Source organism: Arachis stenosperma, chromosome 1 (assembly GCF_014773155.1).
Source record: "Arachis stenosperma cultivar V10309 chromosome 1, arast.V10309.gnm1.PFL2, whole genome shotgun sequence".
NCBI lineage: Eukaryota > Viridiplantae > Streptophyta > Magnoliopsida > Fabales > Fabaceae > Arachis > Arachis stenosperma.
The window spans coordinates 12,614,305-12,670,787 of record NC_080377.1 but is presented as its reverse complement, the minus strand read 5'-3'; the positions used below and the strand labels follow the sequence as shown (position 1 = coordinate 12,670,787).

At 34.8% G+C, this 56,483-nt stretch overlaps 8 protein-coding genes and 1 non-coding gene across 10 annotated transcripts; 8 read left to right on the top strand and 1 right to left on the bottom strand.

The window, feature by feature from the left end:
* Window positions 1–11,555: 11,555 nt before the first annotated feature.
* LOC130970792 (RINT1-like protein MAG2) lies at window positions 11,556–15,486 on the top strand. 2 transcript variants are annotated; one of them, XM_057896993.1, is made up of 5 exons: window positions 11,556–11,679; window positions 12,475–12,808; window positions 12,909–13,010; window positions 13,262–13,362; window positions 13,448–15,486. In XM_057896993.1, the coding sequence occupies exons 2-5, from the start codon at window positions 12,547–12,549 to the stop codon at window positions 15,326–15,328; spliced, it is 2,346 nt and encodes a 781-aa protein (XP_057752976.1). In that variant the 5' UTR covers window positions 11,556–11,679; window positions 12,475–12,546; the 3' UTR covers window positions 15,329–15,486. The 2 variants fall into 2 exon arrangements, with proteins under 2 accessions (XP_057752976.1, XP_057752968.1); XM_057896985.1 differs by having other exon boundaries at window positions 11,563–11,835.
* A 7,819-nt stretch (window positions 15,487–23,305) lies between these two features.
* On the top strand, window positions 23,306–23,456 carry LOC130956409 (U4 spliceosomal RNA). Its single transcript, XR_009077095.1, has one exon. It is a non-coding gene; the product is annotated as a U4 spliceosomal RNA (small nuclear RNA).
* Window positions 23,457–24,214: 758 nt separating this feature from the next.
* On the top strand, window positions 24,215–30,162 carry LOC130969873 (thiosulfate sulfurtransferase 16, chloroplastic-like). Its single transcript, XM_057895811.1, has 7 exons — window positions 24,215–24,286; window positions 24,576–24,641; window positions 25,036–25,146; window positions 25,234–25,307; window positions 27,067–27,137; window positions 27,814–27,867; window positions 30,076–30,162. The coding sequence occupies exons 2-7, from the start codon at window positions 24,613–24,615 to the stop codon at window positions 30,148–30,150; spliced, it is 414 nt and encodes a 137-aa protein (XP_057751794.1). The 5' UTR covers window positions 24,215–24,286; window positions 24,576–24,612; the 3' UTR covers window positions 30,151–30,162.
* A 1,823-nt stretch (window positions 30,163–31,985) lies between these two features.
* Window positions 31,986–32,650, top strand: LOC130975409 (protein IQ-DOMAIN 20). The gene is made up of 2 exons (XM_057900212.1): window positions 31,986–32,210; window positions 32,474–32,650. Exons 1-2 carry the CDS (start codon window positions 31,986–31,988, stop codon window positions 32,648–32,650), a joined length of 402 nt encoding a protein of 133 aa, XP_057756195.1.
* A 721-nt stretch (window positions 32,651–33,371) lies between these two features.
* On the top strand, window positions 33,372–35,082 carry LOC130944207 (CST complex subunit TEN1). Its single transcript, XM_057872421.1, has 4 exons — window positions 33,372–33,673; window positions 34,068–34,210; window positions 34,529–34,685; window positions 34,776–35,082. Exons 2-4 carry the CDS (start codon window positions 34,107–34,109, stop codon window positions 34,893–34,895), a joined length of 381 nt encoding a protein of 126 aa, XP_057728404.1. The 5' UTR covers window positions 33,372–33,673; window positions 34,068–34,106; the 3' UTR covers window positions 34,896–35,082.
* Window positions 35,083–35,390: 308 nt separating this feature from the next.
* On the top strand, window positions 35,391–37,215 carry LOC130939295 (pentatricopeptide repeat-containing protein CRR2, chloroplastic-like). The gene has a single exon (XM_057867410.1). The coding sequence runs from the start codon at window positions 35,479–35,481 to the stop codon at window positions 37,027–37,029; it is 1,551 nt and encodes a 516-aa protein (XP_057723393.1). The 5' UTR covers window positions 35,391–35,478; the 3' UTR covers window positions 37,030–37,215.
* Window positions 37,132–38,088, bottom strand: LOC130939305 (uncharacterized protein At1g76070-like). The gene has a single exon (XM_057867421.1). It carries the CDS (start codon window positions 38,025–38,027, stop codon window positions 37,488–37,490), a length of 540 nt encoding a protein of 179 aa, XP_057723404.1. The 5' UTR covers window positions 38,028–38,088; the 3' UTR covers window positions 37,132–37,487.
* Window positions 38,089–40,360: 2,272 nt separating this feature from the next.
* On the top strand, window positions 40,361–43,939 carry LOC130939404 (probable prolyl 4-hydroxylase 10). The gene is made up of 8 exons (XM_057867514.1): window positions 40,361–40,673; window positions 40,778–40,862; window positions 41,800–41,897; window positions 41,995–42,092; window positions 42,325–42,454; window positions 42,546–42,733; window positions 43,158–43,246; window positions 43,587–43,939. Exons 1-7 carry the CDS (start codon window positions 40,471–40,473, stop codon window positions 43,232–43,234), a joined length of 879 nt encoding a protein of 292 aa, XP_057723497.1. The 5' UTR covers window positions 40,361–40,470; the 3' UTR covers window positions 43,235–43,246; window positions 43,587–43,939.
* A 364-nt stretch (window positions 43,940–44,303) lies between these two features.
* Window positions 44,304–45,743, top strand: LOC130939631 (uncharacterized). Its single transcript, XM_057867743.1, has 2 exons — window positions 44,304–44,366; window positions 44,937–45,743. The coding sequence occupies exon 2, from the start codon at window positions 44,981–44,983 to the stop codon at window positions 45,566–45,568; it is 588 nt and encodes a 195-aa protein (XP_057723726.1). The 5' UTR covers window positions 44,304–44,366; window positions 44,937–44,980; the 3' UTR covers window positions 45,569–45,743.
* The last annotated feature ends 10,740 nt before the right edge of the window (window positions 45,744–56,483 follow it).

The window sequence follows — 56,483 nt, the reverse complement described above, 5'->3', positions numbered from 1 at the left end:
CTTTAAGTTACTGAAATGACTCCTTTAAAACAAACTTTCAATTCTGATTCTGTTTGAATTCAGCAGCAGAAATTTATGAGACAATTTATTTTTGTCTCATGAATATCAAAAAACAGAACACAGCAGAAAAGAGAGAAGCTAACACCAGCATGTATCCTGGTTCGGTTGCCTTGTGCAATGCAACCTACGTCCAGTCTCCTCTACAACAATGGAGAAATTTTCACTATAGTTAAAAGTATTACATACACCAATTCCATAGAATTGACACAATCCTTTCACACTCAAGTTCTAACCTAACTTGACATTGGCTATGCTAATACCTAACTCTTCACTCTTAGTGCTAACCCAACTAAGAAAGGGATACCTCACAGGTACAAGATACAAGACATAGACATACCTAAAGAAATTTGAAATTAACTCTAGACTTTTTTCTCAAGTGTATCACTCAACCTTTTTTCACTCATAACTTTTACTTGAGCTCTCTCAATATGCATTTTCACACAAGAAATTACAGAAAGATAAATATAGAAAAGTACATTACAATATATAAAATATGAAGGAGATTGACTTCATCAACAGCCTCTTTGCTATGTGATAAACCAGATTTGCAAACCTCAAATTCAGTTCTTCAGTATTGGCCGAATGCTTCTTTGAAAGAAAGCATTATCCAATTAGAAGAACTTCTTTACAGAACACAACTCACCAAACTCTGATTTTCTCTCCTTGGTTCTGAATGAAGAAAAATCTTCTTTTATCTCCTTGCATGTTACTTGGTTGCTCTTCCTAGGTCAACTTCTTGAGCCTTGAGCTTCACCAACCCACTGTCTCACTTTTTCCCATTAATCCTCACAATGGAAACTTTGCTTCTGACTTCTCTATCTTGACCGAAAGCCATAAAATAGCAACCACAAGAGTTTTCCAATGGTAAACCAAATCTGAGCCATTGAGAAACTACTTGGTCCCCAAGAATCACTTGTGACCGCAGATACACAGCAGTGAGGAACAGAAATCCTCTTTTCCATATAGCTCAAAATGGAGTGGTAGAGAGTTGAAGATGAAGAGAAAAAAGTGTGTTGCATGTAATAGAAAATGGGTTACCTTTAACCTTCTGATCTTTTTCTTGATATGATTTGAAATAGTTGATTAGACCTTAACCTTCTTTACTTAATCTTTTCTTTCCTTCTTCTTTTATGACTAGCTTAGGAATTAAGCTCTCTTTCTTACTTTTTTTGAGTTCTGTGATTTGACTGAGATAGAGAAGAAAGGAACGTTGCTTTGGAAGCAAGATGGAGGGATTTCAAATCAACTCGGGCTTAGATCCGTTTTTTTTTAAGTTCAGCTCGTTGATTTCTTTGGCTTTGTTTTTTTGGGCTCCACTTGATTAACCAGCCCATTAGCCTTGATGTTTTATTTTTATTTCACTTTGGGCTACTAGACAAAGTTTTGGCCTGCAATGTTTAATAAATAATTAGCAATATATAATTATTATCACTCAACACTAATTATTTATTTTACCCAAAAATAATATTTGTCATCACTAATTAATTTAGTTAATTTCTTAACTCAATAATACCTCCTTAATGACAAACATATTTAAACAATAACCAAAAGGAATTGAATTTTAGTAAAGTTAGAAAACTTCCCTTTGAATGATGTTACTTGCTTTTGTGTTGCTCCCCCTTTTCTTTTCTAGAGTAGCTCCCCCTGAATTTATGCTCTTTCCTTTTTGTTCATGTTTACGTTAAACTTACAAAAAGAGCTGTGCATAATGTAACTTGACTAAGGGATACTACATAACCAGCAACACATATTTAGCCTTGTATTTTTCATATCATGTCAGCAGTAGAAACAAAGTATCAAGAATAATCAAGGGCTAACTGATAACATATGAAAGCAAGTTCTAATTGTTATGACAATATATTCCACTCAGCAGCAGTAAAAGTCAATCAATTTAAAGTCAATTCGGACATTCGGTCAATTTCAATTCGGACAATTCCAGCTATTACTCCCCCTTTTGTCATCAAGGGCGAATAACAAGCAAGATTAACAAAAACATCACCTTAAATCATGCAAGAAAATGTTAGAGCATAGTTCAAAGTTCATACTAAATTAACCAAAAGTACAACATAAATCAGAGTTATTACAGTCATCCAAGAGAACAAAACAGTTCAATAGTAGCAAAAGGAACAAAATTAATGAGACAAAAAGAGAGCAGCAGTAGTAGTTTCATAAGAAAATTTTAGGCATCAGAACCATTCCCCTCCGAATCAGCTTCCTCTTCAGCATCAATGGCAAGGTCTTCATCCTGTTGAAGGTTATCAATGAAAGTCATGAACACAGCCACTCTATCTCTTGACTTCCAGAGGAAATTCTCATGCTTGTTTGCTAGCTTCCTTTGTTCCTTACTCATGGCAATCATATGATTGGATTGGGAGACAAACTCTTGAACCACATCCTTGACTACATTCAACAAAGCGGATTTCTTTGCCAGTAGAGATGGAAGTACCCTCGGTGAAAGGAGGAGGAGATTCCTCAGGGGCAAAGTCATCATCTTCATCATCTAAGACCACCCTCTTAGATCGAGTAGGTCTTTTGGGCTGTTTCACTGCACCACCTCCCTTTAGATATGAATGTCTATTTTGATAATCCTCATTGGTCAAGTCAACACCAAAATGCTCAAATATGCAAATTAGAAATATGTCATATGATAGTACTTTGTCTTTTTCACTTCTAATAGAGTCAAACATGTATCTACCCATTAAATATGCAAATAAAATTTCTGTTTTGGTAAGCAAGACATACAAAACAAGTGTGTGTAAGAAACCCTTTGATATGAACCGCTTTGAGGGAGAATAATGTGGTTGACAATGCGGTGCAACTGAGCATGTTCATATCCTAGGGCTCTGTGAGTGGGTGTGATGCCATCAATCAAGGAAACATGTTCACAGATATGAGCCAAAGCATCATTGTAAGAAATACCAACTCCTTCATCCCACTTAACAAAAGTGTAAGTACAAGGCCCAACATCAATGTACTTCAAAGAATCACTAACTGTTTCATCATTTAAAGTAATGTCTCTGCCCTTAACATAAGAGTGAATACTGCCTTCATGATAAGTCATGTTAGCATAAAACTCTTTGACCAAAAGAGGGTAAACAAGCTTTTTGATGGAAAAGAGATGATGCCAGTCCAGAAATTCTAAATTTTCAACAAAAGAAAAATCTTTTCTTTTCAAAGTTGGCAAATCAGTAAGAAAAGAGGGACATAGGGTACGATACTTAATAACTCCATCATAAAAGTCATTATTCATGACAGATTTGAATCTAAAAGGATTATAGTTTGAATGAGAGGTCAGGAAGTGAGATTTGTGATCAAAAGGGCCAACGTCTGGTTCTTTAACAGTTTTAAGAGGAACTCAAGTTTTACCTCACTGAGAACGCAATGGAACAGACCTCGACTTAGGTTGAGGAGGCTCAGAGACAAGTTCAAGCGTTGCAGGTCTTTTCCCTCTTGAGGAACTCGGCTTCGATGAACCAGGCTTGGATGGAGGCTCTTTCAGCTGTGGTGTCTGCTTGGCTGAAGGTGTAACCCTAGAAGGATTTTTGGCTCGAGCCATGGGATCGCACCGAGGAGGAGAGGTAGGAGGAGAAGGAGATAGAGTGAAGGTTCGGTCTTGGAAACGGGTTGAAGGTTTCGTGGGAAGCTTGTAAACCTTTTCTCGTGGAGGTCTTTTAGCAAGAACTTTCTTCCTCATTTGGTTAGTTTTAGGATTTTGAGGGAAGAGAAGCAGTAAAGATAGTGGAGGAAACTGAGGAGTTGAGGAGAAGTTAATGGAGGAAAGAGAGGGAGTGTTGGTAACCGTACCCAAAGGAAGTTTTTCACAAACCATGCAACTGCATCACCTTTTGAAATGACTTGAAAAAACATGACCTCATAAAAGAAAGATTTTATTTGATTTTAAAATAAAACAGGAAATTAATTTTAAATTTTGAACAAAAATTATATCAGACTGAAAATCCTTTTGGACCAGAAAACATTAGATGAAACCCTTTCAAAAAATTTAAACACTCAAGCCAACAAAAAATATCAACCAAACAAAAAATTGTATCATTCATATTTGGGCCCAGAGGTGGTTTGAATTAAGGAAACACATAGGACCACCCATGATCTGAATTTTTGAGGTTGGCCCAGATCAACCTTCACTTGCAACAAGCCCAGAACACGCTGATTGAAGGGAACGTTCTTCACTTGCCCCGAATTGTCTCATACCTGTTTATGAGACAAAAACTCCAACAAACACATCAGCAACTTTTAAACAAAGAATCATAACTTAAAATACCTAGACTAGTCTTAAGCAAGCAGAATCTGTCCTCAGGCAGTGGTTTAGTGAAAATATCTGCCAATTGCTCTTCTGATTTAACAAATTGAATGCTAATATCCCCTTTTTGAACATGTTCTCTTATTGAATGAAATTTTATCTCAATATTTTTAGTTCTAGAGTGCAAAATTGGATTTTTAAAAATATTAATGGCACTCATATTATCACACAATAAGGGAATATTTTCAGCATTTAACTTGTAATCAGCAAGCTGTGTTTTTAACCACATAAGATGAGAACAACATGAAGAAGAAGCTATATACTCAGCCTCAGCAGTGGATAAAGCTACTGTTGGCTGCTTCTTACTTGACCAAACATTTAAGGACTTTCCAAGGAAGCAACATAAGCCTAAAGTGCTCATTCTATCAACTCTATCACTAGCAAAATCTACATCACAATAACCCACTGCAGAAAAATCATCAATCTTAGGATACCAAAGACTAAAATTGAATGTGCCATGAACATATCTAATGATCCTCTTAAATGCAGAAAGATGTGACTCTTTAGATTTGATTAGAACCTTGAACATAATCCAACACTTTGCACAATATCGGCTCTAGAGGAAGTTAAGTACATAAGAGAACCAATCATTCCTCTATACCTAGTCTCATCTACATCTTTCTCAGTTTCTCCCTTATCTAATTTTGAATTAGGGTGCATGGGAGTTCCCATGGGTTTGGCATTTTCTATACCAAATTTCTTAACTAATTCCTTGGCATACTTCTCTTGATGAATGAAAATACCATTTTCAGTTTGTTTAATTTGCAGCCCAAGGAAAAAATTAAGTTCACCCATCATACTCATGTCAAATTCACTTGTCATGAGTTTTCTAAATTCAGAACAAAGGGATTCATTGGCTGATCCAAAAATAATGTCATCAACATATATTTGGACTAGAATAAAAGAATCATTAGAATTCTTGATAAATAGAGTTGTGTCTGTGGTGCCTCTTTGAAAACCATTTTTCAACAGAAAAGAGCTAAGTCTCTCATACCAAGCTCTAGGAGCTTGTCATAAACCATAGAGAGCTTTTGATAATTTGAAAACATGGTTAAAATGTTCTTTATTTTCAAAACCAGGTGGCTGCTCCACATACACTTCTCTATCTATCACACCATTCAAAACTACACATTTCACATCCATTTGATATAATTTAAAACCACAAAATACCACATAAGCTAAGAGAAGTCTTATGGTCTCCATTCGGGCAACAGGGGCAAAGGATTCATCAAAGTCTATTCCTTCTTCTTGATCATATCCTTGTGCCACTAGCCTTGCTTTGTTTCTTGCAATGCTGCCATCTTCTCCTAAATTGTTCCTAAATATCCATTTGGTGCCGGTCACTTTCTTTCCACTTGGCCTTGGAACCAAAGTCCACACTTAGTTCTTCTCAAACTCAAGAAGCTCATCCTCCATTGCTTTTACCCAAGAAGGGTCACTAAGGGCTTCCTTAACATTTTGAGGTTCCATTTGTGAGAGAAGGGCAATGTTTGTTCCTTCATTTGCCTTTCTAGTTGAAGATAAGGTTTTCACCCCTTAAGAGACATCTCCAATAACAAATTGCTCAGGATAATTCTTCAAGAATCTCCATTCACGAGGTCTGGTGGTCTTGGAGGCAGATTTAGATACCAAGGGATTTTGGGTGCTGCTGGCTTCAGGATTTTCTTCAGATTCATGAGACAAAATGGAATTGTCTCTTGAATTTTCAGCAACTGCAGTTTCTGGTTCAGCTTGTCCAGAATTTTCATTTTCATGTTTTTGATCAGTTTCATTTTCATTTTGAGCTTGATTCCCTGCATCACAATCTTCCAAAATACTTTGCACCAAGTTAGTATCACAAAATGTAACATGTATGGACTCTTCAATAATCCTAGCATCTTGATGATAAACTCTATATGCTTTACTAGTTGTGGAATATCCTACAAACAAACACTCATACGCCTTTGGATCAAATTTACCCAAATTATCCTTGTTATTTAAAATAAAACATTTGCATCCAAAGATGTGCAAGTAGTCTAAGTTTGGTGGGTAACCTTTCCAAAGTTCATAAGGAGTTTTCTTCTAAAATTTTCTTATGATTGTTCTATTCAAAATGTGGCAAGCTGTGTTAACCGCTTCAACCCAAAGGAATTTTGGAACATTACTCTCACAAAGCATAGCTCTTGTCATTTCTTGTATACTTCTATTTCTTCTTTCCATAACACCATTTTGTTGTGGTGTCCTTGGATAAGAGAAGTTGTGAGATATTCCAAATTCCTCACAAAAGGATTCAAAAAGATTGTTTTCAAATTCAGTTCCATGATTACTTCTTATAGAAGAGATTTTTAAATCCTTTTCATTTTTATTTTTCTTGCAAAAAGGTTCAAAGGCCGAAAAGGCTTCATTTTTGTGTGCAAGAAATAAAATCCAACCAAACTTAGTATAGTAATCCACAATCACTAAACCATAATGTTTACCACCTAGGCTTCGAGTTCTTGTTAGACCAAATAAATCAATGTGTAGCAACTCAAGTGGTCTTTTAGTAGAGATGTCTTCTTTTGGTTTAAAAGAACTTTTTGTTTGTTTTTCCATTTGGCAAGCATCACAAGTGATGTCTTTGTCAAACTTTATCAAAGGAAGACCTCTTACTAAGTCTTTCTTTACAAGTTTGTTTATTTGAAACATACTTGTATGACCCAATCTCTTGTGCCATAACCACTTTTCAGATTCTTTAGAATGAAAACATGCTACATTTTGATCCTTTAGTTTATCAAGAGTAAGTCCATACACATTATTAAAATGCTTGGTAACAAAAAGCACTTCATTTGTTTTCTCATTAACAACACAGTATTCAAGTCTTTTGAAAGTCACTAAATATCCTAAATCACACAGCTGACTTATACTCAAAAGATTGTGCTTCAAACCACATACCAAAAATACATCATCAATGAAAATAGATTGTTCATTACCTACTTTTTCAACAGCAATAATTTAACCTTTACCATCATCTCCAAAGGTCACAAAACCTCCATCATACTTGTTTAGTTTGATGAAATAAGTTGACCTTCCAGTCATGTACCTTGAGCATCTACTATCCATGTAGCACATGTCCTTTTTGTTCTTGGATGCTAGGCAAATCTGCATGAAGAGTTTCAAGTAGCCTTAGGTATCTAAATTAATTTGGATCATTTGAAGTTAATCCATCTTGGTTGTCCAAGTGCATTGAAATCACAAACAACATTATAAATTTGGTTTCCCATAACTCTCTTTTCAATAAAACATTGTGCATATAAGTGACCAAATTTTTTGCAATTAAAACAGTGATTTTCTGATGCATGTTGCTGAAATTTAGATGAGCTACCATGCTGGAAATGATTAAATGATTGAAATTTTATGGTTTTTGGAAGAGGTGCATTTTTTTTGACAAACTGATTTTTGTTATAATTATTCATCTTTGCAAAAGCATTTTCACCAGAATTTTTGAAAACCTTTGGGTTTTTCAAAAATGAGGTTTTGTTGTAAAAAGGTGGTTTCTTGAAAGCTACCTCATTTTTCGAGTTGAATCCCAAACTTAGCCTGTTTGAAGTAGGTTCGGTTCTTGGTGAAGGTTCAGTTTCACTTGTGTGAACTTCATCAAATTTCTCCTCAAGTGTGGGAATATACCCAATACCAGATTTGTCAGATGTGGTTTTTGTATTTGATGAAGAAGCCACAAATTTTATAGAGGAATCATTAAAAACTGCACTTTCCTTGGTTATGTAACCTAGCCCAGATTTTTCAAACAATGGTCTTTGGCTTGCAAGTAATTTGTCCAAGTTACTAGAACTTTGAGCAAATTTTGCTAAGTCACCATTCAACCTTTTAATCATATCATTTAATCTTTCATTTTCAGCAATTAGCTCTTGGGAAGGATCCATAATGTGCTTTCCTTTTAATTTTTCAAGTTCAGATTTTAGAAATCTATTTTCTTCAATAATGTCCAAAGCACTTTCTGTTTCCTTCACTTTTTCTTTTAAAAATTTATTTTCAGCTTTCAACACATCTTTTTCAGATATGCAGTTATTGTATTTATCTAGCAACTTTGATGTATTTAAAGTGAGATCATCAATAATAGCATGTAAATCATCTATGGTCAAATTATAGTAATTTACCTCATCAAGATTGTTGTTTCCAGCCATGAAACAGTCTTTGTCTTCACATTCAGATTCTTCTTCTTCATTTGAGTCGTTCTCAAGATCCTCCCAAGCTGTCATGAGCACTCTTTTCCTTTCTTTCTTGCCTTTGTCCTCCTTTTTGAGCTTGGGACAGTTTAGCTTGAAGTGTCCAGCCTCCTTGTAATGATGACACGTCACTTTGCTCAAGTCCATCTTGTGTTCCTTTGAGTTTGAACCCTTGTACTTGCCCTTGTTCTTCATCATTCTTCTAAATCTCTTAACAAAAAATATGAGTTTGTCATCTGAAATACCATCACTAGACTCACTCTCTTTGGTTTCTACTTTTGACTTGAGGGCTATTCCCTTTTTCTTTGAGTTCGAGTTTCTGTGTGTGGTTTCATAGGCAAGGAGTTTTTCTCCCAGCTCATCATAGGTTATGGGGCTTAGGTTGTTGCTCTCGGTTAGGATAATGGCAGTAATTTTCCATTCTTTTGTGAGGCTTCTAAGGAGTTTTCTCACCAAGATTTGTTTTGCGTAGTTTGTACCTATAGCATCAAGGTTATTGATTATGATTGAGAATCTCTTAAACACTTCATCAATGCTTTCTCCATCCTTCATGTTAAACATCTCGTACTCTTTTCGCAGCATATCAATCCTCGTTTCTTTGACTTGTTTAGTGCCTTCGTGTGTAACCTGGAGTTTTTCCCAGATTTCTTTGGCTGTCTTGCATCTAGACACCTTTCGGTACTCTTCAAAGCTGATAGCACAGTGAAGAAGGTTGATGTCTTTAGCATTAAGCTCCATCTTCTTATCGTCTTCATTCCATTCAGCTTCTTCTTTTGGAGTCACCACTCCATCAGCACTTGTTTTTGTTGGGATCTTGGGACCGCTCACAATAATCTTCCATATGTTGTACTCAATGGATTGGATGAAGATCCTTATCCTTTCTTTCCAGTAGGCATAGTTTTTCCCGTTGAAGAAAGGTGGCCGGTTGTTTGACTGGCCTTCAGTAAGGGTGTAAGCAACTGTGGTTTTGCCCAAGTTGTTCGCCATTAGATCTTTGCTCCAAGCGGTTAAGCTCTTCTTGAGACCTTAGCTCCTGATACCAATTGAAGGTTGTGGTAGGCTTAGAGAAGGGGGGTTGAATCTATGCATTTCTTTAAGTTACTAAAATGACCCCTTTAAAACAAACTTTCAATTCTGATTCTGTTTGAACTCAGCAGCGAAAATTTATGAGACAATTTATTTTTGTCTCATGAATATCAGAAAATAAAACACAGCAGAGAAGAGAGAAGCTAACGCCAGCATGTATCCTGGTTCGGTTGCCTTGTGCAATGCAACCTACGTCCAGTCTCCTCCACAACAATGGAGGAATTTCCACTGTAGTTAAAAGTATTACATACACCAATTCCACAGGATTGACATAATCCTTTCACACTCAAGTTCTAACCTAACTTGACATTGGCTATGCTAATACCTAACTCTTCACTCTTAGTGCTAACCCAACTAAGAAAGGGATACCTCACAGGTACAAGATACAAGACATAGACAAACCTAAAGAAATATGAAATTAACTTTAGGCTTTTCTCTCAAGTGTATCATTCAGCCTTTTTTCACTCATGGCTTTTACTTGAGCTCTCTCAATATGTCTTTTTACACAAGAAATTACAGAAAGATAAACATAGAAAAATACATTACAATCTGTAAAACATGAAGGAGATTAACTTCATCAACAGCTTCTTTGCTATGTGATAAACCAGATTTGCAAACCTCAGATTCAGTTCTTCAGTATTGGCTGAATGCTTCTTTGAAAGAAAGCATTATCCAAGTAGAGAAACTTTACAGAACACAACTCACCAAACTCTAGTTTTCTCTCCTTAGTTCTGAATGAAGAAAAATCTTCTTTTATCTCCTTGCATGTTGCTTGGTTGCTCTTCCTAGGTCAATTTCTTGAGCCTTGAGCTTCACCAACCCACTGTCTCACTTTTTTCCATTAATCCTCACAATGGAAACTTTGCTTCTGACTTCTCTATCTTAACCGAAAGCCATAAAACAGCAACCACAAGAGTTTTTCAATGGTAAACCAAATATGAGCCATTGAAAAACTACTTGGTCCCCAAAAATCACTTGTGACCGCAGATACATAGCAGTGAGGAACAGAAATCCTCTTTTTCATATAGCTCAAAACGGAGTGGCAGAGAGTTAAAGATGAAGAGAAAAAAGTGTGTTGCATGTATAAGGAAATGGGTTACCTTTAACCTTTTGATCTTTTTCTTGATATGATTTGAAATGGTTGATTAGACCTTACCCTTCTTTGCTTAACCTTCTCTCTTTCCTTCTTCTTTCATGACTAGCTTAGGAACTAAGCTCTCTTTTTTACTTTTTCTGAGTTCTGTGATTTGACTGAGACAGAGAATAGAGTAATGTTGCTTTGGAAGCAAGATGGAGGGATTTGAAATCAACTCGAGCTTGGATCAGTTTCTTCTTAAGTTATGGTTTCTTTGGCTTTGTTTCTTTTGGGCTTCACTTGATTAACCAACCCATTAGCCTTGATGTTTTATTTTTATTTTACTTTGGGCTGCTAGACAAAGTTTTGGCCTGCAATGTTTAAAAAATAATTAGCAATATATAATTATTATCACTCAATACTAATTATTTATTTTACCAAAAAATAATGTTTGTCATCATTAATTAATTTAGTTAATTTCTTAACTCAATACCAATTATAACAATTAAAAAAATTAGAAACTAAATTAGTGTAATTTGTCAGTGTTAAAAACTAAAATAAGGTTTAACTCTCATTTGTTTATATATATATATATATATATATTCAAATAACCATGGTTTTAAAATTCGGACTGGATTAATCGGTTAAATCGATCCAACTGCTAACCGGTATTTATAACGGTTTGGTTCATATGCAAAAACCGCTCAGATGTGAATCGGAAACAAACTGCCGATTTGGATGGGAACCGGATGGTCGAATCTGAACCGGGAGCGACCGGTTTAAACTAAACGAAGAGTTCAAAAAAAGTAAAAGAAAAAGAAAGAAAGCCCTCGCTCAGCTTCGTGTCGTGGTAGCCGTCGTCTTCGTCTGCTCTCTGCTCGCCGTCGTCCTCGTCTGCCCTTTGCTTGCCGTCTTTCTCGTTTTCCCTCTGCTCGCCGAAGGTCAGCTCAGTGACACTGATCTTCCTTTTTTTTTTAATTATGTTGATGCTTTGTTCGAAAAACAGTAGCCTCAATCCTCTGATTCCTCTCCTCAAAGTCTCAAATCTGAAATCTCAAAGTGTCTGATTCCTCTCTGCCGTGCGCAACAGATCCACAGTGAGCGAGTTCGCGTTTTGCTCAATTGAATTCCTTAGATCTAAACTCTCAACGTGCAGTTCTATTACTTCTCCAAATGCATCTCTGATTTTTTAATTTTGGCATGAAATTTTTTAGTTGTTGCAGTTGGTTCTGTTGTTGCCGAATTTGTGTTGCTGCTCCATTGTAATTACTAATTTGCAATCATATAATTTTTGTTGTTGCTGATTTTGGATCTGAAATTGTGGTTGATGATTGCTGAATTGTTGCTTGATTCTGGCAAGATTGAACGCATATCTGGTTGTTAGCGATGATTGAACCATCTTAGAGCTTTTCTTTCCTTTAACTTGAATCATTGAATGGTTAGCTATGCTCCTGTGCTGTTCTGAACTGTGTATTCTTGATGTTGATTGAATAATTGAATGATTAGTTCACTGCTGTGCTTTTTTTCTGGGTTAATTTTTGAAAAAAAAAATAATTTTTTATTAAAATTGTGCTGAAATCTTGCTAAAAAATTGTGATGAGCTGAAAACCTTGTTAATCTTTATTGAAATTATAATGAAAATTTTGTTAAAAGTTTGTCAGAAATTCTGTTTGTTCATTATAATCGGTCTATTGTTAGAGAAGAAATAAATTTTGTCATCTTTGTTTTTAATAAAGAAATAGATGAATTGAACGCGAAGAACAACTGCACGCGAAGAAACTTCCAGAACCTTCGAGATTTCATTGTTCATGGACTCGCTGCCTGCACCCTCTCACCTCTCTCCCTCCGCACTCTCCTTCCTCGATGGGAAGTTCCACACCAAAGATGCCCTCTCCGAAGCTTCGACTCTCGTTGCCGAGCTACAGACTCAGTGCTCCGAGTTGGATCGGTCTCTGAACGAGTCCACTCGCCGACTCGGAGCGGGTCTCTCAGCTTACACTTCGTTCTCGGGTGACGTCAACGACCGCCTCAGTGCCCTTGCCTCCACTTGCTCTTCCAACGCCGTGCCAGGTTCGTTCCATTGATCTTTCTCTTTTATTTGGGTTTAACTGTAGGGTTTTTGTGGTGTTTTGGATTTTGCGAAATTGAATTGGTTTGTTGTTGGGTGGAGATGGAGGAAGCGGTGAAGAGAGTGATGGCAAGGGTTTCAGAGAGGAACTCGCGGCTTTGGCGAAGGAAGTTGCCAGGTTGGAGAATGTTCGTGTTTATGCAGGTTGGTTATCATTATTATTTTTTGATTTTCAATTATCACTGTCAGAAGAGCATGAATTGGATGGAATACTTGTGTTGTGGTTACTTTTGTGAAATGGATTTGTGGTTCTCAAATATATGTATGTTGGTTTGCTTAGGCTGACTTCTTAGATATCATACTGGTCATACTTGTTGAATAATGCTGCTTATTTCAGTATACTGCTAGTGCAAATTTTCTTTGGTATATTAATACTCTGATACTGCTCCTTACAGAAACAGCGCTGAAACTTGATACTTTGATTGGTGATATTGAAGATGCTGTATCACATACCATGAACAAACACCTGAGGAAGACTTCTAGTCAGAATTCAGAAGTGAGAAATCTTTCTTATCATGGACTCCAATATCCATTAGGAACTATTGCATCATTACATCGTTGATGTCTGCTAAATCTTGCAGGGAATGCGTTTGGTTGCTATAAACACGCTAAAAACAACAGAAGGACTATTGACCTCAATTACAAAGACACAGCCTCAGTGGAAGCGTCTTCTATCAGCAGCTGATCATAGAGTAGATCGAGCTCTAGCTATCTTAAGACCCCAGGCAATTGCTGATCATCGAGCACTTCTTGCTTCCCTTGGATGGCCCCCACCTCTTTCTTCTTTGGCTTCTGCAAATCAAGGACTGAATCCTCTACTGCGTATGCAAGCAGATGTTAGACTCAAGTACTCTAGAAATTTTCTTGCTTTGTGCAACCTACAAGAGTTGCAAAGGCAAAGAAAATGTAGGCAGCTTGACGGCCATGATAGGGAGGTTGCTCTGCTACAACCACTTTGGGTAATTGAAGAGCTTGCGAATCCCTTGTCATTGGCTTCCCAGCGACATTTCTCAAAATGGATTGATAAACCAGAATTTATATTCACGCTTGTATATAAGATCACAAGCGATTATGTTGATTCAATGGATGAAATGTTGCAGCCTTTGATTGATGAAGCAAAAGTAGTTGGCTATAGTTGCAGAGAAGAATGGATTTCAGCAATGGTTACTTCCTTATCAACATACTTGGCAAAAGAAATTTTCCCTAGTTATATTAGTCAATTAGAAGAGGAGAGTGTTACAGGCATTCAATCATCTGCTAGAATATCATGGCTGCATCTGATTGACCTGATGATAGCTTTCGATAAAAAGATCAAGTCTTTGGTGGAGCGTTCTGGAATTTTGCTATATTTTGATGGCAATGGTATGTTGCAGAGGATTTCTTCACTGTCTGTATTTTGTGATAGACCAGACTGGCTTGACCTGTGGGCAGAAATAGAGCTAGGTGATGCCCTTGATAAGCTTAAACCTGAGATTGAAGATGAGAATAATTGGAGAAAGAAAGTTGAAGCTGCAGTTCTCTCATCATGTATTGATGATCTCAAGTCTCCCCTAATTTCCAGTGCATTTCTTCGCCATCTATCAGCTGTTATTGAACGATGTAGATCATTACCAAGTGTTACTCTGAGGTCCAAATTTCTCAGATTAGCAGGTGTACCTATTATAAGAAAATTTTTTGATTCCATACTTGTCCGTTGCCAAGAAGCTGAAGGACTAACTGCCTTAGCTGATGATGATGCTGTAATTAAAGTAGCAGTTTCCAACAATGCTGCCCATTACTTTGAATCTGCATTAAGGGAATGGTCTGAGGATGTCTTTTTCCTTGAGATGGATCTAGATCTGGATGATAAAGCAGAGTTGCCAAGTAATGCAGATAGAAATGGCGAAGTTTCTGGTAGGGTTATCTTGGATGACGAGATCAAGAAGTTGGAAGATTTTAGAACAGAATGGGTTGAAAGGATATCTCTAGTTATTTTGAGAGGCTTTGATGCTCGATCTCGAGATTACATTAAGAACAAGAGGCAATGGCAAAAGGTTGAAGAAGGGTGGACTGTGTCCAAGACACTGATCGATGCCCTAGATTATTTGCAAAGCAAAATGTCAGTTGTAGAAGAAGCTTTGAATAGTAGGGATTTTGTTGGGGTATGGAGAAGTTTGGCAGCTGGAATTGATCAATTGATTTTTAATGGTATTCTTATAAGTAGTGTAAAATTTCATAATGGTGGTGTTGAAAGATTCAGCAGCGATATGGATGTTTTATTTGGGGTATTTAGGACTTGGTGTTTGAGACCAGAAGGTTTTTTCCCAAAATCAAGTGAAGGTCTTAAGTTGTTGAAGTTAAATGAAAACCGAGTGCAAGAATGTCTTGCTGGGGGGAAGAGATGGTTGAAGGAAAATGGGATCAGGCATCTGACTGTAACCGAAGCAGAAAAGGTTGTGAAGAATAGGGTGTTCTCAAATTGAAGCTTTTTTGCTTTGCTTTATGATATTTTAAAACTTTTTGAAAAAAATTCTCATATTGTTAAAACTGACATTGAAAGAAAATTGATTCTGTAAACTAGGTCATATAACAACTAAAACAAAATAACTCATACGATGAACGAAGTATTATTTAAAAAATATCATGCAATCACTAAATTACTTGTCTAGTATAAAATTAATCAATTAGAAAAAATTTTCAATCAATTGGTTGTTGTTTGTATAAAAAGAATAGATTCTGAGGATACATAATTAATTGTTTTTTTCGGCCAATTAATTGGATAGGTAATAAAAGTGACCGACTTGTACAAAAACTAATTTTTGTTCATAAAACAATAAATTGTTGTTAAAAAAAAAAGATTTTTATTCACTTAATCAATCGATTACTTGAATAAAAAAATTGATTGTTTTTCTGCAACTTGCAAAAGAAAAAAGAATTTTCATTTTCTATCCAATTGATTAATTGAATGAAAAAATTGATTGCGTTTTTGCATGGTGTAAAAGGAAAAGGACTTCCATTCACTGAACAATCTATTACTCCAATGGAAAAATCAATTGTTTTGCTGCATATTGCGATTTTTACGACTGCGAAAAACACATACCTTATTATTGATAAACGATGGTCATTCGACAAATTGATAATCACAGTGAAAGAAAATTTATAAACGATTATAATTATAGAATTTAGCAATTGAGAAAGAGATTGATAATAAATTATAAAATTATTAATCTTAAGATTGAAAAATATAAAATTAAAATTTCAAGATCAAAATAAAATTGAAAAATAGATTATAGATAGAATTTTATAGAACATCAAATTGTTAACAATAGAATTGTGAAAATAAGATAGATGATGAATAATAAAATAATAATTTATAAAGTAGAGGATAGTGTATAAATAATCAATTAATAAATAAAATTAAAAAATTATTTAATAATTATTAAAAATATTTTAAAATATATTTGTTATTAAAACTATTTAATAGCCAAACATTTTAGCACGATGAAAATTGGATGTAGGTAACTAATTCTCATGTGTATGTATTGTCAAGAACTCAAGATACCAAGATTACTGCCTCTTGTGTCTTTCTTTTTTAATAAAATTAAAGTTTCTGTTACATACCATGAGGAGAATGCAGTGCAGGCAGCTAAAAAAAGAAAGATAATAATCCCTTTACCTTATCATTATTCTAGACGAAATAATAAAGGAAAGGGAGAAATAACTTATTTAAATAACTGATTTATTTTAGGAAGCAATAACTGATTGAATCAGTTATAGAAGAATCAGGGACTACATGGTTTTAGGAAGCAATAACTGATTGAATCAATCAGAGGAGAATCAGGGAACTGCATGATTGTAAAGATTTCGAGAGGGTAAGGCAATAAAAAAAGGAACCGAATAGGTATTGAGGCAGGAAAAGACTAGGAAAGGCCTAGGCTAGGAGAGAAGAGAACTCTCGAAATTCCTCTACTATCATTTCTCTATTCTATTGTAATTTCTACATTTTCATTTAATAAATTCTAGCTGAGAGTATTTTGCCTAAAGGGTAACCTGTTCAGTTTGTTTTTGTTTTACCGAGTGCTGTGGGAGCATTCTGTTGGTACCAGTTTTAACAACTGGTATCAGAGCACCGGTTCTGGGTGTTCTGTGCATGGTGTCCACGCGAGCTGCTATAGAGTCTAGGTTGGATGCGGTAGAGAAACGGATTGAGGAGTTACAGGAAGCTCAACAACGATCCTTGGAGGCATTCTCAGTAAATATGTTGAGACAAATGAGGGAGTGGCTACCTCAACAGCACCAAGGTGGAGGCGCTGGTGCAAACGACATCGGAGGAGAAAATGACGGTGGAAGGAACGAGCAAGAGGACGAGAGGGTAGAAGGGAATGGTGCAGGAGACGAAGGGCAGAGGAGATTCGAACCAATTCGAAAGCTTGACTTACCGGTATTCTCGGGAGAGGATCCGAATGGCTGGTTGGTGAGAATGGAACGCTACTTCAGCGTAATCGGAGTAGTTCCGGCGCAAAGGCTGGATTTTGCAACAATGGCTTTGGAAGGGGAGGCCCTCACCTGGTTCGAATGGTGGGAAGAACACACTCCTTTTCATACCTGGATGAGGTTCAAGCAAGACCTCCTAAAGAGGTTCCAACCTAAAGCAGCTCTTAACCCAATGGCTCCGCTGTTAGAGGTGCGCCAAGTCGGAGACGTCGCACAGTACCAAAGAGATTTTGAAGCAGCGGCCAGGACACAACGAAACCTTGGGACAAAGACCCTTATGTGTATTTTTGTGAACGGCCTTAGAAGGGAGATTCAGGTAGAACTGGACGTGGCAAGCTTTGATAATCTGCCGGCGTTGATGGATAGAGCCATGGCAATTGAGTGGAGAAACCGTGCCTGGCAGGATTCCGGAGTGAACCCGACAGGCAGAAAAGGAGAAGGAGGATCCAAAGGAGGCGGGTTGGGGGGACCCGGATCTATCAGGATGGGATTTCAAAAAAATCCTAACTGGACTCGACCCAACTTACATGAATCCAGAAGCGGAATGAGAGTGGAACCGGGACCCAACACCAACCAAGTCCCTTCGATCACACGAGCTAGCACTAACTCGAGCTCAGTTGGGGGAGGCGACGCGGCGTCATCCTTTGGGACCAGAGGCAGTGGAACGCGGCGACTCTCCAATGAGGAGTGGGTAGAGCGACAACGGAAAGGCTTATGTTTCTGCTGTGGAGAGAAGTGGGGACCGACCCATGTCTGTCCTATGAAACACTACAAGATTTTGTTGATTGAAGAAGAAGAAGAAGAAGACCACGAAGCCGAGTAGGAGGATGAGAGGTCAGAATTGCCAATGGAGAAACCCAAAGGAGTTGAACTACAGTTGTCTTCCTATACTTTTTGGGGATTGACAACACACAAAACTTTCAAGGTGAGAGGGGCGATTTTGGGCCAGGAAGTGATGGTGCTCATAGACCCTGGAGCGTCGGCAAACTTCATAGCCACCGAGGTGGTTAGGCGGCTGTCTCTGCCAGTGAAAAGAGTACGGGAATTTCGAGTAGAGGTAGGGAATGGTGCCATAGAAAGGGGACATTAGGGCTGTGAGGAACTGCAGGTGACTATTCAAGGAATTCTAATTATTCAGAGTTTTTTTGTTATGAAACTGGGCTGTTCAAAGGTCGTTCTGGGAGCAGGATGGCTGGCCAACTTAGGAAAATTTGTGGGAGATTATAGTGAATTAACGTTGAGCTGAAAGCAAGGAGATAAGGAATTCCATTTGCAGGGAGATCCTTCACTAAGAAGAAGTAAGGCCTCTTGAAGACTACCTTGCAAGCGTTAAAGAATCAAGAAGAAGGTTTTGTCATCACCCCTGTCCTGGCAGCCACTGAAACCCAACTGCGGAACCTTTTTCTGGAGATGTTGAGCAATTTCTGCAATCTTCTGGGGACTTATTTAACACACCGGAGGGACTACCTCCCAAGAGAGATCAAGATCATGCTATAATCTTGAAGGAGGGATCAACAATTCCTCACATTAGGCCATACCATTATCCCCATTACCAGAAGACCGAGATTGAGAAAATAGTAGAGAAGATATTGAGCTCGGGAATAATTAGGCCCAGCACTCGCCCGTTCTTGAGTCCAGTCATTTTAGTCAAGAAGAAGGATGGTGGGTGGCGATTTTGCGTAGACTACAGGGCCTTGAACCGGATCACGGTGGCGGACAAGTTTCCCATTCCGATCATAGAAGAGCTGTTGGATGAGGTGGGAGAAGCAAGGGTGTTTTCGAAGCTCGACCTTAAATCGGGATACCACCAGATTCGCATGCGGGAAGAGGACATTCCCAAGATAGCATTCCGAACTCATGAGAGCCATTATGAGTTCATGGTGATGCCCTTTGGGCTTACCAACGCCCCCTTCCACTTTTCAGGCACTCATGAACCAGGTATTGAGGCCTTTCCTGAGAAAATTTATTCTGGTATTTTTTGACAATATTCTTGTTTATAGTAGCAGTTTAGAAGATCATTGGGATCACTTGTGACAAATATTCACGGTCCTTCGGAGCCATAAACTCTTCCTCAACAAAAAGAAGTGCAAATTCGCCCAAGAGAAGATTGATTACTTGGGGCATGTGATTTCCAACGAAGGGGTGGCTGCAGACCCTCAGAAAATACAAGACATGGTAGATTGGCCCATTCCGAAGGATTTAAAAGGATTGCGGGATTTTTTGGAGCTGACCGGATAATACCGCCCGTTTGTGAAGAATTATGGGGCCATAGCCTGGCCTCTCACGTAGCTGTTGAAGAAAGACTATTTTCGATGGAGAAGTGACGCGCAAGCAACCTTCGAACAATTGAAGAAGGCCATGGTGACCGTGCCGGTATTAGCCATTCCATCTTTTTCCAAGCCATTTGCTTTAGAGACCGATGCTTCTGGAAAAGGAATGGGGGCGGTGCTGTTACAAGAGGGCAGACCCATAGCATTTATGAGCCAGAAACTCTCAGAGAGGGCCCAAGCCAAATCCGTTTATGAGAGGGAGCTGATGGCCATCGTGCTGGCCATCCAAAGGTGGAGACATTACCTCTTAGGACAGCGATTCACGGTTTACACGGATAAAAAAACCTCAAATTTTTGCTTGATCAGAGGATTGGTGGAGAAGAACAGAAAAAATGGATAACTAATCTGCTCGGGTACGACTTTGAGATCAAATACAAGGCGGGAAGTGATAACCGAGTGGCTGACGCACTCTCTAGGAAATTTCAGTTTCCAGCAGTTTCAGTAGTGTCCACGGCAGATTGGGAAGGCATAGAGGAAGAAATCCAGCAAGATCCCAAGCTACAAGGGATTATCCAAGACTTGATTCAGGGGAGAGAAACAGTAGCTGGGTATGAATGGCGCAATGGGAGGCTGCTGTACCATGGCCGGTTAGTCATTTCGAAGCATTCCAAGTGGATTCCTAAATTCCTCCAAGAATTCCATGATTCAAAGATAGGAAGGCATTTCGGGTTTTTTAGAACCTACAAGAGGATATCAGGAGTTTTGTTTTGGGAAGGAATGAAGGGGACTATCATGGAATATGTGAAGCAATGTGAGGTGTGCCAGAGGAACAAACACTCCACTTTATCACCGGCCGGCCTACTACAACCACTTCCAATTCCGACCAATGTCTGGTCGAATATTTCCATGGATTTCATTGGTGGCCTTCAGAAAGCTAATGGGAAAGACACTATCTTTATCGTGGTGGATAGATTAACCAAATATGCACATTTTTCCCCCTTTCTCACCCATACACAGCCAAAGAAGTGGCTGAGCTGTTCGTGAAGGAGGTTGTGAGGCTTCATGGTTTTTCAAGTTCCATTGTTTTCGACCGAGATAGACTCTTCATGAGTGCTTTCTGGTCTGAAATTTTCAAGGCAGCAGGCACAGCGCTAAAAATGAGTTTGGCCCATCACCCGCAAACTGATGGTCAAAGTGAAGCGGTGAATAAGTGCGTGGAGACCTATCTTCGATGCTTCACAGGTTCCAAACCAACGCAGTGGTCTCGCTGGTTGAGTTGGGCTGAATATTGGTATAATACCAATTATCATGGCTCCATCAAAATGACTCCATTTAAGGCACTCTACGGGAGAGAACCTCCCGTGTTGTTGAGAGGAGGGGGAGAGGCTGCGGTTGAGGAAGTTAGAGTTCTAATAGGGAAACGCAATCAGATGCTGGACGAGCTGCGATTCCAGTTAGAAAGGGCGCAGAACTGGATGAAAACATATGCAAATCGTAAAAGGCGAGAAGTGGTTTTTGAACCAGGGAAAGATATATATCTCAAGTTGCAACCCTACCGGATGAAGACACTGGCCCGGAGAGTAAACCAAAAGCTGAGTGCTAGATTCTATGGTCCCTATGAAATTCTAGAGAAAATTGGACAAGTTGCTTATAAGCTGAAGCTTCCCCCCCAATGCAAGAGTGCATCCAATTTTTCATGTCTCCTTGTTGAAGAAATGTGTAAACTCCAGCACTCAGGTTCAACCCCTACTAGCAGCCTTGACTGAGGAGTATGTATTGCAAGCAGAACCTGTTAGAAAGAAGGCTGATGGGAACCTGGAGGTTTTGATCGAGCACCCCATAATACCCAAGTCCCTAACAATACATCGGCCCTGGAGAGCCGACGTCCACGGTGGCTTCACTCTATCGACACTGACCCAACGGTAGCCACTTTGCTACGGTCTATCAGTATTCGGTATTCACCTTAATCCAGCCTCTAGATAGCCCTTTCTATGGCGCCGACAACCACGCTCTAATACCATTGTTAGGTATCTAAGGAAAGTGGGAAACCACACCTTAAAAGCTAGTTGTTAAGGGGGAAGAACCACTCTCCTTATATACAACATCAAGCATCCCATACAACTCGATGTGGGACTTTGAGCACCCCATAATACCCAAATCCCTAATAATTTCCTTCTAAAAAAAGTAATGCGAAAGAATTATACATGTATAAAATGTGCAAAATGATGTTCACAGCATAGTTACGCATAAGATACTATGTTCATACATACAGCCAAAAGAATAGTGCATACACACACTAATAAATAATTAAACAGTTTTGTTAGATATCCAACTCCTGACTACTTCATATGAGGCACAATATAACAGTCTAACAACACAGACACTATCACGCGCACACGCACATATGTAACAATACCTCTAATTCTAACGATTCTCAACTATCATCTTCACATAAAAACAACTTCATGTGAATAATCACCCAATTTAAAACCATGGCGCGCACACGGACATACACATGTAAAAATACCTCCAACTTTTGAGGGCAGCCTTGCTCTTCTCAAAAGTCTCAACACCAGAACCTAACAGAACTCGTTTGTTGTTAAGTAAAAACCCATCTTTGGACAACCCTTCATCTTGTTCAAGGGAAGACAATGATTTAGCAGTAGCCCCTTTAAATTTAATATCATAGTTGAAAGTACCTGACCTGTTAAGAATGTGGTACTTGTAAATATACACACACAACACATATATTAGATATAATCAAAACGAAAAAATGGACCTGAAAATGGGTTAAAAGTTAAACGTTCTCCTTTAAGAGATGTTGTTTACTTTTTTATGCAAGCCTTTTGGTCTTGTGGAGATGGCCGACCCCAGCTCCAGAACACCATTTTCTGTTAGGCAATTTAACAAACATGTCATTGGCGTGTAGAGCATGAAGCAAAGTAACACTAGAAAAAACAAAAAGAAAATTATAAAATTAAATATAATATAAAATGCATTTAATGGCAAAGGATGAATAATAACTTATGCTCACAATATATATAGTCACTGAGAGTCTGAGAGATTTGAGATATGTAAAGAATTTGATAAAGTGATAATGTTTTTTTTTTCAAATATTAGAATGAAAAATGTTATTCGTACATCAAAATCAGTTACTAAAATCAATCATCAATGTATTTGTATATACATACATATATGATTTAATTTATTTTTAATGTATATTTATATTCCAACATGTATTTTATATTGGTGATTGAATTTAGTGACTGATTTTAATGTACACGTAACATAGTCCTATTAAAATACTGTTTTTTGTCCACCACACAAAATTGTTTTTCTTTTTTTTTCACATCTCTCCTTGAAAACACAAATTAGGACAAGTAGCATTTTATGTTAACTCTTAAAAGTTAAAGGAAACAATCACATAAGTTTTACAGTGACATGTAAATTGAAATTTAGGAAATCCTTTATTCCATAATTTAAAAAAAATGAATTATATTTTATTTTAATGAATTAGTAAATTGAAATAGTTTGATTTGAATTTTGATCTCTTTCACAATTTTATAAAAATAATTCTAAAATAGTCTATTAAACTTACACTCCTTTTGCAAAGTGAGTGAGTCCCACATCGTGGAAATGTAATGGGAATTGGCTCAAGGGTTTCTATAAAAGGTTAGAAAAGAGACTGGAGAAAGTATCTTTGCGCTTGGGGCAATGACGCAGCTAGTGAGGTTCTAACCGAGGCGCGTCTATTGCTGGTTGAAAACTATTTCCAAACCCCCTCTTGGGCCTGGGTTTGGCCCAGGCCCTCGAGAATTTCTGGAAGGGCTCCCTTTTGGGTAAAGCCCTATAATTATAGTAAAAAATTTATACTATGGTTATGTTGCTTACAAGATGACCAAAACGAAAATTGATATAATGGGTTATAATTCAAAGAACCTAATATTAGATTAATCTTTTTTTGAGTTTTATTAACAATTGTTCTTAATTAAAGAAATCTAATATATTAAAAGTAATGTAAATCTAAATGTGAGATTACTAATTAAATGGTTTTGGATTTAGGCTTTGAAATAATTAATTAATTTATAGGAAGAGAATGATATTTATGGAATTCAATTTATTTATATTGTACGTCAAACATTTCAAATGGACCTTTAAAAGAATGGAAAAATTATTAAACCACTCTTTATTTAAAACTTTATAAACATAATTATCTAATTAATTACACTCTTATTAAATCATAAAACTCCTTTGAGTTATATTAGTGTCGAAATCAACTTTAGAATTTATGTGTAAGGATTATTCTCAATATATACGACGAATGCTAATATATTCTGAACAAATTAAATAATAAAATGCTTCTTAAAAATTAACTCGTTATAATTCGTTACACCTTTGATAAATGAAAAATTTTAAATTTTAAATCTAAACTATTAATATAAAATATAAAAAATAAAAAAATTATACACCAGTTGTGTATAAATGTTAAATAATAACTACATAATAATATTTAAGGCATGAAAGGTACCCATTTTGACAGCATCACATTGATTCATAATCTTGAAAGATGATGTCAAAGGTGAAAGCATTGAGAGGAGTGTTATTGTTTGGTGTGTCCACCGCTCGTTTTCATGGCTCTCCTTCACTCACTCCCTCCCTCTCTCAACCTACTTTCAAGTGCGTTTCTATCAATCGAACATTATATTCTTCTCTTTAATTTGTTTCCTAATTGTTTGATTTAGAACACAATAGCTTTTTTTGTTGCTATATTTTGATGTCTTTAATCTTTGAGCGAATCCATGATTTAACATCTCCGATGTTTGTCTCAATTTTATTGGCAACATACTACTACCTTAGCTTCTTAGTGGGTATGTAATGTAAATATTAATTAATCTGATTTAATTTATTTTCTTTTATTATTATTATTATTATTATTATTATTATAAGTTAAATTATTTATTATTAGATGCAGATGGTCGTTTAGGAAAACCGGGGGCTCCCCCATGGCAAATTACAACTTTTCAAACTTTTGGTAAGAACAATTTAATTAAGGAAGTTGAAACTATTATAATGCATTTTTTAGTTATTAAATATTTTTATTATTATAATGTATTTTTTATTAATAATTATATGTATATTAAAATTAATTATTAAAATTAATTATTAATATAAAAGAATATATATTAAAATATAAATATATATTAAAATAAATTAAATTATATACGTATATTTATACATAAATATATTGATAGTTGATTTTAGTATACTAATAATATTTTCATTTCACGAATGTTAACTAAGGTTGCAAATTCAATTTCTTTAGCCTATAATTAATTTCTTGAAGGAACAAATTGAATTAATGAAACATAATTAACACAATAAGTAATTGATTTAATGTGATAATTATGAGTTTTAATTATTTGAAGCACAAAAACTAGTCCAAATGAGAATTTGGAGAGTAGAAAAGTTCCAACTTCGGTGTCCGTTGGCGTCGCGCATGGCCTTCTTCAAGCCGGACATCGCTATTTGGATGTCAGGTATATTCAATTTATTAAATATATAATCATTCATATATTTTTATTATTTTATTTTTAAATTTTTGTAAAAATTTATTTTATTTGTAGGACCATTGAAGAGTTCAGTGCAGGTCACACTCCAGATGCCATTAACATCCCTTACCTTCACAAAATTGGAGAAGGTTAATTCTACTCCTTCTTATTAATTCGTAATGATATATATATCTACATTAAAAATTAGTTATTGATTAGTAACGATATATTTATATATAAATATATTTATATGCATATATTATGGTTGTTTTTTATTTAATAATTAATATATTTTTTGGTGACTTAATAATTAATATATTGAATAAGAGAAAGTTTGAACTTTGTAATTTGAGTAACTATAGCAAAACCCTAGTTATATATAGGAATAAGTATTTTTTTCGTTCCAAGAGTCGAAATCAAAATCGTCCTCAACTTTTTTTTCTTATTAAAATCATCCCTAACGTTTAAAAATGTTTTAAAATCATCATTTTTCAATTTTTTGGACCAAAATATCCTCATCATCATCATTTTCCTCTTCACCTTTCTCACCCCACTACTTCTATTGTCACCAACATTACCACCACCACCACCACCACCACCATAGACACAAACACAAACACCACTCCCTCACCCCACTCCGGTAAACCAACCACCCCCCCCCCCCCCCGGCGCCCACCCCCTCACCCCGCACCCCTCATCGCCTCCTCCTCACCCCACTCCCTCACCCCCTCACCGTAACCCCTTCACTCCCTTAACTCCTCACCTCACTCCTTCACCTCCTCACCCTCTCACCGTAAACCCCCCATCCCTCACCCCACTCCCTCACCCCCTCACCCCCTCACCGTAACTCCCATTCCCTTTCTTATGCTCATCTCTTCATGGTCATCATCATCATCATCATCATCAGAAAATTCAAACAACATGCACAACAAATTTTACAAAAAATTCAATTCACATATTTTACCAAAATTTCAGCAACAACAATATTCCACAACAAATTCAGTTCACAGAAGCGGTGGTGGGGTGGTGCGGTGCGGCAGGATGGCAGGGCGGTGGTTTGATGGTGCGATGCGACAGGACGGCAAAGCGACTGCGAAGCGGCGGCGACCGGCGCAGCTCGTGGCTCCATGGGTGACGGCGTGAGGCGCAGCTGGCGGCAAGGCGTGACGGGTTCGGTGGATCAGTGGGGGCGACAGTGACAGGAGGCGTGGCAAGATGTACGGCGGCGCCAAGCTTCTCTCCCTTTGTCCTTCGCGCGGATCTGGCGGCGAGGCGCGGCGGGGCACGCATCGGGCTGAGCACGGCGCGACGGCGGTGCGACCGGACGGCGTGGAGTGCGGCCCCTTCCCCTCCGATTTCCTTCTCTCCCCCCTCCTCTCCCCTCCCTTTTTCTCGCGGCCTCTCCCTCCCCTTTCTTTCTCTCCCAGTCCCCACCCCCTTTTCTTTTTTTTTTATTTTTTTATAATTATTTTATTTTATAATTTTTTTAATAATAAAAAGTAATTTGGTAAAAAAAGTAAAATTAAAGTAAAAAATAATAATTTTATAATGTTTTGTAACGTTGAGAATGATTTTAATAAAAAAAATTGTCAGGGACGATTTTGATTTTAACCCCAAACTTGGGGACGAAAAAAGTACTTATCCCTTATATATACTAAATTCTAATTAAAAAAAAAAAAGCAACTAATTTGAATTTGAATTGGTCAAATGATTAATTCACTCATTCATTTAAGTAAGTAGCGGACATTTGATTTAAATTTTACCTTGTGTATGTAACATATCACTGAACAACGAAAAGAAAACAAAAGCATTAAATTTGAGGAATTTAAAGTGAGGAATTCCCTCTGAAATTTAACTTGTAATTTAAGTCTCTCTGATTAATGAGTTTAATGATCAATTAATATGCAGATATGACAAAAAACGCTGATTTCATTGAACAAGTCTCATCCCAATTCAGCAAACATGACAAAATCGTTGTTGTGAGTGCATCATTAGCCTTAATTACCAATCTTATAAGAATTAACTTATTGCTTTATTATATCTCAAATTTTATTTTTTAATTTCTTAATTATGTATGATAAAAATGAGATTTTAATTTTTGCCTTTTTGGTCAGCATTGATGACACATGAATACAATTATAATTTCATTTTGAACAATTTGCTTTGGAGTACTATTTTTGTAGCATTAATTTTTTTACTTTATAACGTTTTTATTTTTATTTTTAAATTAAAAACAATACTTTAGAAAAATTCTAAATATGACATATTAGCATAATTACTTCTAAAATAGATAATAGCCCGCTACAACCTACAAAAAGCAAAAAACTTAATTTAAATCCCTAATTATATATCTCAATACTATACGATAGGAAAAGATTATTAGTGTTTACATTATATTGTATTTTATATATTAATTTAGAGTAATAATACTAGAAAGCTAATTTTTTTAACTAATACCAATTAATTTTTCAAAATTATTTTATTTATCTTAAATTCAAATCTTAGATAATAAATTTTTAATTTTAAATTCTAAATTATAAATCATAAATTTTAAATTTTTAAAAAATAAAAAAATTAATATTTTTTAAAAAATTAACTAATACTAATGAACTAAAATGTGATTCCTTATATTTGCTCGTTGATTTAATATGTCAGGGGTGCAAGAGCGGTAGGAGGTCTAAGATGGCTGCTACAGACTTATTAGATGCTGTAAGCTAATCATTCTTACTCAATTCCTATATATATATTTTAACACTTGTTTGATCATAGTGTATTTTTATTTTGTATCTAATTATACCTTAATAAAAAATAAAAAATTATTTTTTATATACTTAAATACATTTATATGTCGACACGTTTGACTTTATCAATATTATTAGAATATATACCCATTTTGATCTTCAAAGAATTTTAAACTGGACACTTTAGTCCCCAACTAAAATTAATTACTCGATTGGTCCCTAACAATTAACTCCGTTAGTCACTTAGATCCTTTACTCTGTTAATTCTAACGGAGGACAAAATAGTCCTTGACAACTCTAACAGGGATAAAATGGTCCCTGATTTCCTCTGTTTGGAAACGACATTGTTCTCTTCCAATTTCCATCATATCTCGCATAACACTAACAGTCTAACACGGTAATTTCAAACTACACAATGCACGCACACTCTATAAATTTAATGTTCACAAGAAAAAAAATCCTCAACTTGTTCTCAACCAATTTATAATCAGAAAACTAATGCCTATATCTCTCAACTAATTGTCGTCTTCGATGGATCCCATGAATCTAAACAGCAAGTATGATTTGTTAAGACTCATCGTTGTTGTTGCCATCTGCCTCCTCCTCTACCCTAACATCTCCATGACCACATTGTCCACTACTCCGATCGCTTCCTTCAGCTTCTTCTCTGAACTAATGTTCAGTAATCGTTTCAGTTTCCATATAAGCGGCAACGACGACATTGCTCGTTGTAATAGCTTGGATGCAAGGTCGAAGCTGTCTGCCAACTTGGACTCCGAAAAAGAAGGAATGAAGCACTTAGTGTCTATTTCAAATGAGAATTTACATATGATGTCGAAGGAGAATCTTCTCATGATGTCCTGATGTCCAACAATCTATATTGCTTGTCGGAGAATGGAGAAAGGCGTGCCCTTGGAGTAGTTGTAGAACTTGGTCTTGAGGATGCCGTGGACGTTGTCAGGGTTGGAGGTGATGTTATCAAAGATGTGGAAGTGGATGCTTTTGGTGGGTGAAGTGCAGAGGAGGTGAATGTATCAGTCACAATTTAGGAAGTGTGTAATCCATGACATGTTGAGGTAAGTGCGACACGTGTGACAATTACACTATGGCTTAATCTTGGAGGTAAAGAGGAGGAAGGAAAAGATGGAAAAGAAGACTGTGAAGGTGAAGAAGGAGAGTATGAATGTTAGGATTATGCGAGATATGATAAAAATTGGGGAAGAACAGTGTTGTTTTCGAATAAAGGAGTTAGGGATCATTTTGTCCCTTGTTAGAGTTGTCAGGGATCATTTTGTCCCATGTTAGAGTTTTCAGGGATTATTTTGTTTTCTGTTAGAGTTAATGGAGCCAAAGACCTAAGTGACTGACAGAATTAATTGTTAGGGACTAATCAAATAATTAATTTTAGTTAAAAACTAAAATGTCTAGTTTAAAATTCTTTGAGAACCAAAATGAGTATATATTCATATTATTATGTGTGTCCTTAAAATTAGTATGTTGATTTGTCCGTGTCATGTTGGGTTCCTTATACATGTGTTCATAGTATCAATGTTATAATAAAAATGTTTAGTAACCAAAAATAATAAATTTAATTTGATGAATTATTGGTATAAAATAGTTATATATATATATATATATATATATATATATATATATATTCAATTATGTAATATCACAGTAAAAAATAATTATTTTTTTATATTAATTGTATGAATGAACATCTAAAAAAATAGATGTGATTGTACGATTGTATAAAACGTTTTACATTATTAGTGTATCAAAATTAAACGAAAAAATAATTAATAAAAAATAATTAGAATTTATCTTATTTAATATTTATTAATTATTATAATAATTAATAAATATTAAATAAAATAAATTTTGACTATATTTTTGTCAACTTAATATTACCGGTATCATAATATAGCCAATAGATTTGTATATGCAATTTTACTTTTTTTATGGAATTGAACACATAAAGAGTTCAATTGATTGTATAGTATGCCGCTATATATCAAGTTTATTTGCTCTCTCATGCATATATAGTAAGGCATATCCTTTTAGAGTTTGTCATCAAAATATACATTCAAACTATATTTAATTTATATGAGTAGCAATAATTATTATTAATTATTAAATGGTGACCTTTATAGATTTTAATTTATATGTGTTGCAGGGATTTAGTGGAGTTAAAGATGTGGCTGGTGGTTATGATGATTGGACCCAAAATGGACTTCCAACACAAATATAAAACGTCACAAATGAGTAATTAAGTTTGTTATTATGTTTTATGAGAAATATTAGAGAATCAACCGATTCTGTTATTTGTTGTGGTAGTTAATCAGTAATATTTAAAAGTGTATGTTTAAAGTATATTATTGGAATACTAAACTAAAAAAATTAAATTAATAATTAAAATATTAATAAAAAATAATAAATTCTGCTGATTTTTTTTATATTTTATTACGATAAATAGGTTTAATTTGTTTCTAATAGAAGATTATAGGATTTATTCATTATCATACATTGGATCAAACGCTAAAACTATATATAATAATTGTTAATCGAATGTAACTCTTGTTTATTATAATTAGAATCATCACTTGATCATCATTATTAAGCCATATGGTATAATTAGACACAAAAAAAATCATATGGTATAATTTGACTTTAACTGCATATAAGTTATTACTAACACAGTTATGCTGAGAAATAATATTCGAAAGACAATAAAAAATTTGACCAATTAGTTTAAAATTATTTTATTTAATATTTATTAATTATTGTTAGAATAATTATATAATTTTATATATAATAAATATATAATTATAAATATTATGTATATAAAATTATAAATGTTATATTATATAAAATAACTTTAGATATTATTTTGTTAATATTACCATTTTCTAATTATAAATCTACTGTTGAATTTTTGGGAGAAGAAGAGTAGAATAAGAAGATAATATTATATAAAGTTGTTGTGTTTAAGTTGTTTTACATGATACAAAAGTCATACTATTTATAAAGATATTTTTAACTAACCTCATAAATATTTATCTATTAACTATTAATTATTACTGACTTTAACTCCCAACTACTAACAACTCTAATAATATTTTAATACTACCGAAATTAAATCGCTCGTAAGATCAGACTCATTCATTATATATCAATAACTAAAATTAATATAATAAACATTCTTATTTGTTATTCGGAAAAAAAAAAAAGCTAGAGGTTGGGTGAAGAGTGGTAGTTGGCTGAGCATAAAATATGGTTTGAAATCATGACACACTATATAAGTATATAGTTTGGTGAAAAAGGAAAATCATCCTACCACGTTAGTTTTCATTTTATGAATTCTCACATTCATACGGGGACAGTTTTTAGAGTACGGGTGCTATCGAAAATTTTCAAAAATTTTTTACATACATATTGTTATTTATATAATTTCTAAATAATTTTAACGGTGTAATATTTATGTTTTAGTAATTCAATATAAAATATATATAAGTTCAAACTTTATTCTTTTTTTCTAAGATATTAATTTATAAAATTAAGACACTTTTTTATTCAGAATCTAACATTTTTTTAAATTTAGTAGCGTTGAAAACTTAACACATAATTTAATCAATATATAATTTAATTAAAATACTATGTACACATTTAATTATTATATATTGTATATATAAATACATTATTTCGTATAATTTTAATAAATATATTTTAAACGGTACACGTCACTATATAATAGGAAACAAAATCAAAACACTTATTCTATGGTGAAAACTCAGGTGAAGTCGACTTCACGTAAAGTTGATATTTGGGAATCGTTAGATAAAAATTTAATTAAATCATATAACAGTTCTCAAGTATCAACTTTACATGAAGTCGAAATTTCCACCTTATTGTATACATCACTTCAAACATGTTACCCACAACTCTTACCTTTTCTTTACGCCACCACTTCGATCTTCCACCAAAGGAGTTCAATCCAAATTCATCAATATATAAACACACACACACATTATTTCAACAAAAAAATATGTTCAATTTCATATAAACACAAGACCATATATATACAAAATGGGTGCATCGTCACACAAATGGTTGAGAATTATTCGGAGGAAGTTCCTTAGATTATCCAACAAAGACAACATCATCACTGCTCTACCTTACACAAGAAGAAACCAACTCGAAGAAGATGATAATGAAGCCACCATAGGAAGCAACAATGAAGAAGAAACCACCACCATAGCTAAGGAAGATCTTGCGGCAATCAAGATCCAAGCTTATTTTAGGGGTCATCTTGTATGTTATATATTACCCATTTACCCTGACAAATCCATGTCACAGTCATACAATTATTTAATTACATTGATTTTTGTAGATAATTATTCATACGATTAAAATAAAGTAAAAATTAATTATTTTTATTAATGTGACATTATATGATTGAATTTATATATAAAATTATTTTACACTGTATCAAAATTAAATTTATACATATATTTATAAACTTCTGAATTATAATGGATGGTGTGTGATGATATGGTTGAATTATTATTGAACAGGCAAGAAGAGCATATGGAGGTCTTAGAAGCATTGTGAAGGTGCAAGCATTGGTGCGTGGTGTTTTTGTGAGGAAACAATCACATATTGCTATGCAATGTATGCATGCAATTCTTCGTTTACAACTTAGGGTTCGAGCAAGGCAGCTCCACCTCCATGGAACCTTTCATAATTATTAATAATTAATTAATGTGTCTTTCTCTTTGGTTTCTAATTTATTTTTTGTTCAATGATTTTAAAGTAGATGAGAAATATTATTTGTACAATGAATATTACTATGCATATATTCATGAATATGTTATAATTTGTGCCAAATGGTTATGTATTTTATACATATGCATGTATAAGAAGGATAATTGATATGATGAAATTGCTGAAAAATTTGGACTTCATTCTAAGTCTACTAATTCTCAATACTCAATCAAGGTATTACAATATTATTTATCTTTTATTATTATTTAGAAATATGATTTTATTAATTATTTTCTCATAACTATATATTAATGGCTCCATCAATTCTCATCTTAGATATAAAAAATTTAAATTTTGAACCAATTACTTTGTTTATCGCAATATTTATAAGAAATAAAAAAATTTACCATTTTTGACATAAAGACGACTCATTTTTAAAGTCATTATACTCTTTATTAATTAAACAATTTTTAATTTTTATTTATTATATTAATAATTTATATTAAAAAATATAAAAATTCAAAATTTGTTAATTTATTTGTTACTTCGAATATTATACTTCTTATTTTTTATTTATAATATATTAGTATTTATCGGTATTTAAAGATAAAAATGTTATGTACATATTAAAAATTAATTATTAAATTATATTTTTTATGTATATTTAAAATAAGTAAAAAATAAGGAATGAGTAATGAGTAATGAGAATATGGAAGCAGAAAGAGTAATGGCGAATGGGCTTCAATGTTTCTTAGTCATGGAAGCTCAATTGTACCTGAAACACAAAAGAAGGGTTAATACTTAATAGTCATCAAATGTTTTCGAACAATTTTTACACACTCTGGATTATGAAATTCGTACAAATTCCTTTCATTTTTGCTTCTCTTCGTACGCACTCCATTCAACCCTAAGTCCACATTTTTCTCCACCCTCTGCCGCCGTGACTTCGACTTTCTTCACCGCCACCGCCGCCTGAAGCTCTGCTCTGTTCAACTGGAGCAATAATTCAGGTTTCCGCTCTCAACATTGTGTTTAATTTCTAACTTGATTTTTGTTTACTAAGTAGATGTTATGATAAGAAAAATCATATTTTTACTTGTCAATGTAGAGTTATGGTGTGATTTGTGTTTGGAAGTTGATTTAGGGTTTCATCAATGGATTCTTGGATTTGTCAATTGCATAGGATTTTTCCAATTAAGAACTTAAGCAATTAAAAAAAAAAACAACATAAAACTAAATTGAAAATTGAAAATTAAGCTGCTCTCTGTTAATATGTGTTGCAATTTGTTGCCTAAACTAAATTGCAGATTCTGAGGGGTATTTCTACTATAATAACTTGATCATTAACATGGATTTATGCTTTGTTGAATGTCATAATAGATATTGCTTTCTCAAATTTTGCAGGTACAACTTGAAGCTTAATTTGGTTAGAGGTGTAGCTTGATGGCTCAGTTTGAAATAAAATCTGGTGCATTGGTTACTTTGCAAGAGCTAAACCATTCGTCGCCATTTTTCAAGCAAGGAGCGTCGCTCAGAGTAACCGGAAAGTGAGTGGTGCAATTCTAGTTGTACTTCTTGTGGGAATTTTCACCATAGTAATGACAGGACATATTTCAGATGATGTTGAAATTCCATGCCATTTGAGTTTTGCCATAGTTTCATTGATCTTGGTTCTCTTGTTCCTAAAACTATATTGCCTTGGTTATTTCTGTAGCATCAAATTTGAGGATGTGAGTAATGTAGCATTATTTTTGGACTAATAAAAATTGATGTATGATTAGCATTTTGTATATATTTTAAAATCTCACCACAGGCAATGATGGTAGCAAATGATCGTTCGTTAACATATTTTAAGCTTCCTACAGGTTGCAAGAATACACATTAGAGACAGCCATAGCAACAATCGTTGATGGTAGTGATTTCTTGAAAGTTAATACCGAACATCTGAGGGATCTTACCTTCAAAGTTGGTTCTATCTACCAATTCATTGGTGAGCTTCAAATCCGATCCGAGAATAATGAGGTATGCTCTTCTTAAAAATGGATCAGCACATTGAACACATTCACCATAGAATGCGCGATTGAGAATGTTGTTCTTTGTTTCTTGGTGCAGGGAGTTTTGCAGGCTCGTGTCGGTAGAAACGTTGATGGGATCGATCTCAATCTTTATCATCAGTCACTGCTGCTTCTAAGACAGTTTCAGGCCAACCATCTCAACAATCCAGCAAGTTAACTTTTGTAGGATATTTGCTGGCAAAAACTGTCATAGATCACTAATTTAAATGTAACTTTTTTCCCTCTTAAAATGATGTAAGGTTGTTCCTTGAAATATATTCATATCAATATTTTTGTCACTTTGAGATACTTATGTAAGAGCATTTCTATGTGATTTCAAGAGAATGGTATGAACATTATATATTCTGCAGTGCTCATCATGTGAACAGAAATTTTCACAAGGTTCATCACTTTTGGTTGCTCAATGGCACATGCTGCGCATCAGATCAAAGGGTGTTTTAATCTTCAAATGGGAAAAAAATTTCAAGTTATCAACAAAGTGAATTAATATTTTTTTAAAAAATAATTGGAAATAATTATGACCAACCTCAATCGTTACTGAAAGGATTAAAGGAATATGTTTTTTTTTTTTATAATTTGTTTAAATATTCAAACTATTGTTCTCTGCAGTGCTACATGTTCCATAACTATTCCAATACCAAAGTTCCTATTTTCATGGCTTGATTTTGTTGACAAACCTCTTGCTTTTTCAAATGCTGTAGCATATATACATTATTCTCTTTTTAAGACATAGCAAAGAAATGCATGGCGTGTCTCGTAGAGTGCAACAATTTTTGGTCCCAAAACCTCACAAAAAAGAATCTTTCTCTTACACAGACCTCTTGAACCTTTGTAAAACCACCAATTGCATAAAACAGACGCATGCGCAGATTGTTGTTAATGGCCACGAACAAAATCCATTTGTCACAACTAAGCTAGTAGACAGGTATACCCAATTAAGCTCCAACCTTGAATATGCACGCAAGGTGTTTGACACTTTGTCCGAAAGAGATGTTTTCTGTTGGAACGTGCTCATCAAGGGATATGCCAACATGGGTCCTTTTGTTGAGGCCATAAAGGTTTATGATGAGATGCACACGAGTGGCACCACCCCGAATCGCTATACTTATCCTTTTGCACTCAAGGCATGTGCTGCTGAGAGGGATTTCCATAAGGGTAGAGTGATTCATGGGCATGTTGTGAAGTGTGGGTTGGACTTGGACTTGTTCGTTGCCAATGGCCTCATTGCGTTTTATGCGAAGTGTCAGGAAGTTGAAGTGTCTAGAAGAGTGTTTGATAAGATGCCTCAACGCGACATTGTTAGTTGGAATTCAATGATCTCAGGGTATGCCACAAATGGATATGTGGATGATGCAATCTTGCTGTTCTATGACATGTTGAGGGATGGTGATATCAGTGCTCCGGATAATGCCACCTTTGTGACTATTCTCCCTGCATTTGCTCAGGCTGCGGATGTTCAAGCCGGATATTGGATTCATTCTTATATTGTCAAGATAGGGATGAATCTTGATGCTGCTATAGCTAGTGGTCTTATATCATTGTACTCGAATTGTGGCTACATTCGCATGGCAAGAGCAATCTTTGACCAGGTTTCTGATAGAAACGTCATTGTGTGGAATGCTATAATTAGATGCTATGGAATGCATGGTCTTGCGGAGGAAGCACTCCGCATGTTTCAGCAATTAGTTGAGTCAAGCGTGAAGCCGGATGGTGTTTTGTTTTTGTGCTTGTTATCTGCTTGCAGTCATGCAGGTTTGCTCGAACAAGGCTGGCACCTTTTTCAGTCCATGGAAACCTATGGTGTCAAGAAAAGCGAGGCACATTATGCTTGCATTGTGGATCTATTAGGCAGAGCTGGGGATTTGAATAAAGCATTGGAGATTATCCAAACTATGCCTATTCAACCGGGGAAGAATGTTTACGGTGCCTTACTCGGTGCTTCTAGAATACACAAAAACATGGAGCTTGCTGAATTTGCCGCAGAGAAATTATTAGTTTTGGACCCCAACAATGCGGGGCGCTATGTGATTCTAGCACAGATGTACGAAGATGCAGGAAGATGGGAGGATGCAGCTAGAGTGAGGAAAGTAATCAAGGAGAAAGAAATCAAGAAGCCAATTGGGTATAGTTCTGTGGAGCTTGAATCAGGTCACCAAAAATTTGGGGTAAATGATGAAACACACCCATTTACAACACAAATATTTGAAACTCTGCTAAGTTTAGATAGGATCATGGGGAAAGAAGCTAGCATTCATTGGGATTCCATTTTAGTGGAAACCAGTGTATGCTAGCACTTTTATGTGATTCTTTTCCAAGCTGATTACTGAAATAATTTACAAAATAACAACAATTTAGATGCCTAGCTTTAACATTTTTATGAATGTTAGTTTTATAGTTGAGCTTTTGTTTTCAGATCTCACATGAAAGTTTTAGTTGAAGCTTATATTTGCTTGATCAAGTGCATATCACTTAGTTACAAAAGTTCAAACCAAAACTTGCTTGAAAGTTAAGGCTGCAATAAACGAATAAAAGCACTTTAAAGATGAAATTCTGCAACTCATGATTCAACTAAACCTCTTTACAAACCAAATTCCACTCTACAGACCTATAAAATTATACTAAACAAGTATCAACATTTTCTTTTTCAATAAACTTTGCATCTGGCAATCAGAAATATCATAAAAACCCATGATAGCATTTAACTTCAAGGATAATTGTAATAAAGTTGACACACACACACATATATATATTAACACCTTTTAGTAATTGTAACATCAAAATCTCTCAGTGACCCTCTACCACCTTTAAACTTCTTCATGGCACCCAATGATGGTGCTGCTATTACCTGTGAATTTTCTTGTGCCTTCTCTTCTAACACAAACCCTTTATTCCCACCACTTTGCTTTTGACCCTTGAAGATCCAAAGAAGAACCTTGCCCTTCTTTTGTTCACATGGAACATCATCATTCCTTTTGGTTATAATAGTCTCTTCAACCCTTTTCTGTTTGAGGGCCATTCTCTTCTTCTTGCACTTAACGTCTCCCATGCATGATACCTTAGGAGATGATGGTTCATTATTTGACCTAAAGCTTGCACTCCTATGCTTTCTTCTAACTTCCTTTGGAACTATTGAAACCTTGAATCCATGGTGTGATCTACAACCCCTTTTGGATACACTATTGTTGGGACTCATTGTTGGATTTTGAAGGGCCATTGAAGCTACTACAGGTTGTGTAAGAAAAAACTTGAACAACTTGTTCTTCAATTTGGAGATTTTCTCCATCATCATGAAGAGTGGCTACAGAACTTTGACACTAACACAGATTTTGAGAATTTCAAGAGGTTTTTTTTTTGGGTTAATGATTATGCAAGAGATATAGATCAGAATTAATAAGGCATGTATATAGAGAATTTTTGGAGTAATTGAAAGTGATATTTGAATTTTTGAATATTTGCTAATTAGAAACTGAATAGGGAGGGAGTATTAAGAAATAATTTGGTTGACATTAATCAAGGGATGGTGGCGTACTATATAGATTTATTGGGATTTTTCAAAGAGTTGGGAAGAACAGAGAAGGAGCACATGCATCAAGAAAAGATAAAGAAGTATATATATCATTGAATTTTTTTTTCCCGGATTGATTTGATTTGTAAATGGAATTATTTGCTTTAAATGTTACAAATTAAAAGTTCATTTGACTTTCAATATCTTATTTATCTTGAGTATTTATTAGAAATTAAATTCGAATTTGATTTGAGTCTATGGAATTTAATGACATTTTAATTTTTGTTATAAATAATTTGACTATAATTTTAAAATCGTGATCTGGTAATTTTATCTTTCAATGCAGCACTTGTTTGAGATTAGGAAAATGAAGTTTATTTGTAATGCAATCCGGTCGGTTCTTTCCCTATTCTAAATATAAACTTTGATTTAAAATTAAAATCAGCTACCTTATCTTATACACATATATTATTTAACTCATTTTTAATATATATTGTATAATTAATTAAATCCGTGACTAATTTTTTATGTATTCATAATATAGTTATATTTATCTAAATTAAATTCAATTTTAATGATTTTGTATTCTATCAAAAGTTATATATATATATATATGCGACATATACACAAAAAATTAATTACTATATATAAAAAATGCTATGTGTATGTTAAAAATTAATCACCAAATTTATTATTATATATTTATATAAAAACATATATTTTTAATTTATTTTTAATATATATTTTATATTTTAATTAAAAATATCTATTGTTAATGTTATGACTTGTGATGTTAGTATAAGTTTTTTTAAATTAAAATAGATATATATCAAAATTAGTTATTAAATTTAATCTTTAATATAAAATATATATTAAATATAAAATACATATTAAAAATAAATTAAATTATATATATATTTATATACAAATATATAATAACTAATTTTAAAAATTAATTTTAATGTATAAATAATACTTTTAAACAATTTCATGTACTATTATTGTAATAACCCATGGTTTAATATATGTCTCATTAATTACAATTTACTTGAGTCAAACATGATTAAATATCTATCTACTCAAAATTATTAATTTTTAATTAAAGAAGTTCATTGAATGTGTGATTATACATAATTATTAACTATTAGTATAAAATATATGTTAGAATATAAATATATATTAAAAATAAATTAAATTACACATGTATTTATATATAAATACATTAGTAACTGATTTTAGTATACAAATAAATTTTTCACAAAATGAAATAGATTTTTTTAACAAATAAATCGTATTGTTTTAAATTTAAAAAGTTGAAAGTTAAAATGTCTTTTTTAAGACAAAGGGAGCTTTGTCCATTGTTTATACTCTATGAATCACTTTAATTATTTTAATTTAATAATCTAATAATATATTTTAATTTATATTTTTAAATATTGATAATTAATTAATAATTAAAAATAATATATTCTGGTAACAATTAAAAAATAAAAATACTATTCGTATATTAAAATTAATTATTAAAATTTGCTATTAATATATTTATATATAAATACATATATAGTTTAATTCATTTTTGAGAAATGTTAGAAGACCAGCAAGTTTTGTAATTTATGGCCATCAATTAACTATTATTAATATTTTTAATGATATGAAATTATATCCAATGATATAAAATTATTCATTTTTTTTATGATTAAATATTAACTAAATTTTAATAAAAATACTAATCCCTTAAATTTTTTTTATTTTTAATATATATTTATATTTTAATATATATTTTATATTAATAACTAATTTTAGTGTAAATATAACAAAATTTATTAAAAAATTATAGCAATTTGGTGTCTGAATTATAGCAATTTAGTAGAGCCTTTTCTTTCTGACTTGAACTTGGTATAATAGTGACAGTAACATAGTAACACGTACCAAAAAGAATAACAATCTGACAAGTAATCACTCATCATTATTAATCATCATACCACCCCCAGAGTCAGAGAAACCCAAGGATGAAGCACACAGAATCACATTCTCATCAAAATTTACTTACACTTACACACACTCTCTCTCTCTGAGTCACATTGTCAACGAAAATCATTTGAAAATTCTCCACCTTCCCTCTACTTTCTCATCTTTCTCTCTCTATATACAAATATAAAATACCACGCGCCTTCATTTCCAGATCTTACATACTTCTCAGCCCTCTCTCTCTCTTTCAATAATAATAATGGCGAAGCCAAGGTACTCGAGGTTTCAGCCTGCTCGCAAAACGACGTCGTCCTCCTCCATGATCCTCACCTCACTCCTCATCTTCACATTCCTCGTTTTGATCCTTCTGGCGCTCGGATTCCTCTCCATTCCAACCGCCTCAAACCACAACGTTTCAAAACCCAACGACCTCACTCACATCGCTCATAACACTCTCCACACGTACGTAATCATCATCATCATCATTGCTAGCTACCGCTCCTTCCAATTCATCTTCATCGTTTCGTTTTCAAACTTGTTCGCTTTTTTCTCTGTTCTGATTGCAGAGGCGAAGACGATGATGGCAATGGAGAACACTGGATTGAAGTAGTTTCTTGGGAGCCTCGTGCTTTTATCTATCATAATTTTCTGGTTAGTCCACAAAAACTTTCTCTTTTTTTTTTTGGCAGTCAACTTTTTTTTTATTTCTCATAATATCTCAGTCCTTGGCCTGTGTCACGGATCTGAGCTACATTTAAGGTTTTTATATTGGCTAATGATTACTGCGTGTATAAGACGAGATTTGAATTCTTCACCATTGCTTGAGTGAACAAGTGAGATGACCATGCAACTAACCAAGTTGGCGGTTCAAGCAATCACTTCAGTAGTTTGATGTTCATATATGGATTGGGGACTGAGTTGACTTGATGCGAATTTCAGATTTTGAAGGATAAAGAACTAACTTGCATTTGTATTTTGTAATTAGTTTCAGCTTATTTTTTACCTGTAAATTACTTTTTATACTGAAAAAAAAAATCGATTTTCACATATGATTAGGATAAATTTAAAAAATAATTAGGATTTTTCAAAATGCTAGTTTTGAGATTTTTTTTTTTTGGTTGGTAGAAGCTGAAATAGTAGCTTTTCGGAAAAGTCAGTGTTCAACTTTCTAAATCATACAGAAGAATTTTGTTGTAGAACCGTTTTTTCTATAAGCTGGATTAAAGGAACACAAATTTGTTTATGCTAGCATAAGATTGAGATTAATGAAATGTGTGTGAATGAATTGGTATCGATCAATGTAAGAGATGAATGTAATGGTTGATGGAAGGTTTTTGTTTATTGTTGTTTAGTAGGGGAGTGTAAAATCAGATTCAAAAATCACTTCTGCAATATATGAGTGATTGTAACTCATCAAGATGTTATTTCTGGAATCTGAATCTACCTTTGACTTTTGGCATAATGGGGCTATACTGTGTTAAATTATTGTCTAAGGTGCATGCTCTATTGTAGTATTAATGTAATGTAATACACTATTGCAATCTACACACTTTCCAAATACTGAAACTTAGCTGATTAATCTGAGCAGACCAAAGCAGAATGTGAATATCTAATCAATATAGCCAAGCCAAATATGCATAAGTCATCCGTTGTAGATAGTACAACTGGGAAGAGTAAAGACAGCAGGTTAGATATCGAAAATAAATATCCGTTTCTTGTTTATGTTTCCCTTGACACTCGCCGATGCTGAACCTTATTTGAACAAATTCTTTTTTTCATTCAGAGTAAGGACAAGCTCTGGTACTTTTCTAGCCAGAGGACGTGATAAAGTTGTGAGGAATATAGAGAAGAGAATTGCTGATTTTACTTTTATACCTGTAGGTATGTATTCTTATCTATGACCTCCTTTTTTTGTATGATTTTTCATTATTTGGTGAAATTAAATCAATGATTTGATTTTACTTAAAATAACATATGTGTATTAGCTCTAGATTCTACCACTCCCACATGTTTTGTGTTCCTCTATCTGGATTGTGGTGCTAAAATTAATATGTTATTCTTCATTGGTGTGCTTGAAGAAACCATAACATAAACAATGTTTCTTATTATACAGAGCAGGGTGAAGGACTTCAAGTTCTCCACTATGAAGTTGGACAAAAGTATGAGCCTCATTATGACTACTTTTTGGATGAATTTAACACACAGAACGGGGGCCAGCGTATAGCGACAGTACTGATGTACCTGTAAGTGAATTTAGTTGCTGATTAACTTCAATTCTTCATGGATATGAAGACAGATGTTAAAGCTGCATGCTTTTTGGTTCTCATGATACAGCTCAGATGTTGAAGAAGGTGGTGAGACTGTGTTCCCAGCTGCCAAGGGAAATATCAGCTCTGTGCCATGGTGGAATGAGCTTTCCGAGTGTGGAAAGAAAGGTCTTTCTATTAAGCCGAAGAGGGGGGATGCTTTGCTTTTTTGGAGCATGAAGCCTGATGCAACTTTAGACCCATCAAGTTTGCATGGTTAGTTTCTCTCTTGTGATCATCACGGTCATCATTGTAAGGATTAATTATTATGGTTAATTACACTTTTTTTCCCTTAAATTTATCCTATGTTTACTTTAGTCCCTAATGTGCAAATCAATTCCTTAAACTTTTCTAAATGTGGATTTTGCTCAAAATAAGTGCACTATATATACCCGTTTGAACTTTTGGTTATATGGAAATGCCTTCCCTGAACTTTTCATGTAATTCAACTTTTGTTAGAAAATTGTAACAATAAGGAAGTTTGGAAGGTTGATTTGTAAATCAACAAAGTTCAGAGGATAAAATGCAATTAATTCCAAGTATTATTGAGCTGCTAGTTTTATCAACAAGCTTTTTCTTTTGTAGAAGATAAACTAACAACTACAAGCTTCTTTGTTTCTATACAACAATTTTTTTCTAGGTGGTTGTCCAGTGATTAAGGGTGATAAATGGTCGTGCACCAAATGGATGCGTATCAATGAATACAAAATAAATTAAATATACACACAGGTAAATTTCCTCTAGTTTCTTGTAGTACTAACATAAACATAAATCTGCAGTTGAGGCTATGGTAAAATTGTTCCTCAGAGTTTGAAAATGAAAATTCAACCCTCAACCATTCTTAAAAAGGATGTCGAATTAGTCTTATGATACAAAATCTATGCATGTATGGAAGGATTAAAATGTTAATTTTTCCATAATGTTGAAGGATCTAATCAGGGAATGTTGATGGACGAATTTGTCAATTTTCAATGGCAAGGGATACTTTGTCCTACAAACATGAGATTGGAGGTTTATTTTCTTTTATTTATTGAAATTAATATGGTAGTTATTGCTATTCATCTGGCAGGTTGATTAACTTCTCTAGGCCTTCTCTCTGAGTTCATTGATGCTAATGTTGTACCAAATCATAGTCTGAGCTAAAAATATCTGATGATCATGCTTTCACAGCTGAAATGAAATGTTATTTACTGAATGATGCGGCATCCTTCTGTAATTTTTTGGTTCTTGTAACGTACCTCAAACTAATTCCTTTTATGTACCCCTTTTTCAGTTGTATTATTATTAGTAAATATTTAATAAGTTTTTACATATACATATTTGTGAATTTGCAAGACAATAACATATTGACTGAGTATATTACCAGCACTATCTATTACTCAGAGTTCAATTTTGTTACCTTATTCATTGAAAGGCCACTATTGAGAGGGACTTCTATTGCAAAAATATTTGTGATTTATGCTCATTGTGCAGTGATGATTTTGTCATAGGATGGATTCTGGCTTTTTGGATGCCCATAAATGCTCCTTAGTGAATGAGGAGTGTCACATTTTTTTGTTAATTAAATAAATTTTAATTTTTTATTTATTATATTAATGTTTCAGAGTTAAAAGAATAATTTGCTAATTAAGTTAGTAATTTTTTTATAAGGTTATAAAAAAAAATAAAAGTTCAAGACTAGTTATTTGTTTGTTGTTACCTTTTAAGGTCATTTTAAAGGAGCATGACAGTTTCGTTTCTCTTGCCTTTTCAGACCACCTTTTATTTTTGTCAATGAGTATCTTATGGGCTCATCTTCATCTTACATTTTACACTATTTAGAGTCTATGGAGGATTGGGCTTCATATTTGTGAGTATGGATTACATGATTGAGTTTCATATCTGTGGGTATAACTGTTAGATATTATTACAAGAAAAAAAAAAATAAACTACTAAAATCGTACCTAAAAATTGATGTCGGCGACAAAAATAATTTCAAAAAATAAGAACATGTTAAGTGAATTTTTAAAAATTTTTTATTGTGGATGATTAAATTTTTTTAAAAAAATAAAATATCTAAAATTTAATTTTTTTCTAAAATTTTTTATGTATTTTTTAAATATTTATTCAAATATTAGCACATATAAATTTGGATCAAATAGATAAATATTTGATTTCATTCAATGTTTATGTATGTATACTTGGCTTTCTTTTTACTAATCTGTCACTCTTTTAAAATTAATTACTCATCAATCACCTCTTTTCACGGTGCAACTTTCTTTTTTTTTCCAAGTCCTAATCGTAAGTTCGTAACTGAGAAGCACTGAAGCGTCTAACGCATGCAACGAAGTCCCTAGTGGCTCGCCGCCAACAGCCCCTTCTTTCTTTCTCCTTTAACTCTTCAGTACTTTACCCTAATTCTAGCTTTTTGCTGCCGCAGCACCACCGCACAGTGGTGATCTCGTTGTTCTATCAGAGAGAGTGATGGCGGAATTGGATGCTGCTGAGCCAAAAAGGCGAAAAACGGAGCAGGTTGAAATGGCGGAGGAAGCGTGCCTTTGCCTTGTTACTTATGAAGAGTTGTTCGTGATCAAACTAAGCAATTTAAAGAAACAAGATGATGATGCCAAAGATTGGACTTATTTGCTTCCTCCACCAAAGATCGAGTTCTCTTTGCGACTTCGAGAGCCTGGTTTGTGTCCTTTCGAGTTCGACTCCAAGATCTATATGGCGCTGTCCAGAGCACCGCGTCAGAATCTCACAAAGAAACCCGGCTGCTGGCGAATCTACGAATTCAAATTTGAGGAGCGCAGAATTGAGCTTGCGGAATCACTGGATGGTGTACCCGCCCCTCTTTGCTGGTCATTCATCGCAAACACGCCAGGCTCAGGCCATCTTTACTTCTATATAAATCCACTGGTCATAGATTCTGGATTTTACGTTCTTTGGAGGGACCTCCTCTTAACACACCTTTGGAGAAGGTGTTTGCCATTTTGGTTAACCACCAGAATGGCGGCGTCGCATTATATGAATGCCTTGATGTGTTTTTTGAGGGTTTTCAACCCTGGATAACAGATAGGGCCACGGGAAGGTGTGTGCAATACTCTCTGCGGAACTATTGGATTCCGGATTCGAATCATTGGCGCTCTGCTTCTCAGTTTTCACACTGTCCCTATTAGAGGACTTTGCAGCATTGCAACTTGACAGTGGAGCTCCACCCATGGAGCGAGATTTCTTAAAAGTGACTGTCCATAGGAAGTGTGTCTACATCATGAAGAACTGGAACCCTGCTAATTATATGCGCCACGCCTTTGTTTGGCCATCTCCTAAGGGTGGAAGATTTTACCATAGGACGGATTTATGAATGAACAATGAATTAAATATTAATGTCTTTGAGGATTATAATCTTCTTTGAATTGTGTCTATATTCTCTTATGCTCAAAATTATCTATGCTTTTTGAAATATTTGCACTATTGCTGCTGGCATTCACTATCATGTCAGTGAATTTAGAATAAGTGACTACAAAAATAAGTGATGACATCTTGCTTATACTTTATGAGATATCATGGATTTTATTTCATGGCTTATATTACGTAATCAATAACTTTTTTGAACAACATGAACAACTACCAATCAAATTAAAACATATTACACGTCTAAATTGCCCACCTAAATCATAATATTAGAATAATCATCCGTACACCTAGTAAAATAAACATCCAATATATCCATTGTTCACATTGTTTACTATTTTATTTTCATTATTTATCTATATTTTTCCTTCGTCCTTCATTTTATGTTGTCAACATAAATAAGTGGTCACCCTACTTAAATTAACAAGTCATTGTTTTTTATGGAATTTTGGATAAATTCTAGATTTTACTTTTGTACCATGCTCTTGATTAGTTGTCATGATTTAATTTTGAGATAAGGTAGCATTGCAACTTATCATGTCCCTTTTTTATTTTCAGTTAACATCTATGTATTCGGATATGTGGAACTTTTTAGATTTCAATTTACAATTTGGAAAATATATTTACTTTACAAAATTTATTAGCGTTGTTGCGTGTACAGGTTTATTGAGTTAATTTCGTCAATTGAATGTTACTAGATCAAAAATAAATATAATCGTTGCGAAGTTTAGTGACGGTACAAAACAGTTCAAGATTTAACAGAAAAGAGGTGTCCGCCCACTTGATTGAGTGGCAAATATATTGTGCTGAAAAACTTAAGTTGATTCACTTTGTTTGGGTATCATATCCACTAGTTTAGGCAAGTAGACTCTCGTCTGCAAATTTTTTATATAACACTTCTAGGGTTTAGATATGATGAGTTTGGAAACTCTAATTTAATTTGATGATGAACAAATATTATTAAAAATAATTAATTATAAAATTATTAATTTGATCTTAATTCATACTTGCTTAATTAATAATTTTGTTGTACAGATTTTGTGTTGGGCCGAAAAAATAGCAAGCCCAATGAAAAATTAAAATTCAGCCTTGTGCAAAAATATATCTAAGAATATGTGGCTGGTTTTTTTATTGTGATAGTTGGGTCAGATTTAATGGTGTAAGTCCAAATTAATTGTTGGTGCAAGACCAGATAGGTTAGTCCAAAATTAAAAAGGAAATGGGACCCAACGGTTAAGCTATTCTTTTATCATCATGGTGAAATCCAATTTTTGTTATATAGCTGCATGTTTTCACGGACACCAATCTCCCGCTAAGGAATGGATTTCAAATTTATTCAATTGTGTTTATTGTCTTGGAAACATGAAAGAAAAAAAGCAAAGTAATTTGATGGCATTGATGGAAGTCTACACGTTGCCACACAAAACATGGAAAGTTGCACCTAATTAATTTATTTTTGATAACACTCATCATTGCTTTGCTTTTCTTTTCTTTTTCTCTAGTCTTTCTTCTCTCTCTCTCTCTCGGTCATTTCCATCAGGAAACATCGAAGCATTAGCAAGCTACCAACAACAAGAAGAAAGAGCTAGTATCAAGACTATCATGATGATGGCAAGAAAACATAAAAAATATAAAGTATGCTGTGGCTGAGATCTTCAACCATGAATGGTAAGATATGGTGATGAGATCTTGGCTTCTTCATACCAAAAAAGGTAGAAGGAGATTCGGCCAGCAAGGTGAAGATTCTTGGAGGCATGGCTTGTCTCTGATTCTGCTCAACCACCACAGAAGGTAGCTAGGGTGGCTACGTGATGGAAGAGGCAGAGATTGGAGCAGATGAAGCCATCATCATCATGAAGCATCAAGGGCCAGAAATCCATCTTGGAGAGCAAGCCAAGGATGGAGCGCTCGGATTGATGAAGTCTGATGACCAAGGAAGAACTAAAGGTATTTGCATGTTGGGTTTTGCATAAGTTACATCTTCTCTCTCTCTGGCCGAACCGGTTATGTGTGAAGGAAAAGAAGTTAAGCTTGGTTTTTGCTTCAACTGTGAAGGCTTCTCCTCTCTATAAAAGGGGTGAACAGCCACGATTTGATTCAAGGAGAAAAGTGTGAGAATGCAAGGCACAGAAGTCTCATAGCTACCTAAGCTTACAAATTTTCTTCTCCTTCAATGTATTCTGTTTTGTATTTTTCTGTTTAATTTTGTTATGTCTTGAGTCTCATGGAAAAAGGCAAACAGTGAGGTTTGTATGAAAAAGTCATAGAGCGAAAAAAGGCAGAAAGTGCAAAATTAAAAGAAAAAGCCATAGATGTCCTTGGAGTTCCTTTGTACATCTGTGTTGTGTTTCATGATTCTGTGGGAATTCCCTTGTAAGTTGGGTTAGCACTTTACAGTTTGTAATTAGGTTGATTATAGTAAAATTCTATCATTGTTGTGATGGAGACTGGATGTAGGCTGCATTGCACTTAGCAGCTGAACCAGGATATATCTGGGTGTAATTTTTTTCTCTACTACTCCATTTCTGTTTCTACTACACAGGAGCTAAAACCAAAAATATCTCGTGCCAAGTGACGAGACAAAAATAAAAAGTCTCGTGGCTAGGGACGAGACAAAAACAGAAAAGTCTCCTCAAAGATTAGAAAGTGTAATCAAGCAAAGAGGGGCTAAGATTCAACCCCCTTCTCTTAGCCACTGAAACCATCAATTGATATCAGAGCTTGGTCTCAAAGAGATCAAGCTTTGCAGCTTGGAGAAAAGATCCTCATGACAGAAAGCAGTGGCTCAAATCTGGTGTCCTACAATCTCACAGAAGGACAGTCAAGCAACAGACCGCCTCTTTTCAATGGGAAAAACTATACCTATTGGAAGGAGAGAATGAAGATCTTTGTGCAAGCTGTAGACTACAGACTTTTGAAGATCATCCTAGAAGGACCACAATTTCCTACTAACACAAGTGCTGAAGGAGTAGTCACTCTTAAACCAGAAGCAAGCTGGACCGAGGAAGATAGGAAGAAAGTGGAGCTAAATGCCAAGGCTGTAAATCAACTCAACTGTGCTATCAGCTTCGAAGAATACCGACGGGTATCACGATGCACAACGGCAAAGAAAATCTGGGACAAATTACAAATCACTCATGAAGGAACCACCATTGTAAAGAAGACTCAGATAGACATGTTAAACAGAGAGTATGAAATGTTTGCAATGAAAGAAGGAGAATCCATTGATGAACTATTCGAACGGTTCAACACCATCATTGTTGGCTTAGATGCTATGGAAATCACTCATTCAGATTCTGTGCTTGTGAGAAGAGTGTTGAGATGTCTAGCTTTAATTATTTCTGAGAGTAGTAGTCTTGATTCCATGACATTTGATGATTTGAGAGGAAATCTTCTTGTTTTTGAAAACACCTATTTGAAAAAAGAGTCAAAAAAGAAAGGAATTACTTTTTCTTCTGTAACTAACCCCCTGGATGATGAATCCAGTGATAACTCCTCTGAAAATGAATTTGTGTTGTTTGCCAAAAAATTCAAAAAAATGGTAAAGTTCAAAGGCAAAGGCAGCAGCTCAAGGAAAATGAAGAAAGACCTTAGCAAAGTAACTTGTTACAACTGCAAGGAAATGGGACACTTCAAATCTGACTGTCCCAAGTTAAAGAAAGAGGAGAAGCAAAAGGGGGAAAGAAGAAGAAGGGTCTGATGGCATCATGGGAAGACTTGGAAAATGACTCAAACAGTGATGAAGAATCTAAGACCAAGTCATAGCCTTGTCTCATGGCAAATCATGTAGATCAGGTGTGCCTAGCATCCAAGAGGAAGAAAAATATGTGGTACATGGACAGCGGATGCTCTAGGCATATGACCGGAAAGACAACCTTCTTCATAAAGCTTGATGAATATGATGGAGGTCTTGTCACTTTCGGTGATGATGGAAAAGGAAAGATAGTGGCCGTTGGAAAAGTTGGTAAAAACTTTTCATCTTGTATAAATGATGTTTTTCTTGTCAATGGTTTGAAACATAATTTACTTAGTGTAAGTTAATTGTGTGATTTGGGATTTGAAATAATTTTTAGAAAATTTGCGTGCTTGGTTATTTGTGAAAAAACTGGGGATATTCTTTTTGAAGCTAAAAGATGCAACAATGTGTATGGATTAACTCTTGAGAACTTGAAAGAACAAAATGTAACATGTTTTACATCTCTTGAATCTGAAAAATGGCAATGGCATAGAAAGTTGGGTCATGCTAGCATGTACCAAATTTCTAAGCTAGTAAAGAAAAATCTGGTTAGAGGAATTCCTAAAATTAAATTTGATAAGGATCTTACTTGTGATGCTTGTCAATTAGGCAAACAAGTTAAATCCTCTTTTAAACCAAAAGATGGAATTTCAACCAAAAGGCCATTAGAGATGTTACACATTGATCTTTTTGGTCCAATAAGAACTCAAAGTCTAGGAGGTAAATACTATGGTTTCGTAGTGGTAGATGATTACTCTAGATTTGGTTGGGTACTTTTTCTTGCTCACAAAAATGATGCTTTCCATGCTTTCTCAACCCTTTGCAAGAAAATTCAAAATAAAAAAGATTTGAAAGTGGCTCATTTGAGAAGTGATCATGGAAAAGAATTTGAAAACCAAGACTTTGAAAATTTCTGTGATGTCTTTGGAATTACTCATAATTTTTTATGCCCTAGAACACCTCAACAAGATGGGGTTGTTGAAAGAAGGAATAGAAGCCTTCAAGAAATGACTAGGGCTATGTTATGTGAGAATGAGGTTCCTAATTTCTATGGGCTGAAGCTGTAAATACAGCATGCTATATTTTGAATAGGACAATTATTAGAAAAGGGTTGAAAATAACTCCTTATGAACTATGGAAAGGAACCCCTCCAAAACTTAAGTACTTTCATGTTTTTGGATGCAAATGTTTTGTGCTTAACAACAAAGAAAATCTTGGGAAGTTTGATCCAAAATCTTATGAAGGAATGTTTGTTGGATACTCTACCACTAGTAAGGCCTATAGGATTTACCTTAAAGAACATAGAACCATAGAGGAATTCATACATGTTACTTTTTGTGATTCTAACTTAATTCCCAGTACTGTGATAGATAGTGATTCAGATTGTGAAGGAGCTGGAACAAGCAAAGAAAATCCCAAGTCTGCCCAAATTAAAGAATCTACCAGTCCAGAATTGTCTCGTTAGATTGGAGGAGATATTTCCATTTTGTCTCCTTAGCCAGCACGAGAAACTGAAACAGTGAGACCAACAGAAACTCATCAAAGCTCAACACCACAAAGGAAGCCTAGAGAATGGAAGTCTATGAGGGGTTATCCTCATGACTTCATCATTGGTGATCCCTCCCAAGGAGTGACAATAAGATCCTCAACCAAAAGACAATCCAAACCAAGCAACTTTGCATTTTTGTCACAAATGGAGCCCAATAATGTGAAAGAAGCTCTTGAAGACCCATCATGGGTCAAGGCCATGGAAAAGGAGCTTGCTCAATTCGACAAGAATGAGGTTTGGACATTAGTACCTCATCCGAATGGTAAGAAAGTTACGGGTACTAAGTGGGTGTTTAAAAATAAACTTGGTGAGGATGGACAAGTTGTTTGTAACAAGGCTAGATTAGTGGCCCAAGGTTACGATCAAGAAGATGGAATAGATTTTGATGAGTCTTTTGCTCCGGTAGCCAGAATGGAAGCAATTAGATTGCTTCTTGCCTATGCTACCCATAAGGGTTTCAAAATGTTTCAAATGGATGTTAAATGTGCTTTCCTTAATGGCTTTATTGATAGAGAAGTGTATGTGGTATAATCCCTCGATTTTGAACATAAAGATTTTCCAAATCATGTTTTCAAACTAAGGCTCTTTATGGTCTTAGACAAGCTCCAAGAGCTTGGTATGAAAGGCTTAGTGCCTTCCTATTGGAAAATCAATTTCAAAGGGGTACCACGGACACAACTTTATTCATTAAAGCATCTAATGATGATATACTTCTAGTTCAAGTTTATGTGGATGATATTGTGTTTGGATCGGCCAATGAGTCCTTGTGTGAAGAGTTTGGAAAACTCATGACTAGTGAGTTTGAAATGAGTTTAATGGGAGAGCTAACCTTCTTTCTTGGCCTCCAAATTAAACAAACTCCTAGTGGTACTTTTATTCACCAAGGAAAGTATGCAAAAGAACTTATCAAAAAGTTTGGCCTAGAAAATTCTAAACCAATGGGAACACCAATGCATCCAAACAATAAACTTGAAAAAGATGATGATGGCAAAGATGTGGATGAAACATGGTATAGGGGAATGATTGGTTCATTAATGTATCTTAATTACCTCCTCTAGACCAGATATTGTTCAAAGTGTGGGTGTATGTTCAAGATTTCAATCTCACCCAAAAGAATCCCATCTTTTGGCTGTTAAGCGCATCATTAGATACATTAAGGGAACATGTGATTATGGCTTGTGGTATCCAAAATCTGATGATTTTTGTGCCGTAGGGTTTTGTGATGCAGATTATGTGGGAGATAGAGTGGATAGAAGAAGCACCTCTGGCATGTGTTGCTTCCTTGGAAGCTCACTCAACATGTGGTCAAGCAAGAAACAAGCCACAGTTGCTCTATCTACAGCTGAAACTGAATACATATCCGCATCTGCTTGTTGTTCACAATTAATTTGGTTAAAAACGCAGTTGGAAGATTACAAATTAAAGATCAATAGTATACCATTATTTTGTGATAACATGAGTGCAATAAATATTTCAAAAAAATCCTGTTTTGCACTCAAGAACAAAGCACATTGAGATCAAATATCACTTTATTAGAGAACATGTGCAAAAGGGTGCTATTGATATTCAATTTGTAAAATCTGAAGATCAACTTGCTGATATTTTTACAAAATTCCTCTGTGAAGACAGATTCTGTTTATTAAGAAAAAGCTTGGGAATGATAGAATTAAGTTCTGTTGAAAATTTGTGAACTTTTTGATTCTATTTGGTTTTGTCTCGTAGAAAAGTAGGAGACAAATTTCAGGATGTGTTGAACGGGCCATGATACAGGGGGAGACTGAACTGAAGTTAATTATTTTGGGCCCCACCAAATCTCTTTGACCTCACTCTGACCCGTTCCTCATTTTTTTTAAAATTATATTTTTGGGAAGTTGTCAAATCAAATCTTTATCATTTCCTCATTCCTTGATTCTAGGAACTATTTTCACTTGTCTTGAATTATTATGGACTGCATTATTTTTTTTCTCATTTTTTTGCAGGGTCCCTCCTTGATGACAAAAGGGGGAGAAGAAGAGAAAAAATGCTGAATTAAAACTGTTATGTTTCATTGATTTGTTGCACTGTTTTGCTCTATTTTATGCTCTGATATGGCTCTGTTTTGAGCACTTTGTGTTTGTGGATTAATTTTGAGTCGAGCTTTGATTGTCATTTGCTCAAATGCATGTGTGCTGACTGGACCATTGTGTTTTGGTGAAAAACAAATATTCTGCCTTTTGTATGTTGTTGTCATTTTTTTGCAGGTGCCCCTTGATGCCAAAAGGGGGAGAAATGGTGCTGAAAATTGAAATTGAGAAAGTGCTGAAAATTGAAACCATGAAAACAGGGAACAGGGAATGAAATCCGTGTGGATTTATGATTATCCTTGTTATAAATTGTGCCTTGCTGATTGCTGTTTTGTTGACATAATGCTTGTGATGCATTTGTTTTAATAATATGGCTGCCTGGTGGTTAATATGTTTTTTATCTTGATGAATAAGTTTTGGATTGAGAACATACTTCTGATTCATCTTGATAAACATGCTTGCTGAATATTTTGTTTTTGGCAGTTCCTTTAAGCAGTGAGTATGAAAATAAATGTTGAGAATTGCTGTGATCATGCCGTGATTAAAAATATTTTCTAACCACACGTATGTTGTTCTGATTTGATTGAAAAATATTTTTAAAACAGCAATTTATTCTCAAAAATATTTTTGGTTGATTATGTTGTGAGTTTGAGCAGAAAATCAAATTATTGATAACAAATGAGTTTGGTATATCATTCAAAACTGCTCATAAATCAAGCATTCAGCGTCATGTAATGGATATGCTGAATAACATTGTTACTTTAGGCTTGATTAAAATTGTTACAGGTTAGTGCTTCCCTTGGTAAAAACAGCATATATTAAGGGGGAGCCATGTGACAATTAGAAAGGAGGAGAAATTCAAATATTCAAAGGCAGTATTCAATACTTTAATCTTTAATTTCTTTCTGTTGAGTTAAGAAATTAACTAAATTAATTAATGATGACAAACATTATTTTTGGGCAAAATAAATAATTAGTGTTAAATGTTAATAAGTATATGTTGCTAATTATTTATTTCATGTTGCAGGCTAAATTCATTTTAAGCAGCCCAAATGGTATAATAATAATTTAGCAAGGCTGATGGGTAAATAAACAAACTCAGCCCAAAAGAAACAAAGCCAAAGAATCTGATGGGCCAACCGGGTTTCTTAATGGAAATTCAATCCAAACCCGTATTCATCTCACAAAGCTTCTTTTGTAAGATTGAAGTCTTCTCCCTCTTGAAGTGCAACGTTCCTCTACTTTCTGACCAAGTCAAATCAACTTCAGAAAAAGTAAGAAAGAGAGAGAGCTTCTTGACTAAGCTAGAAACCAAAGAAGCAAGAAAGAGAGAGTTGAAGCTTAAAGCACAGAAGCTAAAACAGAAATTCCAAACCAAATCAAGCTTAAGAAAGGTAATCCATCTCATCTTGCATGCATCAGATCCTCATCCTTTCTTCCCAACTCTCTGCTCTATCCGAAAATGGCATTCAAAAGAAAAGTTGATCTCTGTTCTTCACTGCTACAAATCCACGGTCACAAGAGATTCTTGGGGACCAAGTTGCATCTCTATGGTTCAGATTTGGTTGACCATTGGAAGACAATTTCGGTTACTCCTTCATGGCTTTCGGTCAAGTTGGAAAAGTTAGAAGCAAAGGTCCTACTTTGATGTTTGAGAAGAAAAAGTGAGCTTGTGGGTTGGTAAAGCTCAGTGCTCAAGGAGTTGACCTAGGGAGATGAACCCATCAACATGCAAGGAGATAAAAGAGGTTTGCTGTTCATTTAGAAACCAAGGAGAGATAACCAGTGAATTGAGGTTTTGTTCTGAGAAGAGCTCTTTGAAGAAGTTCAGCTAACTGGACAGTGTAACCTAATCAAAGGTGCATTCCGCCAATATGAAGAACTGAATCAGAGGCTTGCTAATCTGGTTTTTTGCATAGCACAGAGGTTGTTGATGAAGTCAATCTCCTTCATGTTTTACCGATTGTAATGTACTTTTCTAAGTTTATCTTTCTGTAATTTCTTGTGAGAAAAGGCATTGTGAGAAAGCTCAAGAAAAAGCCATGAGTGGAAAAAGGCTGAGTGAAACACTTGAGAGAAAAGCCTAGAGTTATTTTCAGATTTCTTTATGATGGTTAAGTGTCTTGTATCTTGTACCTGTAAGGTATCCCTTTCTTAGTTGGGTTAGCACTAAGAGGTATAGTTAGGTATTAGCATAGCCAATGTCAAGTTAGGTTAGAACTTGAGTGTGAAAGGATTGGGTCAATCCTGTGTTATTGGTGTATGTAATACTGTTAACTATAGTGAAATTCTTCCATAGTTGTGGAGGAGACTGGATGTAGGTTGCATAGCACAAGGCAACCGAACCAGGATACATGCTGGTGTTAGCTTTTCTATTCTCTGCTGTGTTCTGTTTTCTGATATTCATGAGACAAAAATAAATTGTCTCATAAATTTCTGCTGCTGAGTTCAAACAGAATCAAAACTGCAAATCTGTTTTAAAAGGATAATAACAGCAACCAAAAAGGAAGGCATAGATTCAACCCCCTTTCTCTAAGCCTACCACAACCTTCAATTGGTATCAAGAGCAAAGGTCTCAAGTATCAAGCTTAACCGCTTGGAGCAAAGATCCAATGACGAACAATCTGGGCACAACCACAATTGCCTACACCCTCACTGAAGGCCAGTCAAACAACCGGCCACCTTTCTTCAATGGAAAGAACTATTCCTACTGGAAAGAAAGGATAAGGATCTTCATCCAATCCATTGACTACAACTTATGGAAGATCGTTGTGAGTGGTCCCAAGATCCCAACAAAAACAAGTGCTGATGGAGTGGTGACTCCGAAAGAAGAAGCTGAATGGAATGAAGATGACAAGAAGAAGATAGAGCTGAACGCTAAAGCAATCAACCTTCTTCACTGTGCTATCATCTTTGAAGAGTACCGGAAGGTGTCTATATGCAAGATAGCCAAAGAAATCTGGAAAAAACTCCAGGTTACACATGAAGGCACTAAACAAGTCAAAGAAACAAGGATTGATATGCTGTGAAAAGAGTATGAGATGTTTAGCATGAAGGATGGAGAAAGCATTGATGAAGCGTTTGAGAGATTCTCAATCATAATCAACAACCTTGATGCTATGGGTACAAACTATGCAGAACAAATCTTGGTGAGAAAACTCCTTAGAAGTCTCACAAAAGAGTGGGAAAACACTGCCACTGTCCTAACCGAGAGTAACAACATAA

What these genes read in the sequence shown, in the direction of transcription:
- LOC130939404 (XM_057867514.1), top strand. Translation starts at nt 40,471, where the DNA reads ATGGCGAAGCCAAGGTACTCGAGGTTTCAGCCTGCTCGCAAAACGACG. An exon ending in TTATCTATCATAATTTTCTG is followed by an intron (nt 40,863 to 41,799) that starts GTTAGTCCACAA and finishes TAATCTGAGCAG; the next exon opens with ACCAAAGCAGAATGTGAATA. An exon ending in TTTTACTTTTATACCTGTAG is followed by an intron (nt 42,093 to 42,324) that starts GTATGTATTCTT and finishes CTTATTATACAG; the next exon opens with AGCAGGGTGAAGGACTTCAA.
- LOC130944207 (XM_057872421.1), top strand. Translation starts at nt 34,107, where the DNA reads ATGGCTCAGTTTGAAATAAAATCTGGTGCATTGGTTACTTTGCAAGAG. An exon ending in TCGCTCAGAGTAACCGGAAA is followed by an intron (nt 34,211 to 34,528) that starts GTGAGTGGTGCA and finishes AGCTTCCTACAG; the next exon opens with GTTGCAAGAATACACATTAG. An exon ending in TCCGATCCGAGAATAATGAG is followed by an intron (nt 34,686 to 34,775) that starts GTATGCTCTTCT and finishes TTCTTGGTGCAG; the next exon opens with GGAGTTTTGCAGGCTCGTGT.
- LOC130970792 (XM_057896993.1), top strand. Translation starts at nt 12,547, where the DNA reads ATGGACTCGCTGCCTGCACCCTCTCACCTCTCTCCCTCCGCACTCTCC. An exon ending in CTCTTCCAACGCCGTGCCAG is followed by an intron (nt 12,809 to 12,908) that starts GTTCGTTCCATT and finishes TGTTGGGTGGAG; the next exon opens with ATGGAGGAAGCGGTGAAGAG. An exon ending in GAATGTTCGTGTTTATGCAG is followed by an intron (nt 13,011 to 13,261) that starts GTTGGTTATCAT and finishes TGCTCCTTACAG; the next exon opens with AAACAGCGCTGAAACTTGAT.
- LOC130975409 (XM_057900212.1), top strand. Translation starts at nt 31,986, where the DNA reads ATGGGTGCATCGTCACACAAATGGTTGAGAATTATTCGGAGGAAGTTC. An exon ending in CTTATTTTAGGGGTCATCTT is followed by an intron (nt 32,211 to 32,473) that starts GTATGTTATATA and finishes ATTATTGAACAG; the next exon opens with GCAAGAAGAGCATATGGAGG.
- LOC130969873 (XM_057895811.1), top strand. Translation starts at nt 24,613, where the DNA reads ATGGCAAATTACAACTTTTCAAACTTTTG. An exon ending in CCTTCACAAAATTGGAGAAG is followed by an intron (nt 25,308 to 27,066) that starts GTTAATTCTACT and finishes ATTAATATGCAG; the next exon opens with ATATGACAAAAAACGCTGAT. An exon ending in CTACAGACTTATTAGATGCT is followed by an intron (nt 27,868 to 30,075) that starts GTAAGCTAATCA and finishes TATGTGTTGCAG; the next exon opens with GGATTTAGTGGAGTTAAAGA.
- LOC130939631 (XM_057867743.1), top strand. Translation starts at nt 44,981, where the DNA reads ATGGCGGAATTGGATGCTGCTGAGCCAAAAAGGCGAAAAACGGAGCAG.
- LOC130939305 (XM_057867421.1), bottom strand. Translation starts at nt 38,027, where the DNA reads ATGATGATGGAGAAAATCTCCAAATTGAAGAACAAGTTGTTCAAGTTT.
- LOC130939295 (XM_057867410.1), top strand. Translation starts at nt 35,479, where the DNA reads ATGCATGGCGTGTCTCGTAGAGTGCAACAATTTTTGGTCCCAAAACCT.